Source organism: Silurus aristotelis (genome assembly GCF_946808225.1).
Source record: "Silurus aristotelis genome assembly, chromosome: 5".
Lineage (NCBI taxonomy): Eukaryota > Metazoa > Chordata > Actinopteri > Siluriformes > Siluridae > Silurus > Silurus aristotelis.
In genome coordinates this window covers 23,237,148-23,309,236 of record NC_139578.1, presented here as the reverse complement: position 1 = coordinate 23,309,236, position 72,089 = coordinate 23,237,148, and the positions used below count along the sequence as shown (strand labels likewise).

At 38.3% G+C, this 72,089-nt stretch overlaps 3 protein-coding genes across 8 annotated transcripts; 2 read left to right on the top strand and 1 right to left on the bottom strand.

The window, feature by feature from the left end:
• Positions 1–14,077: 14,077 nt before the first annotated feature.
• Positions 14,078–26,644, bottom strand: ccnb3 (cyclin B3). Of its 2 annotated transcripts, XM_083541531.1 has the most exons (13): positions 26,469–26,644; positions 26,080–26,181; positions 25,551–25,634; positions 25,409–25,468; positions 24,690–24,793; positions 24,450–24,570; positions 23,845–23,943; positions 22,644–22,736; positions 22,333–22,470; positions 21,633–21,788; positions 18,051–18,200; positions 15,435–15,565; positions 14,078–14,565 (listed from the first exon to the last, which is right to left on the bottom strand). In XM_083541531.1, the coding sequence occupies exons 2-13, from the start codon at positions 26,152–26,154 to the stop codon at positions 14,499–14,501; spliced, it is 1,278 nt and encodes a 425-aa protein (XP_083397657.1). In that variant the 5' UTR covers positions 26,155–26,181; positions 26,469–26,644; the 3' UTR covers positions 14,078–14,498. The 2 variants fall into 2 exon arrangements, with proteins under 2 accessions (XP_083397657.1, XP_083397658.1); XM_083541532.1 differs by lacking the exon at positions 25,409–25,468.
• A 632-nt stretch (positions 26,645–27,276) lies between these two features.
• On the top strand, positions 27,277–40,020 carry LOC310726948 (uncharacterized protein). Of its 5 annotated transcripts, none has more exons than XM_083542970.1 (5): positions 27,277–27,399; positions 33,037–33,073; positions 34,684–34,767; positions 35,667–37,337; positions 39,010–40,020. In XM_083542970.1, the coding sequence occupies exons 3-5, from the start codon at positions 34,684–34,686 to the stop codon at positions 39,166–39,168; spliced, it is 1,914 nt and encodes a 637-aa protein (XP_083399096.1). In that variant the 5' UTR covers positions 27,277–27,399; positions 33,037–33,073; the 3' UTR covers positions 39,169–40,020. The 5 variants fall into 5 exon arrangements, with proteins under 5 accessions (XP_083399096.1, XP_083399098.1, XP_083399095.1 ...); XM_083542969.1 differs by having other exon boundaries at positions 27,280–27,399; positions 32,925–33,073; XM_083542972.1 differs by lacking the exon at positions 33,037–33,073 and having other exon boundaries at positions 27,279–27,399.
• An 8,665-nt stretch (positions 40,021–48,685) lies between these two features.
• Positions 48,686–69,117, top strand: tnfsf10l (TNF superfamily member 10, like). Its single transcript, XM_083541115.1, has 5 exons — positions 48,686–49,014; positions 55,124–55,273; positions 61,630–61,666; positions 61,803–61,895; positions 64,475–69,117. The coding sequence occupies exons 1-5, from the start codon at positions 48,820–48,822 to the stop codon at positions 64,930–64,932; spliced, it is 933 nt and encodes a 310-aa protein (XP_083397241.1). The 5' UTR covers positions 48,686–48,819; the 3' UTR covers positions 64,933–69,117.
• The last annotated feature ends 2,972 nt before the right edge of the window (positions 69,118–72,089 follow it).

The following is a 72,089-nucleotide window of genomic DNA, read 5'->3' as shown; positions in this document are numbered from 1 at the left end:
TAAAACAAAGAGAAGGTTATTTATTAGAGCGGGCTGCCAAAAGTCATTAAAGAGAAACGGCTCATAAATGGACCTCTTTTCCCAGAAGTGAAGTACGAGGGCTAAATTAGAGGGGTAAGAAACTCTGGACAAAGTATACCAGTAGTGTTATGCTCGCTCTTATAGAATCAAAATTATTGGCGTTTCCAAGTGCAATCAGAAACAGAAGTGTTCAACCTGTTGTTGAGAGAGATTTAAATCCTAATAATGCCTCTCTCTCTCTCTCTCTCTCTCTCTCTCTTTCTCTCTCTCTCTCTCTTTCTCTCTCTCTAAAACTCTTCTGTCAATCACAGCAATAACCAAGAATTTGGTAGCACTTACAGTGTTTCGTAGCCCTGTGATATCTGCATGAGTATCAGTGTGAGAAGATCTGTTGGACACATGTGTCGCTTGTAGAGAGATGTGTTAGCCTTCACCCTTTCCAGAAAGTAGCTGTCATGTGATGGGGCACAAGACCAAACTGTGGAGAAAATGGAGTAATAAGATAAAAACAATCAGTACATCCCAGTCAGCTCCCTAGTTCAGTAGTCAGGCATTGATCAGGAAGTCGGCCATTTTGTGCACTGGAATGTTCACGCCCTTAAAAATCTCACAAAACACCATAAAAAACTGGACGCCTCAATGCTCATTATGTTCCCTGACGTCATATTTTTTAAGCCGTTACTCAAAAAATAAAATTGATGGAGGAACTCTCTCAATGTACTGATTCATGAGCTTGGGAGCTGATTGGGATGCCCTTAATTATTAATACAACCTAGCTAAAACATATCCATCTAAGTTTATCCATCTCAAAATCCATCGAATTAGCAGCTTTTCCCAGTTCTATACGGGGGTTTCAATAAAATGTGCAAAAAAAGTGTTATTCCAAGACTAGACATGGTAAACACTGAATGTGCAAAAAAAGTATTATTCCAAGACTAGACATGGTAAACACTGAACTGATAGAAGAAGAACATAGTATGAATCAATATTTATCTTTATACTGTAGAGTTTTTATGGACCCGAAGCCTACCCTGAAATACTGGCTTGTCAGACTGGAATAAAACAGTCCATCATAGAGCACATACACACATGGAGACAATTAACATTCAATCCACCTTCAGGCATTTTTAGAGATAGGAGAACCCAAAGGAAAACCACGCGGACTTGGGAATAAATATTAAATGCCATGCCGGCAGTAACGTGAGCTCAGAACCCAACCAGGTCCCTGCACTTCTGAGATGTGTGTTTTTTTATTAAATGAAACTTATGTTCCTACAGGTTTGTTTTCAGTTTCAGTAACCTTTTGGTAAAACCTGCATTATATCATATCTCATTGAAAAAGCACTCAGGCCAGAAATTAAATGTACACAATTCACATCTTAAACAAATCCACTTAATCAGCCAAGACACATTTGTTGTACAAAGTTTGCTTCACTGGTTTTGCACTCGAGATTTAGGGCAATAATTGTCTCCTTTATCTTTTCTTTTTTTTAAACACCTGTCAATTCTTTTACATAAATGGGCTGCTTTGACAAAAGCCTTTTCTGTCTCGTTTTCATGCGAACAATGTGCTCTTGTGTGGCCAGTTTAATTAAGATTTTGTTTACAGTGAAATAAGAATTGCTCAGTGACATGCACTTAGAAGTATTTACTTGTTCCAACTCTTTTTTATAAATCATCATAATTAGAAGGCTATCGATTTCTTCGAATTGGACTATTCTGAGACGCTTGCTGAGAAGTGTTGATTACACATGAGTTTTCCAACACTTGATGTGGATTTATAATTCTTTTAAGCACATTTGGCTGTAATTCTGTTTTTCTCCTTTGAAAAACGCTTGCTGAGAAGTGTTGATTACACATGAGTTTTCCAACACTTGATGTGGATTTATAATTCTTTTAAGCACATTTGGCTGTAATTCTGTTTTTCTCCTTTGAAAAAAAAAAGCAATGGTAAAATAAATAACACCAGACGGCGGAAAACAGGAGTAAAACAAGGTGTAGTTTATTGATCTTTGGAAAGAACAAACACAGGAGATTCAGAAACAAGAGTACAGGAAATGATAAACTTAGCTGTAGCGAGCTTCATGAGAAGCGTAACGAGGAGCACTGGATCACAGGAGAACACAGGATCAGTAGGGAGTCCGGATGATCTAGGGTAGGTATACAGTAGATCAGACGGTGAGTGAAGGGGGAGAGGAATCTTTAAAAGGGGACGGATTAAGGGGAAACAGGTGCAGGTGATTAGTAGGAGGGAGAGGCTGAGCAAGAGTGTTGAGCGTTAAAGGGGGCGTGGCAGGTGGTTCTCTGACATAAATAAAGTAATAATTGTGTTAATATTGAAATAACCAACCACTTGGTAACAAAGTGTTCTATTGCAAGAATTATATCTACAGTGTAGTTTGCAAATGATTTGTAAAATCTTTATAATATCACCTTTTCATACATGCAAACATCATTAATTCTTCACAAATAGAATTAAACAGATAATTGAGTGATAATATGACTCAAATATTAACACAACATGAGTGCTAGTAGTAAGAAGATATAAATATAAATTAGAAATGAATTTAAATAAGGATTTAAAAAAGCAAATAATAATAGAAATTACATTTAAAAAAAATAGACAAAGCTGCTACACAGAGCCAGGGTCCTAGGTTAGATCCTGAGTTCAGGTTACTGTCTGTGTAGAGTTTCTAATGTAATATTGTCCCTATTTTGCACCCAAATGAGGATGGGTTTCCCTTTTGAGTCTGGTTCCTCTCAAGGTTTCTTCCTTATGTCATCTAAGGGAGTTTTTCCTTGCCACAGTCCCCACGGCTGCTCATCAGGGATAAATACACACCATTCACCTTAACTGTTAAATTCTGTAAAGCTGCTTTGAGACAATGTCTGTTGTGAAAAACATTATAGAAATAAACTTGACTTGACTTGACTATTGTTGGTTTCTTGTGGGTTTTCTGGTTTTCTCCCTTATCCTAAATAATACTATTATGTGGACTGGCAATGCTTAACTAACCCCTCAATGTAAATGTGTATCCCACCTTACATCCAGTGTTCTTCAGGAAAAGTTAAAGAGAATCAAAAAATACAATAGATTAAAGAAATAAACGATGTATGTATGTGTGTATATATATGAAGTACAGACCAAAAGTTTGGACACACCTTCTCATTCAAAGAGTTTTCTTTATTTTCATGACTATGAAAATTGTAGAGTCACACTGAAGGCATCAAGGGCTATTTGACCAAGAAGGAGAGTGATGGGGTGCTGCGCCAGATGATCTGGCCTCCACAGTCACCGGACCTGAACCCAATCAAGATGGTTTATGGGTGAGCTGGACCGCAGAGTGAAGGCAAAAGGGCCAACAAGTGCCAAGCATTTCTCGGGGAACTCCTTCAAGACTGTTGGAAGACCATTTCAGGTGACTACCTCTTGAAGCTCATCAAGAGAATGCCAAGAGTGTGCAAAGCAGTAATCAAAGCAAAAGGTGGCTACTTTGAAGAACCTAGAATATGACATTTTTCAGTTGTTTCACACTTTTTTGTTATGTATATAATTCCATATATAATTCCACGTGTTAATTCATAGTTTTGATGCCTTCAGTGTGAATCTACAATTTTCATAGTCATGAAAATAAAGAAAACTCCTTGAATAAGGTGTGTCCACACTTTTGGTCTGTACTGTATATATCTTTAGATGCTTTTCTACATCATGTACTGTAGAATCAGTCTGTTCTCAATCTGGTAAACCGTCCATATTTATCTGCATAAAAATCACAACACAAGCATCACAAGATTTCACCACATCTAATCTGAGAATGCAGTGCTCTCTCTTTTTCTTTAAACATCCACTTGAATATATATTCCAGCTAGAACCAATGTGCTCCTGTTGCATTCCCTGCAGTGTGTACCATGCAGACAGGTGAAATAAGCACTGACTCAAAGTGTCTGCCTCTATTTGTCTAGCTTGTGATTAGCACTGGCAGACAAACAGAACCTTTCAGTGTTCCACCTGAAACAACTAACAACTGCACCATCACTCACCATGAAGCTGCAGGGATGAGAGAATGAAGCAACAGAAAGAGATGTGGGTGTTGGTACATAAGAAGGAAAGGTTTATAATAAGGAAGGGGAGCAGGAGAGGTGGGTAAAAATGGGTCTGTCAAACATAATATGACAACAGAAAATTGAGAAAATATGGAGGCAAGTGTCAGTGCAGAAATAAATGACTTCCTGAATAGTACTTGTGATGTGCTTGGACTCCCACACTCTGCATACTGGCATGGGTCCACACTTAAACTCACACCTTATTTCCATTCTCTGTGATTTCCAGCAAGCAATGAGACTTGCTGTTCTATTGTCCGCTGTCCTCCTCCTCGTTCACAAGATTCCTCAGGACAAATCTTCACGTGGCAGAAGGGTGGTGCACACTTCTCCACAGTTAATGCCATGCTGCTCGGTACAAGCGTTGAAAATTAATTCATTGTTTACTCGTCATTTGGCCACCCACTCTGCAAAGCAAGGGCTGGGGCGAGCTGATTAACAGCACTGACTGAACGTAACACATTTCTCCAGATTAATCCCATCTGCAGGAGGCCGAGCTATTTATCGTGAAGCTACTTATGCATGTGATTATGATGAGATGACTCTTATACAGCTACAAAAACACAGCAAAAAGTGCACTACAGTTTGTGACCTGGATTGTACATAAACAATAATAAATTAAATAACAGATGAATGTATATGTATAAATTAATAATTTTGGTCACCTAAGGCTTCCTAACATTGCTGGGATATGTGAAGAAAGAATTTAGCTTTAATCTATATGTAAAAAAAAAAAGACGTTTAACTTAGGTGAACAAAATTATTAATTTATTGTGCAGTTGTGCAGTGTAACATATAGCACAGGACAGCACTGTATTCAGTGTGTATGGTGCAATACAATACAAACCATCTGTACAGAAAAATACAGTACAGCAGGTTTAAAGTCATATGAAGGATACTGGCTTTTTCTCATTTCATACCTAACCTACTTTATTAAAATACAAATCTCAAACTAACCATAATATTTTTGTTGTCTATAATACTACACAAAAGGCATCAGATAGCATTAATGGTATCATTAATTCTTCCGTTCACTTGAACTCAGTCAGGCTGCAGACGCGGAAGCCGATATAGTCCGATCATTGTCCTTTTATTTCAACAACCGTACAACACAAAAACACTCCTAAGCCGTTGAAAACAACAAACAAAGACATCCGCTCGACACGCGTTGTCCGCTATGAGTTCAAATGTCCCAAGCATAATCCATAAAGCCTTCGGCAATGAGTAATCCAAGTCGGAAGTGGAATTCGCATATACAGCCGGCGGTCGAGCAGCCACGCGATTGTCCATCTTGACAATACAACGACCGACAGCCTGTGACTCAAGAACGTGAGTTTATGTAGTCTGATCTTTCATGAGCCACAGCTGTCGGTAATCTTGGGAAGCAGCGTGACTGCTATCGAGGGGGGCGTGGCAGGGTGGATCTCTGACAGCTACAGACGGGGGCGTGGCAGGGTGAATCCCTGACAGCTACAGAGGGGGGCGTGGCAGGGTGAATCCCTGACAGCTACAGAGGGGGGCGTGGCAGGGTGAATCCCTGACAAACTCGGAGATCCAAACCTGTTCCAGCATGACAATGCTCCAGTGAACAAAGCCAGTTCTATGAAGATACGATTTACTTGGAAGATCTTGGAGTTAAAACGTGTGTGCATATATATATATATATATATATATATATATATATATATATATATATATATATATATATATATATATATATATATATATATATATATATATATATAGTCACTGAACAACAGCCATTTTTTTATACACCCCATTGCTCGGCAATGACTGTGATCAGAACAGATTTCAAAGGACCTTTGAAAAGTTGCTGAGTTGGAGATCAGTCAAGCAGGGATTTTTTCATAGGGGAGACATTTAGCTGTATTGCTCCTGTCACTAACTGTGGACCTCCGACAAGGATAAATGCAAGAGCTCACTGTGAGATCATGACAAAAAAGGTGACAGCTGGTGATCTACAGGACATTTCAATTCATCTACAATTTTCTCTGTGCCGAGTGCAACAATATATATTGGCACAAAGCAGCTTTAGGGAAATCTGAATGTAGAATTAGGTTTGTAATGAGAAAACCATGAGAAATGTAGGGTTCTACACAAGTTAAAGTTCAAACCATTAAAATTCTTCAGTTGATTTTTTATTCTTTCTTTTGCAGGACCTTTGAGACATAAACGTGAAGGTGTTTTTAGCTAAGTAAAATAGCTTTTACCAGCATAAACAGTAAACCACACTATTGTTTCTTCTTTGTGATAGAGATGTGTTTAAGATGCAGCCGTACCATTTTTGTATTTGGAGTATGAGTAAGTATTTTAGTACTTGTCGATGCTGTTGAAACAAAATAATGAAACTCTGTAGTGTCTGTAGGAGTGACCTCTGTAACCCCTTCAGGGGCATCATGGAAACATTTACTTAGCTCTTTTTATGATTGTGTGCTGAGTTTTATGTTAAAGGCTTTATAGAATTTCAAGAGTATTAATAAAGAGCAGAAGGGTGGCCAACCTGATAGCATAGAGCAGCATCAGAAAGCAGGGATAATAAAACTGTGTTGAAAGGTGGCTTAAAATCCACCTTGACTCACAAGATAGTTGTAGACTGTGGGTGAGTGAGGGGAAAGGAAGCAAGCGAGCCTCAGTGCTAAGTGCACACAGAACTGAAGTGCTCTCATGAACGACAGTTTATTTGAACCCCACTCAGAAATAATGTTGTGTGTGTGTGTGTGTGTGTGTGTGTGTGTGTGTGTGTGTGTGTGTGTGTGTGTGTGTGTTTGTGTTTGTGTTTGTGTTTGTGTTTGTGTCTTCACACTCTTGAGTAGAAGATATATATATATATATATGTTATCAGGAGGTAGGATAGGAGAATACTGAAGCTCATCCTCTTAAGCTTTGCTTTGAACATTAATTGTGAACATCATCCAGATTGCTGTTATTTTGTTTTCTTTTTATAAGCATGACACACGGATTATACGTCACACAGTGGTGGGCCGTTTAATTCACACCCAGGCCTTCAGTGGTGTCAAATCTGAATCAATCCACCTCTTTAATCCACCATTATGATGCCACAGTTATAGAAACCATCATTATTATACAGAAATGCAGTATAACAGAGGTCTGTATCACAGACAGGTATCTCACATAGTGAGAATGAATTCCATTACTAAAGCAAGAAACACAAACAACACAATTTAGCAAGTCTCCTTTCATTGTAGCCACAGCTGCAGCCATCTGTGTGTTTTTCTGTGCATTTTTGTGCATTTTTCCATGCATTACAGTTTTCCTGAGGATTTGAAATGAAGCCAGATTGTGTGTTTTTGTGCAAAATCAACAAGAAAGAAAATGCAAAAGTATAAATGGTACCTGAAAACAACTAGTGCACTCTCTGACCAGCCTATCAAAAAGTATAAAAATGTTATTATATGCCTTCTAGCAGGCCTTGTAATAAGCAAGTCGCAATGGTTAGAATGGTTAGAGCTAAAGCTTTAAGCAAAATGCAACATAGATTTGAAGGTAACAAGAGCTCGTACTGTTAATTTCTGAAGGCCTTATGGCAATGCGTGATGTGATAGCTGAAATCTGATTGGATAGAATTCCAATGTAGGTTTATATTTGATTACGCTGCTCCTTGAAGCAGCGCACCCGAGAGAAGCACTATGAAATGAAGGGAGAGACTATTAGGAATAATTTAATAAATATTCATGGACAGAAATATATTAAAAAGTAAGTCAGTGATTCTGATTGAGTTTAGGCCAGCAGAGAAGGCTTGCTGGCACTGACAGCCTGCCACTGATGTCATATAGTGTCAAGGATGAGTATATTCAAATGAGCATGGTATCAGAGCAGTATCAGTGTCTATGCATCTCAAATCTATGTGTATGGTCTTGTAAGTTGTGTGATGGAGTGCTTACAGTAGAAGCAACCACCAGCAACCTACAGTGGTACAAACACCACTTGCAAATATTATTAGAGCCTTGGAAATTGCATGTAATAGTGCTGAAAGCTACCATTAGTATGCAGCGGCATTAAGAAAGAAACACTAAACAAGACTAGAATGTAAAAGGTGAATATCGTATTAACCACTATAATGACCGTAAATAGACAAACTAATACATAAATCAGAGGCAAACATATTGGGAAATAAGCAGCACTTAAAGAAGGTGTGGTCACACACAATGAGAGGACCACTGAGTGGCATGAACCAGATACATTTCTCATTTCAAAACAGCAAAGTTAAGTCTTGATTTTAATCACAGTCTTTTACAGTAGATTGGCCCAAAATACCACTTGACTGCTGTGCAGAGCTGATCAGCAGCTACAGAAAGCATTTGATCGAGGTCATTGGCAACGAAGCAGCTTCCACTTATTAAGGAACTCAAATGGTCTTTCATTTGCTAATTTGGTTTGAGACAAAAACAGTGCTGTAAAATACTGTGCATATTCATCTGCTGACACAGCTAACTGATCATTCTTTTAAATTTGATGAATTCTTCAATCTGATTGGTCAGGTGTTGTTACTATAGTAACAGCTAATTTCAATGATCTACATAATCTAAGCCGCAAAGCACCCTGTTATTCAACAAAGAAACCATAATAATGTATTATTTTTGTGAAGCCTCTGTAAGTAGGCAATTATTTAAAACTTTTTTGGAAAAAAAAGAACAGAAAGGTAAGAGGTTACAAAGTTCTCCAAAATCTTTCAATCCAGTTTTTTTTTTTTTTTTTTTTTTTTTTTTTATCAAGCATTTAGTTTAGAGAACATTGTGTTTTCTCAGGAAATATGCTGCCTTTTTTTAAATTAACTGCAAGAAAAACTTTGAGAACAGCTGGTAAAACATAAAGGGATATAAAAGAGATAACAAGAAATATATTATATGGACAAATGTTTGTGGACACCTGACCATAAGTTTCCGATCTCATTTCACAATCAGTCCCTATTAAAGTCAGGTACTTATGTATTAATTCCAATTCATCCCAAATGTCTTCAGCAGGGTTGAGGTCAGAGCTCTATAGCAGGCCACTCAAGATCTTCCTCACCAACCCATGTAAACAATATCATCAAGGAGCTGGTTTGTGCACAGGGGAATTGTTATGCTGGAACAGGTTTGGGTTTTGTAGTTCGAGTAAATGGAAATTTTGTTTTACTACATCCAAAGTCAGTTGTGTGCCTCTAACTTTGCAGTATGCAGATGGAGAAAAAACACATGTAGGTAGAAAAGTCAGGTGTCCCAGTACTTAGTGTCATTTGTTTCCATTAAGGGTTTAAAACAGTACATATAAATAGATTTTTTAACATTCTGAGACATAGAAGTATGACATTCTGCAATTGCTTAATTATAAAATAATTAAAATCATTGACAAATTATTGTAGTACAGGACCAGTAACACTTGCACCATGACATTGTTGATTCTTTTCTCTATGTATCATTGGATGTCAATGCAGAACATGCTATAAGGATCTTTTCACAGAACAGATTTTTTCAGCTATGGTTAGTATACTTTCTTTCGGCTTCTCCCGTTAGGGGTCGCCACAGCGGATCCTCCGCATGTTTGATTTGGCACATATTTTTACGCTGGATGCCCTTCCTAACGCAACCCTCCCCAATTTATCCGGGCTTGGGACCGGCACTGAAAGTGGCTGGGGTTGGTTCCCTGTTAGTAATGTCCTTATATTTTCCTTTGACACTTTTATATTTCACTATCTGCATAAAGTAAAGATTACAGTAGTAGCTATATATAACTATAATATATAAACAAAGTCTTGCAGATTTCCCCCCAACCCCCATCTAATAAGGGATCTAAGTTCCCTCTCAGAATTCTCTCTTTGCCTCGTTTAAACTCCACACACATATACGCACCCACGTCAAATGCAGAAGGCAATTTTTCCCTCACCTCGCTATCAAGGTCACTTTACCGATGACGCTATCCTTACAAATGCTGTGACAGAAAGCAAGATATACAGAATCAGTATTTATAATGAACATACAGTGCAGTGCACTTTCAGCAATAGCTGAAGCACATCAAGGTCACTCAAGCAGATGTATGCAACCTTGCGTTCTAGGACAAATATCCAGCTCCATATTACCCTGCTGAAAACTTTTCACTGTCCTAAATGACTATACTTTACTCTGCCTTGAGCAATTGATTTATTTGTTCTCTTCTACACCAGCTCATGTGTTACAGTGGCCAGGGCTGGTGTTTTATTGCTTGTGATGATGCTTTTTTAGCTACACTGGGGTAATGAAAGAAAAAAAAAAATAATCATCTAGCAATTTGTCAAACAAAAGGTGCTTTGTCCATTTGTTCTTAATCAGACTGGTTAAAGGAAGCACTTTTGGGGCTCTACTGTGCATTAATAATGGAAGATGATTAGGCATGTTATTTGTAGCTACAGAGCAAATCCATTTGTGAAGTAAAAGAATCATATACAGTGTTTAGTAGAGAATAAGGACATCTCTATAGTTACAAATAGTATCCTAGTTGGGAACGAACCAAAGAGTTAAAAAAAAAAGATGTGCTTTTAAAAAAAAGAAACGTTAAAAAAAAAACATTTTTACAAATTATAAATGGCAGGAGATTCTCGCACCATTCGTTATAAACTAATTTCCTTTAATACTTTACAGTATCCTTCTTATATGACCTTCCTTAATGTATACACACACACACACACACACACACACACACACACACACACACACGCGTACATTCATTAGGTTCAATTAAATGCAAGATGCTGAGTTTGACAAAGTTATGGATACACTTTAAAGGAATACACAAGAGGGGTTTAACCTCATCTCCAGCTCCTGAATTTGTAGATAAGAATTTCATGTGTCCCTGTATTGAGCATATCAAACTGTATTACTCTCTTATTAATGTTAAAGTAAGGAATAAAAAATTCTCTTTATTGAGCAAATAAAACTGTATTACTTTCCTATTAATGTTAAAGTAAGGAATAAAACATCATGGGTATGTGGTTATAGAAAGATAATCAGGATTGGATAAGGTAATACAGCCTGATACTGTATGTAGTAGTTAGTAGTCCTGTGTGTAGGTCTGCTTAGTCTTTTTACTGGATGTGGTTGAAATGACAAAATAAAGACACGACTTATAGTTACCGTCTGTGAAAAAAAAGTTTCAGAACTTCTCTTGAAGTTACAAAGATTTATACATTTAACACAGCACTCAACATCCTCTATATTCTGTCTTGACTTTCCAACAGCAGGAGGTTTACAGCATTGCCTCTAAATATAAAATTTTTCTCAGTTAAACAACTAAGAAATTCAGGGTTAAGGGCCTTGCTCAAGGGCCCAGAGGTGACAGCTTGGTGGCGCTAGGCTTTGAAACCAAGACCTTCTGTTCAAAAGTCCAATATCTTATCTACTGAGGTACCACTTCCTCTATACATGTTCTTTGTTCTATGGCAATGACAATGGAGACTCCTTTCATAGATATTAGATAAACATCTCCTTGTAGGAAAGGTCGATATAACAAGAATGATATGTTTGCTTTATTAAATAACAACCCAATTTGAAGCCATGTATCAACAGACTATTAGAATTAGGTTCTTATAGAATTATATAACGTAGAAGAAGCATGTTAATGAAAAACTCTGATTTGACGATTTTGCAGCCAGGACTAGAGATGGTATTACAGGAAATTCAGCAACACCTTCTGACTGATCGTATTCAAGAATTCAATATCACTGTAAGGAAGATAACCTCCCGCTTTCTATAATTTTTATAGAAAGCATTTATGAATCATATTTAAATCTCTTCAAATTGTTGTACTGGGAGTGCATTATCAGAGAAAAGAAATTGTGACTATGTTAAAAGTATTCTTATATATGCAATACATTACAGCATCACTCCAGTGTAGGAAAATTACTTACAGATTGGTTAGACTTTCTCTCAAGCCTAAAATGTAAAAGTCTGTCATCTATGTTATACAGAGTACAGTTGTATATCTTAGTGAAGTGAACTGAGGTATTTTGGGGGTTTCGATATGAAATGGTGGTGGCCAAAATGTATATCGCCACTATATAAATATGTACTATAAAAATTTACTTCATGTTCTACTTATAACACTGGAAATTGCAAAACAACCTCAATATTGACCTAAAATGCAGTATATTGAGACTAGTTAGCTTTATAACGGACTTCTAGTAGTTCCTAGAATAGCAAAGTTCTATCATCATTCTCACATTTAGCTCCTAAACTTTGAAATAGTCTTCCTGACTGTGTTTGGGGCTCAGACACACTCTCCCTGTTTAAGTGCAGATTAAAGATGTATCTTTTTTTTAGCAAGAACTAAACATAACACACGTTACATATCATAACCTTAAACCAGTTTTCTGTTCTTTTTCTCATTACAAATGCTTTGTCCCGTATCCGGCCATGCCTAAAAAGTCCGCCGTAAAAAGATTAGATTGAAAAGTGCTGGAGTATTCCTTTACTGCAGCGGTAATATATCACGCTAACTTGTTCCACTCGTGTTCTTTTATTGATAACACCACTTAGAAACACAAAGCACAAACTGTTGATAGCAGCAGAAGAGCAACTCATCAAAGAGATAGTTAAGAAGCTGACTTAACACAGCACACTGCCCGCTCCTTGAATACTGAACAGAAATGAAGACAAAGGTAAGTTACATGCAACATTCAGGCAATGTTCCTGCCTCTGCAAATCTCAAGTCAGCATCGTCCATCCTGATCCTGAGCTAGACCTCGGTGTAGAAATCACACAAAACTGATCTGAGAACAGGGCAAAGTGGCAACCTGGAGCAGCAGATGTAATGGATTGGGTCGGCACATAATTGCTCCCAGCAGTCCTAAACCACGTAATCAAGGGTTGCAGAATGCTGATTACCTGCAGCAAGAGCTTGGACAGAATAAAAAATGTGCCCTCTGTTGCTGAATACAAACGGAAGTTCTCTTAAAAAGAAAACTTTGTGGCTTCAGAATCCAGGTTTCCGGTTTGGTTTTTGCACTAATAGGGGAAAAAAAAAAAAGCCCAGTGGCTGATGACAATTTAGTGACTACTAGTAGAATTTTTCATACTTTCAATTCTCTGAAAAGAACAGTCTATAGTATCACAATCCCAGACAGTGGTAGTTACCCTGAAACTGAAAAACCACCTTGCTATTAAAAGAAATAAAAAACTGAATCAATGTGAAGTTTGGGAATGTTCAGGTAATGCTTTATCGTAGTCTCGAGTGTCCGCACTACGTAACAGTAAGTGTTCTTCCATTTTGTGATTTTTCAATGGTGAGAGAGAGAGAGAGAGAGAGAGAGAGAGAGAGAGAGAGAGAGAGAGAGAGAGAGAGAGAGAGAGAGAGAGAGAGAGAGAGAAGAGCACACAAACCTTGTATCACAAAAATTCCATAAGTGTTACTATAAATCCTGACATCCCTGTCATTCATTACTAATATTGCAATTGCAGGCAAGGTGCTGTGATATAAGAAAAAGAACACCTTATGGGATGATGCATTAGTAAATTAGGCTTTGCAACTGGCTGCCTCACACACACACACCGAGATGATTTTTTCTTTATTTTAATAATGGCACACTGTCGTTTTTTACTTCTACGGTAACCTCCAAATTACAAGGTACCATCAGAGTACCAGGGAGCAGAGATTATAGTAGATAAGCATTCTCTCATGCTCTATTCATTTGAGGAGAATGGGGTGTTCTGTTATTTTACACAATTACTCAGCCATTTTAATGAATGTTCCAATGATTCTAGAGGGCTCTGTGACACAACACATGTCTACTCTCAGTAATTAAACTACATGACAGGTTCTTCTAATTGCTGTAGGTACAAAGTGTGTGTACCTAATAAACCGGCAATTCAATATACATCGTTCAAATAGATGTTGCCCTCTTTTGGATTAGCCCTGTTACTACAATACATAAAATAAAAATAAAAAATCAAATCAAACAAACCACTAAAGATATATTATTGGTTTTAATCAAAGACTAAAAAATAGAAATATTACAACCAACACATATAATAAAAGGTTGTTATAATACTGAATAAGGGAAAAAAAAAATATTTACAGAAATACATTTACAGGGTTTAATAACAACATGGTTTAAATACAGAAAACAGATATTAAGAACACCACTTCTTTTAAAACATTGATCAACAACCTGGAAACGGTTTAATAAAATGTAACCTTGTAACAATTTTTACCAACATCTTCGTACATTTTATTACATCAAGGTTTTGCTGGTTTTCGTTCTCTAAACATGCGCTATGAAAAAGCGAACATGCGCAAGCTTTACAAAACAGTCTTTCTTTTATCGCATAAGAACGTTATAATAATAAAGTACACATATTTACAGATTACAAACGATGATCTCGAGCTCACTTCAGAAACCGCTCGAGTTTCTCCATGCTCACTGTAGGCATCAGGGCGACTTCAAAGAAAACCCTGTCAGAACAACAACAAATAAAGAGCGGGATGTTAAACAATGTGGGGGAGGAGGATCCATGTCAACATGCCAACTGTCATCTGTGCCATCAAATATGAATGAACTGCAGCGCTAGTCAAAGCACTCACAAATTTTCTAACATCTGCGGGAGGCGTGAGAATGTTAATTATGAATGACGATAAAGATTGATTTTTTTTTTTTTTGTAATTGTTGGAGCTAATCTAATTATCCCACAGTACCATTAAATCCTTCATTCTGATTGGTCGGACGAATTGGATTCATTTTCTAATAGCAGCAGCTCTGATAATTATGTATCAGTGATATGATAAAGTCTACCAGGAGAAATTTATTTAACATTTATAAAAGGAGACTCCAGTGTCAGCAAGACTGTAGCTGTTATTGAGGAGCAGATGAATACACTTGTTTAGCAGATTTTTTTTACAACCTTAAAAGGAAAAAAACATGCTGTGTCATTCATTAAAAAATTTACAAACGTTTTATTAATGACATTTGAATTTGAATGAATTTCTGTGGTAAAAAAGGACGAACACCTTGAAGTAACTGCACCAGATGCATCGTCATACTACATAATTTGCTTTGGTTGGATTTTTTTGCCCTAAAATGTTGAAAGTGACATAACTAGTAATGTGAATCAATGAATTAATAGTTGGTCACCCCATTAATAGTGATCATGAAGAACTGCTAGTTCGATTTTGGAGCTGAACTGCAACATATTTTAAATGTGTCTAGTCAAATCTACCAAAATGACAAAACACTATCTAGCATATTATACTCAATTTCCTCTGACATACAGTATGGGGCTAGTTCTACTATTTAGAGCACAATCATAAATTATAGGTAAGCCTACTTGTGAGCGTATTTGCTGCGGATGGTGGCGAGTTTGCTGTCTGAAGGACCGTTCAGCATGTGCTGGAGATTTCGAGCCACGGGCACCAGATCCTCAACACTGTAGCCTGAGTGGAACTGCAGAGACGGCGTCTGAGAGAGAGCGAGAGCGAGAGAGAGAGAGAGAGCATAAACATCAACAAAGCTTCCAGGACCTGCAGTGGTAAAGGGATCTAAAAAGGTCCATTAGCTATTATAATAGATTCTGGTATGTGATTGGGGAGATTTGTGCTCATTCAGATACAAGGACATTAGTAAAGGTAGGTACTGATATAGGGTAAATAGGCCTGAAATGCAGTCGCTTTCCAATTCATGCCAAAAGATGTCCCAAATAATCCCCCCACTTGTACTATGAGACTAATATCGAATCCAGCATGAGGTCAACTGAGGGTTGAGGTCAGGGCTCCAAATGGGCAAACCATATTTTCATAGAGCTCACTTTGTATACGGGGACATTTTCATGCTGGAACAGGTTTCGGTCTCATAGAACAAGTGTAGAAAAATTGTAATGCTATCACAGCTAAAGACAACTGTGTACCTTGAATTTGTCATAACTGTGTGGGGAAAGAACACATTTGGCTAGAAATGTCAAGTGTCCCAGTATTGTATTTGTTACAACATAAGTGGTTAAAGGAACCAAATATTTTTAATGGCTGTTCCACCACATTTAGCATAGCTATAAACTAATAAAAATGCACAATATTGAAAACATTTTTTATAATTTCTAAGCATTGACAAACCAAAGTGATCAGAGCAACATATTGTTCCTGATTTTCTACTTAGATAAACAAATAAATACAAATAGCTACTCAACTAAACTTCTTGAAGTTACACAAACTCACAGCGCAAAAATAAAATATATGCATGCAACACCACAGCGCAGTTCAACCCAACATCTGAGAATCAGAGATCAAATGTGCATCCTTACTACTAAAACAGGCGTTTTAGCACTGATCGAGCGTACCAGGTTTCAAATTCCACCCCAAAGCTATGCAAACAAACTTCACTTCACGATTCACTTGTTGAATAAAGAGCCTAAGCTAAACCGTTATAGACACACTGCTTCGCTGAGCCAAGAGAAAGAACACTTCCTTCTTCATTACACTCGTGTGAAGGACCATAAATACCTCAAAACACACTGAGATTTTCTGTCAGGTGTATTATTTAGTGTCGGGCAGTGTGCGTGAGTATGTGCGTGTTATTTAGCATCAGCGTCACTTTATATCACCCTAAAAAAAAAAACACTGTTGTCTGTACATAAATAAGCTCAAAGACCTCGAGCACCAGGCATGAACACACAAGTTGGTGCACATTTCATAAACAAACATTAATAAATCACTATCTATGCCACCGATTCCTGCATTCCACAATCCCACAAATTATATTTATATATGCAATATTTTTCTGCCTCCTTGCTGTATGACAAAAGCCTTTCATTGCACATCGTACTGTGTTGGTTGTGTAAGTAGCAAATGTTTTTTTTTTTTTTTTTATCTGAAGTGTTCCAAAGCAAGCAGCCGTTATTTACATGGTACATGTATGTGGCAAAACGTGACTATGTGTAGTTTACATGAAGCACAGTGTGTAAGAGAGGCACAGGACAAGCACAATCAAAAGTATACATTGTAGAAGATAAAAGTCCCCATTGTATTTAAAAAAAAGAACTGCAGCAGGTCCTCGCAAGTGTACATTTGAAACGTGGAAGATACTTTGCAAATGCAGAAATGTGCATGGAGATGTTTGAAGTAAATTATCTTTTTCTTCCACTCCACTTTCGGATCATTTTGCTGCACATCACAGCTTGATACTGCGAATATTTCAACCCATTTCTTCAAATACCACACCATTATTGTAGTAGCAGAAGACCTTGTGAATTTAGTGAGACTTCTTTTCAACCAGAGCCTCCAAAATGCTACATTACTGTATGCAGGTCAAAACTGTCACAAAAAATGCACACCAAAGAACCAACAGAAAAGATCTGTCCATGAAATGCCAACACTCCTCCACCCCCCTGCTGCCACATATAAATATACTGTAAAGTTTATACATTACAGTACTGTAAATTGCTTTCTTTTGTTAAATTGTGTACTGTAATTGCTTTAATTATTAACCAATTACAGTATACTTCCCATAATGAGCACCGTTTTCTAAGGTGGGCTCCTGGGTAGACTAGGACACGTCTCGCCTCAGGATATTTTAAAGTTATGATGGGGTCGTTGTATCTCCACCGTAACTTGGGGAACACACGCTATTTTAAAAGTCGAATCCAAACAACATCATGTTCTATAATTTTGCATTCATTATCATTACTACAGTTAACCCTTTTAGCGCTGTAATTATTATGGACGATTTAACTGCACGTCATTCCCACTTCAACCTTCCTGGTCAAATTGAATCAGTTTCCAGCAGATGCGTGTTAGATCACACAGATGAGCCAGTAATAAACCTGATGAACAGTGACTTACTCAATCTGGTTAGATGAGTGAGGCATAGAAAGCGGATCAGGTGAATTCGGATACTAAGATGTGTGTGTGTGTGTGTGTGTGTCCGGTAATGCGAGGTGCTCAGATACACTTACCCACCCCCCCAGGTCCTTGGTTACCAGGGCGATGAGTAGACAAGCAGAGGCCAACAGAGACGCACGAACAGGGACAAACTGCATCTCCAGGAGACTGAGCTCACACACGAAGCGGGCCAGCGTCAGGGTGTCCATGCCGGCATTCACACACTGTACACACAAATACACACGAGTGAATATATAGATATCTTATATCTAGAAACTGTATCCAGTTAAATGAATAGAGGGCTATAAACTATTCCACAACAATTATTAAACTGAAAGTATTTTACAGCATAAAGCCAAGCATTAAAAAGAAATAAATAAAATAAAATAAAAAAACACCCAAACCAGGTGTCAAAATGTGTCTAGACAGATCCATTCTATAATTCTGTAAGATATTTTTGCTTTAGAAACCATCACCTCAAAGTGAAGTGGAGCATGATGGTGGCAACAAACTATGTGTAGAGAGTTAAAGGTGATAAAAACTTTTAGCATAAAACCAACCATAAGCACAAATCAAGGTCTCATTCAGAACCTGGATCCAAATCATGAATTTTTTGTACACAGGTGATCTCCTCATAAAAGGGCAAATTAAGAAATGCAAGCCAAAAATGCTTTTCGAATATATTAGAATATATTAGTTAAATCCTCACACTCACACCAACTCCAGGACTTTCCATCTGCTTCATCACTTGAATTATATTAGTCGCTATAATCACATAGAGGCTGGGAAAAGCTCCGACCTGCTTTATTTTGGCTTCATTTGTATTGCCATTTTGACAGGATTGTGTAAAATATATCCACTTTCATGCCCACTGCATTTAGCAGAAACTGTTAAAAAGATAGGAAGGTGAAATCACAAAGGTTTTTGACTACACAAAGGTTTTTGTTTAAGGCATTTTATTTAATAGTATTACTTTTAAGCACCAATCAAAATGTGCAACTCAAAGCACCAAAAACAAGCGAACCACTTTAAACTGATGCATTTTTTCTCTATGGGGCTAGAAACTATTCACTAAACTTTGAGGCATTAAAGCTGAAAATGTCATCATTCATTCATGTTACTCATCCTCACCTGTGTGAGTCACACTTTTCATAAAATTTTGGTGAAGGCCAGGGTTATATGCAGTCTTTGTTCACGCCTCCCTACTGAGTAGTTGTACAAGAAGCTTCTCTCAAAAACCGTCCCACACACACACACGAACATGCTGTTCACACACTCCCTCATGCAGCTGTACCAAACCAAAAGAGCTCCATCTCTGAATAGCGAGTTTACATTTAATAAGCAATTTTCCTATTGAAACTGACAAAAGAAGCCTCACTATCAAAGCTGCGAAACTGCTGGGTTCTGCTTAAATCACTTATTGAAGTTATTATACAATCGCATGTCAGTTTTTAGCAGGGAAGCGGCTTCAAAGTGTCAAATCACATCTCGTTAACAGAATAAGCAGCGTATGGGTTTTAATATGCGCCTAATATACTGCACAGTCGGGTTCTGTCACTGCAACTCAGCTTTGATCGGTGTGCAGGAGTTTGACAGCTGGATAGAGTTGTATTGCGCAGAAAGGACGACGCGGTCCCTCCCCTAATGTCTATAAACGGCAATATCATTATTTAACAGTGTCTTCCGTGTCATATCTGCAAACTAAGCATTTACAGTATGAATGATTGACTAGACAAGACACAGAGGAAACCTGTCAGTCCTTGAAAGCTTCAAAACATCTAATTAAATTTTTAGAAAAACTTTAACTCCAATTCATTAAATTAATTTTCTCAGTTCTTCAAGCATATCCACACTATGGCTATATTTGGTTCAATGTTGCTCTGACTCAAGTCCTGAATGGAGGCAAATTGTATTACCATTTTTAATTCCTTTACTTATTTAACAATTAAACTGATTTTGGTGAACTGAACTGCCTGCAAGTTAGTACAACAGTGTTTAAACAAGTCCAGAGCAATGTTAGAGCTTTACTTTAGGAATAAATATTTGTAGTATGTGCTTTTGAAACATCCCATTCCATGTTTTGCTCCTTTCTGCTGTTATAATAATCTTAACTCTTCTGGTGTTCCACTGGATTCTGACGTTTGCTTGTGGAGATTTGTGCTTATTCGGCCTCAAGGGTCTTAGTAAAGTCAGGTACAGTGAGGTGAGGAGGCCTGGGGTGCAGTCAGCGTTCACATTCATCCCAAAGATGTTTAATAGGTTTGTGGTCAGAGCTCTATAGCAAGATTTATCTTAACCCATGTAAACTATATCTTTATGCAGCTTGGGTGCACAGGGGCATTGTTATGCTGGAGCAGGTTTGAGTCTCTTAGTTGTAATGAAGGGAAAAGTTTAATGCTACTGCATCAGGGAAAAAAAAAAAGAAAAAAAAAAAGAACTATACAATTGTGTGACTCCAATTTATATGGGAAAAACCACATAGGGCTGGAAAAGTCAAATGATTTTCTCTATATAGTGTTTTTTCCAGCTAAATCGCTATTTCACAGCTAAAATCCATAGCCATCAGTCATTTAGTTGACATTTAAAGATATTAAAGAGAGTAATGCTCTTCTATACACAATGAAAACAAAACGACACAGAAATACTTTGTGCTGTAAAACACCTACAGCCAATATCATACATTTGGTTGGTTTCAGAATGTCATCATTTTTCATAATTTACAAATAATCCCAATTTCAGTTCCATGCAGTCGTGTGATGTATGTAAATGACTGCTATACATGTTGGCCTGCATGCCTTATATCCATCTGGTGAATTTAAAAGCAATATCCACAAGTGGGTGAATGGGGGAATGTCATGAGGGAAATGAAAGCTGGAAGTTTCCACATCAATATAGAAAAAAGGTTTAGTGATTTCATGTCAGCTACTCTTCGAGGACACATTTGTCACTAAGCAGGAACATAAGCTGCTAAAAGAAAATACAAGACCACTGACATGAACTGTGTCTCAAATCAAAAAGTATGTGCTCGGATTTAAATGTAATTGTTAGTCTAGAACATTCAGAATACCTCTGTATAATAAAGCTTTCAAAAATTAACCATAATTGGATATTATTAATATAAAAAAGCTGAATAGTAATGAAGTATGAGACATGGTGCTTGTTTGGGTTTTTTTTTTTTAGCCTGTTCAGGAAGTTGCAGCACATCACACTGTACCAACTCAATCTACCTCAATGCATACTTCTGAAGATTTCTGAAGTCTCTACATAGTCATATTTTTGCAAAGCCTTCACGTCATAGCATTTCTTGAAAATGTGTTGTATGCCCATAAGCAATGTTCATATCTTAATATGAATATACGATATTCAATAGTTCGTTTTGACTCAACAAGTAGCATTCCAAGTGATCCGATATACAACAGCACTACCGCTCGTGCAATATCACAGTGACATGCAAATGAAATTCTTACAATTGGATAATTGTCAAGATTTTCTCTCAAAGGTCACATGATCAGATATGTAACTTGTTCCAATTCACAAAATCAGTCATTAAACCTGCTGCTGCAGAAGAAAAGTAAAAATCGACCTGCTCTTAAAAAGGTCACCACTTTTGCTACTACAAAGCAAATCTAGTGTATCTAGCGCAGTATCTCGCTCACCTTGGCATATCTTCGTAGGAATCGATAAGCGACAGGAATATTGAGTTCGAATTTCAGTGCCTGTAGGATTCTTCCTTCCATTGCGATGAGCTGAGTGCGCTTGTATGCATCGTCACATATATACAGGAAGTCATCGACGCAAGGGGGAAGCCGCTCCTGAAACGAAAAGCTCAAAGAGTGACTATAGAGCATTTATAATTAAGTATAGAAAAAGAAAAAGTACATTAAAATTAGTTCAGTTTAAAAAAAAAAAAAAAAAAAAAAAAAAAGCATCTTACACAAAACATAATCTACTACTAATAAACATGATTTAATGAATTTAAAGATGCATCACTGATATCACTGTAGTCTGGCTTCATAATTATGTGCAGCAATTTTTAAAACGGTGTACTATTCTGACAATGGCAAATTACTATCAGATTGTTCATGACTGTTTCTAGAGGTAAAGAATTCACCTATTAATATTTCAATATTCAGGCACTGTTGTTTGGTCAATCTGTCCTGGTACACTTACACTCCAAAAGCTCAATCATTATCAAACACGTGCACCATAACCCTGTGAACATGCACCAGTACATTCCTCTATACAAACGGTATAATGCATAGACATAATGCCAATCTGAATCACTGCACTAAATAATAAACAGGGTGCGGATTGTGAGTAGAAGCTGCAGAAGGAGTTAATAAGTGCATCTCTCACCTCAAACTTGCAAGCGAGCAGCATGGCTGTGGAGCCTATAAGCTGGAGTGACTCCCTGCTGGCCTGAGCTACAGCCAGATAATGATCGGTAATCTTCACGGCCAGGTACAATGTCTCATGATTCAATTCGAAATTCTCCTGCAGACAGGGAGAGCAAGCGAGGGGAGAGGAGCGAGGAGAGAGGAGGGAGAAAAAAAAAGGTTAGATGGGATTATCTGATCTGGTGAGACTAAAGTGTATTCCAGACAGATATAAAACATTACAGATCTACAACAGAACAATTTTATAAAAACACACATTATAGCACTCACCTGGACCTCAACCAGCCAGTCCACTAAAATCGCTCTCATGCTCGGGGTTAGGCTCAGCTGACTATCCATGTAGTCACGCAACACGAATTCCTCCTGGAGGGTAAAACAATCAGTTCGATTTGTGGTATGAAAAACACCGACCTGTTATTCTTCATAAAGTCCAAAGCGTTCCCTTTCACTCCCATTAGTCCTAATAGTCAAAGAACTCATCGTTAAACAAAAGAAAAATCGTTGGCTGAGGTTTGTGTAGAGATAAAAACAGTCTTGTGAAATGCTCTTCATAAGTCAAAAAGACAGAAATAAAAAAAGTTTAAGCAATCGCCAGCAGCAATGGTGTGTAGAAAAATCACAAAATTTGAATTGAAAATATTTTTCAACTAGTTATTTATTTCATTGTTTATCATATACATATATTTTCCACATTTCTATAGCACTGGGTTAAGTTTCTTCCTCATGGTTCAGTTTGAAAATAAAATAATAAAAATCCAGCTAACAATCCAATAATACACATCTTTTTTGTTAAATCAGTAACGGGCTGATTCAGATTCTTACTACAATCAAACTGCCTGGTGAGGTCGGCTGCCGTCGTGACTGTTCCAGCTACGCTTTGTCTTTTTTTGTTTATTTTATATATTTATACATATATTTTGTATAGTTTATACTTTTTATTTATCTACCTTTTATTCCGTTTTATTTTTATCCTTAATTCTATTCCGCTTATGCGTAAATGTTGGCCAGTCCTAAAAAGCATTTCACTGCATGTCGTACTCTGTATGTGATAAATAAAATTTTATTTGATTTAACATGAAACGCCCGACCATGACCCTCTTTGTCAAATGCTTACTGGGTTCAAATCTGTCTAAAGCAGGGGTCTCCAATCTTTTCCAGAAAGGGCCAGTGTGGGTGCAGGTTTTTATTCCATCCAAGCAAGTCCACACCAAATTCTACCTGTTCAAACCTAATGATCTTCATTTTCAATGACTATCAGGTGTGACCATTAATTGGTTGGAATGAAAACCTGCACCCACACTGGCCCTTTCTGGAAAAGATTGGAGACCCCTGGTCTAAAGAACCAGACTGATTTAGAGCAAACAGATCAATACAACCTGATCAGACACTTCACATGTAAAAGCACCCTTACTGCTAAAATGTAATAATAAAAAAAAAACAACAACAGCAACAACAAAATGTGCAGTCTTACTTCTCTTTTCTTCAGATAATCAAAAATGTCTTTGGCGTATTCTGGAGTCTGTGTGTGGTCATTCGAAGCATCTAAGTCAATGTCAAACTCTGGGGGTATCTGCAAAAATGTGTGAATTTTAAATGAGTTTAATTATTTTTTACCATTTAAAGACATTTAGATACAAAATTTTAAAAAGATCATGTCCCACCCCCTCACCCCACGCCAAGTTGTGATTTATATCCATAATCTCTATGAACCGAGCACATGCCTCATTCAAATGATCAGAGTAACAAGATGAATAATTTATGAATGATAATTGAATATTGGCTAAAACAGATATCTAGCAGACAATCAAATGTAGGCTTGGTGATAGAAAAAAATCCTGCCTGTGTCTAGCAACGACAAATACATTCGAGAAAACATATTGTAGTACAAGATGGAAGAAAGTAATCAATTGCTGGGTGGTGCAGTCTGATGAACAAATGTCTAATAGTAAACTGAAGGACCGTAGAATTGTTTTATCACTAGAATTGTTGCTTAGAAGAAGGAGGACCACTAGAAGTGCATTTATTTGCCTTGACTTACTACGGTAACACGTTTAAATAATCTCTCAGTAGACATACCTGTGGAGGCAGAATGTGTGCAGGAAGGGGAGCTTTGGGAAGGGGCTCCTCCAGTTTCTCTACTGGGGATTTGTCCTTCTCCTGCTCCTCATGCGAACTCTGAGAAGTGGCCAAAGCCAACCTGAGAACACAAATGATCAGGCTGGAGAAAAGGATGGACAAACTGCTTCAAAGATGATGGGGTTTTTTTTTTATGTATAAATAAATAAGTAATATTTCTAACTGGTATGAAGACATTACTTTTTTAGGTTGGCTTCATTCTTGTTGGCCACAGAGGTCTTCTTTTGCACCTTCTTGGTCGGATCTTTCTTTTTGATTGGATTGCTAAACTCCACCTTATGAGCCTGAAAGACAAGGGGAATGTAACGTGGGGTATTAGTTAGCAGTTTAACAGAGACGTTTTTATCAAAGTTAGGACTATTCAGACCTGTAGACCTTTACACATGAATAGTTGCCGGGCTTAACATAATCATACAAAACAGAAATCTAGAAAAAAAAGTGTTTTAGACATCAATTAGCATATGAAAACAGATCTCCAGGAAACTGAGGTTCAGTAAGGAACGGTCCACATTAGCAGAGTGATCAAGTACAATAAAGTGCACTTCTTTCAAATGTTAAATAAGGAACACCCACACCACAGTCACACCTTCGGCCTTCTACCTTTGCTTTAAATAAAAATAGCTCGACCACGGGTGAAGGGCAGCTTTGAGCAAAGCAGACTTTGTACAAATGTGACTCGTAGCTAAAGACAAGCTTGTACTGCTTTTCTTGGCCGTCTCATCTCTCACATTACCTCCTATGTGAAAGGTTTTGTGCAATATTATAATAACCAGTAGCCTATTTGAAATATCTAAGCAGGTTTAAACATCTGTCTAAAGTCTGCCCGACTCACACAGCACCAGTTTTTCCCAGGAGAGAAGGAAAACACAAGATTGTACTGGCACGCATTAAGCACTTACTCTCCTGACATCACCATGATCAGCATCGAACTGAAGCGTCACAAAACACTGAGACACAGCCTGGGTCGAGCAGATGAAGAACACAATGAGACATGTACACAACGCACGTGTAAAAGGTCTCGCCACCAGAGACCCGACTTACATTAGTGATGTCTATAAACGCAGTTCTCTTCCTTGGAGCCCCTTGAGGAGGAGAGGACGAGCGCTTGACATGAGGGCCATCGTCCTGAAACGCACAGGTCACGGTTGGGTTAATGTGCACCAACATTGTTGTACAGTCGTCACTTTAGTTTAATCTCTACAGTATTTAGTGTCCTATGCTGGCAAATGTGCACCTACTGACTCAGTAGGTATAAATATTTTCTTAAACTATTGACAGTATTTTGAAATACTGTTTTATACTTTATTGGTTGTTGTGTGACAATGAAGAAGAACCCTTTTTGGAAAGTGATGCATGCGGGTACATACTGGTAAACTGAAGCACAAACTGATTTATTATTAGCAAAAGAGCATTTAAAGGTGACCTTATGATGTATTATAGTGCATTAATTGACAGACGTTATGGTTAAGTGCAAGTCCAATACATATAATATCAATGTAGTCGATTAATACTGAAGCTGGCAAAAATCTGCAAGTTTGAGGAGCAGGGCCTGCGTTTTCATTGCACTCACCACATTCTCTGAACTTTTAACATGGAGCTTTGGGATTTTGCTGACCACCGGCTTCTTTCCTCTTGAAAAAGGCATCTTCTTGGATACTACCAATGATTGAAACTGAAAGAGCAAACAGATGCTGTATTACAGGTAGAAGGAGCTGGAAAGGGATCAGACTTCCTGCTGAATGCGCGTGCACGCAGCCGGTAAAATTCTTCTGACTTTGCATGGTGGAAGCTAAGGCTGAACACACACACAGGCATATCTGAGAAAGTCTGATCTCTTCGCTAGTAAACAGCACGAGGCAAAAAAATCCAATGCACAAGGATCTACTGATTCCTCCAGAACTCTTTCTATATATGCAAGTGAAGTGATCATCTTCAGCGAAATATCACACAAGTACTTACCTTCGTCCAGCGAACTCAAAATCTCCCACTGATCTCAAACATACAGCCACACAAAGGTCTGCTTTTTGGTGTTTTACTTTCTTTCCTGTTTTGTTTTCCCAATGAGGTTTTTGAAACACTGCACTTTTACCAGCGTGCGTCTAAAATCGGTACACGCGCTCTGATTGGTCGAAGCCCTCTCTAAACCGACCAATCAGCGTGTTTCTAAGATGCGGTTGTTATGGGCGGGGTTTGTGAACATTTCAAAAAATCGTAGTAGCCAATAGAAATCCACGTGTGGTTGTTTTTTTTTTTTTTTTTTTTTTTTTCTATTAATGCGGAAGTAGCTTCTGTTCTGCTTCATATGAATGGAATTTCCGTTCAAGACAATAAAGAAGGGCATAAATACTACCGGCTTCTTCAGAAGAAATATGATTTTCTCTATTTGTTAATAAAAAGGTTTTAAAAAAGTTACCCAAATAAACTTTATTAATCATTTGATATTTTTGAATCTCAATACATTGTCTGCACGTATATGGGATATTCCTAACACTAAACATTATGGCCAAAAGTATGTGGACACCTGTGCTGGTATAATAAGCCCCATTCTTCTGTGACTGGGGTTTGCGATCAATTAACCACAAGAGCATTAGTGAGGTCAGGAGCGGATGTTGGGCGAGAAGTCCTGCCACACAGCGTTTCAGTTCACCCATAAGTGTTCTTACATTTGAAATAACCAAACCATGTCTTTCTGAAACATTTTTAGTGGGCAGAGGCGTTGTCATGATGAAACAGGTTTGACTTGTCTAGTTCCAGTTAAGGGAAATTATAATGCCACAACAGACAAAGACGTCGGATTTGTGGCAAAGCAATAAACGGATTGAAAAACACACTCCCTGCAGATATACATCGACCAGGCATAACATTATGACATTATAACATATTATAACTGGTGAGTGAATAACACTGATTATCTCTTTATTATGGCACCTGTTAGTGGGTGGGATATATTAAGTAAGTGAACATTTTGTCCTCAAAGATGGTGTGTTAGAAGCAGGATAGATAGACAAGCGTAATTTGCGATAAAGCGATTTGAGTGAGTTTTATAAGGGCCAATTTATGATGGCTAGATGACTGGGTCAGAGCATCTCCAAAACTGCAGCTCTTGTGGTCTGTTCCCGGTCAGTGTCTATTAAAAGTGGTCCAAGGAAGGAACAGTGGTGAACCAGTGACAGGGTCATGGGCAACCGAGGCTCATTTATACACGTGGGGAGTGAAGGCGCATCTGATCCAACTGACGAGCTCCTGTAACTCATATTGATGAAGAAATAAATGCTGTTAATGCTTGATGGGTCAGGACTGTTTTCTGTTTTGGCAGCAAAAGAGGGGCAACCCTGATTGTTGAACATAAAGTTATGCCTGGTTGGTATTTATATATATCCTGGGAGGGATCAGGTGATCAGGAATGTCTCTGTCTTCTTATATATATACAGTGAGGAAAATAAGTATTTGAACACTCTGCTATTTTGCAAGTTCTCCCACTTAGAAATCATGGAGGGGTCCGAAATTGTCATCGTAGGTGCATGTCCACTGTAAGAGACATAATCTAAAAAAAAAAATCCAGAAATCACAATGTATGATTTTTTAACTATTTATTTGTATGATACAGCTGCAAATAAGTATTTGAACACCTGAGAACGTCAATGTTAATATTTGGTACAGTAGCCTTTGTTTGCAATTACAGAGGTCAAACGTTTCCTGTAGTTTTTCACCAGGTTTGCACACACTGCAGGAGGGATTTTGGCCCACTCTTCCACACAGATCTTCTCTAGATCAGTCAGGTTTCTGGTCTGTCGCTGAGAAACACGGAGTTTGAGCTCCCTCCAAAGATTCTCTATTGAGTTTAGGTCTGGAGACTGGCTAGGCCATGCCAGAACCTTGATATGCTTCTTACAGAGCCACTGCTTGGTTATCCTGGCTGTGTGCTTCGGGTCATTGTCATGTTGGAAGACCCATCTTTAATGTTTTAACTGAGGGAAGGAGGTTGTTCCCCAAAATCTCGCAATACATGGCCCGGTCATCCTCTCCTTAATACAGTGCAGTCGCCCTGTCCCATGTGCAGAAAAACACCCCCAAAGCATGATGCTACCACCCCCATGCTTCACATTAGGGATGGTGTTCTTGGGATGGTACTCATCATTCTTCTTCCTCCAAACACGTTTAGTGGAATTATGACCCAAAAGTTCTATTTTGGTCTCATCTGACCGCATGACTTTCTCCCATGACTCCTCTGGATCATCCAAATGGTCATTGGCAAACTTAAGACGTGCCTGGACATGTGCTGGTTTAAGCAGGGGAACCTTCCGTGCCATGAATGATTTTAAACCATGACGTCTTAGTGTATTACCAACAGTAACCTTGGAAACGGTGTTCCCAGCTCTTTTCAGGTCATTGACCAGCTCCTCCTGTGTAGTTCTGGGCTTATTTCTCACTTTCCTTAGGATCATTGAGACCCCACGAGGTGAGATCTTGCATGAAGCCCCAGTCCGAGGGAGATTGACAGTCATGTTTAGCTTCTTCCATTTTCTAATGATTGCTCCAACAGTGGACCTTTTTTCACCAAGCTGCTTGGCAATTTCCGCGTAGCCCATTCCAGCCTTGTGTAGGTGTACAATTTTGTCTCTAGTGTCTTTGGACAGCTCTTTGGTCTTGGCCATGTTAGTAGTTGGATTCTTACTGATTGTATGGGGTGGACAGGTGTCTTTATGCAGCTAACGACCTCAAACATGTGCATCTAATTTAGGATAATAAATGTAGTGGAGGTGGACATTTTAAAGGCAGACTAACAGGTCTTTGAGAGTCAGAATTCTAGCTGATAAACAGATGTTCAAATACTTATTTGCAGCTGTATCATACAAAAAAATTGTTTAAAAATCATATATTGTGATTTCTGGATTTTTTTTTTTTTAGATTATGTCTCTCACAGTGGACATGCACCTACGATGACAATTTCAGACCCCTCCATGATTTCTGAGTGGGAGAACTTGCAAAATGGCAGGGTGTTCAAATACTTATTTTCCTCACTGTATATATATATATATATATATATATATATATATATATATATATATATATATATATATATATATATATATATATATACATACAGTGTTGTGAAAAATGGTTTGCAGATTACTTATTGTTTTGCATGTTTGTCACATTTTATTAATCAAACTAATTTAAATATCATTAAAAGATAACACGAGTAAACACATGCCATTTTTAAATGAAGATTTGTATTATTGAGGGAAAACAAAATCCAAAACTGCATGGCCCTCTGTGATAAAGTGTCTGTTAAAACCTGAGTTGAATTTCTCAAGCCACACCCAGGCCTGATTACTGCCACACCTGTTCGCAATCAAGAAATCCAGAAAACCACAGTGAGAGCCATTATTCACAAATGGCAAAAACATGGAACAGTGGAGAACCTTCTCAGGAGTGGCAGGCCGATCAAAATTACCCCAAGAGAACAGCTATGACTCATCCAAGAGGTCACAAAAGACCCCACAACAACATGGCACTGAGACTGGGCAAAAATGATCTAAGAGTTCCAAGACAAAAACCGCTGCTGAGCAAAAAGAACATAAAGGCTCGTCTCAGTTTTGCCAGAAAACATCTTGATGATCCCCAAGACTTTTGGGAAAATACACTGTGGAGTGACTAGACAAAAATTTAACTTTTTAAAAGGTGTGTGTCCCGTTACATCTGGTGTCAAAGTAACACTGCATTTTAGAAAAAGAACATCATACCAACAGTAAAATATTGCTGGCGGTTTTGGAACGTAACCACAGAGATAAACAGGGATTCAATATCATATATATATATATATATATATATATATATATATATATATATATATATATATACATATATATATATATATACATCCACCATATAGAACACAAGCAGAGAACAGATGATGATCAGGTGATCAGTCATGTTTACATCGCTGACTCCCTCTGTTTCATCCACATCAGCCATATTACTTGTTGCCTTCTGCTTTGCTCGCTCTTAGCTTTGTAGGCTAGCCTACGTCTGTGGTGCCTAATAGCCAGGAAATTATACATGAGTGGTAGGTTGAAAAAGCAGCTCAATGACAAGAAATAAGTTGATGGTTTGAAAGCGCACAGAGAGTAGAAAAAATACTGATACCAGAAAAATCTACTTAAGTACGGTAACAAAGAACTTCATTGCTTTCCATCTCATATACACACACTCATATTCCATCTCATATATATATATATATATATATATATATATATATATATATATATATATATATATATATATATATATATATATATATGGGGCTTCAAAGAATGCAATCATTTTAATGTACAGGACAGAGTTCAAATCTGAGTTCATTCAGGAATGTATTAAGTGGTGGAGTGCAAGTTTGTTTAGTCTTCACCTCACACTTTGGGTGCATTTTTTAACTTGAAATCATGCACAATAATGGCAGCGTTATAAAAAAAAAAAAAAATAAATAAACTAGAGTTAGCGCAGTGGCACTGTGGCTACTCACCCAGTACTAAAAATAAGATTTGTTTTTCACATGCATGAAAAGGATAAAAAATCTATAGCGCTTGTAATATGGATTATTTAGTGTTTTATGTCCATTTTCAAGAATTTTTCTTAGAAGGATTAAATCCTGACAATTTTACATATCAAGGAAGTGAATAAATGAATGATGGAATGAATGAAGATGTTTGTTATACAATACTGAAATAAGTAAAACAGTGAAATAGATAATTTTTTTTATTTTTATTAAATATTAAATGTAACACACACACACACACACACACACACGTCTGTATTACCCAGATGGGGTCTAACAAACGTAAACTATTTATTTAAAATTTAGTTTGATTTTATTTAATCAATTGAATTTCTGCCAATTTAATTGATTACTCAATTTAATCAATACAAATATTTTATTGCATTAATTTATTATTCTATAGAAATATAAATAATAATATAATATATATATATATATATATATATATATATATATATATATATATATATATATATATATATATATATATATATATATATATATATATATATATGTATAAAAATATATAAATATTATTTTATATATTATTCAACCAAACAGGCATTTTATTTAGAATTGTTTTAAAAATGTAAACTGTTCAAAAGTTGATTTACACACAGTGTAATTATATACTGTGGTTTATCCAGGTATAATTGAAACTAGTATTATAGTGCACAGTGCACTTCATTTATTATGCCAGTACACAGTTCACACACACATATTCACATGAACTCCTCTACACCTAGGGGATTCAGCAGAGCCAATTCATCTAACAACATGTTTTTGAAAAATGGAAGAAAACCAGAGAACCCAGAGGAGCCACACTCACAAAACTCTGACACCTCAGTAAAGCTTTTTTTGGTGTGTTTTCCAGCTTTTGTAAGAAAAATATTCACTTATGGACATCAAGTCAAAGTCAAGTGTTTTTTTTTTATTGTCAATCATCAATGTTGGTTGCCTAAGACCGTAGTGCAACACATAATACAGCAGCACAGCATACAGGAGTAGATTAAGTGCAGAAACATGGCAGTGTGGGAGAAGTGCAAACATATAAAAGTGGCCCATAGCAGCATTTTAAAGTGCAGATGTGCATCAAAAAGTGTTTGTGTTGGAAATGGTTTGACTAGTCCAGGTGTCGGGAGCGTCAGAAGGCAGCAGTGTGTTGTGTAGCGTGACTGCCTCAGGGAAGAAGCTATTGCAGAGTCTTTTGGTGATGGTTCATAAGTTCACGAGTGGGGTGAGAGGGGTCGTCCAAAATGCTGCTGGCTTTGCAGATGCAACAGTTGTGGTGAAAAGCATCAAAGATTAGTAGAGTTGTAAACAGTGAATTTGCTCTACACACATGACTCTATAAAAATTCAACTGTTTAAGAAGAAGGTTTTAAAAATGCTACATCATTCTTACTTCCACAAAAACCTGGCCAGACACAGGGTGTTGGTTGTTTTCCTCTACATGAGGAAAAGAACAACAGTTTGGAGAGCTAAAACTTCTTCAGTAATGTTATAGTGAATATGATTTTAAATAATACACTAAAGTGTAATACAATATTGTTTACAGGTTTTTTATGATTCTTCCACATACTGTTACATGCTCACTATATTTTATTATGATACTACAGTATCTAATTCTGGAGTGCTCTGTTCAACTGATTTTGAGATTAAGCAACATAGTACATTTCCTGCCAATTTATTTTCACTATTTTACCAACTCTTACAAATTATTCTCTGTTTATCCTACCCAAAAACACAAAAACATCTCTTTAAATATACATTTTTAATATTACTCTCAATTGGAAGAATGTTGACCTTATGAATGTTTCTATAAATATCTCATTTCCTGTCTCTGTCTATCCACATAAGAATACACAGTACAGTCAAATACATTTGCATCTAACACAAGCACACACAGGAAGTAAATGTAGGCTGAGGAAAGCAACTGTAACCCAGTTTTCACTTCTGCTTGGTCTCACAGTAACATCAAGCCCACCTTTTAACTTTCCTGTTTGAAGGTAGGACCATTTTATTATCTTCTTTACTCCTCTTATAATATTGGCTTATATGGTTTCTTTGATATTTTAATAGTTAACATTTAAATATCTCAAAGCCTCAGCAAACTATACTTGGTTCCCTTATATTATTAAATAAAAAAGTGCACGTGAAATGTTGTAATGTTGAACCATCCGGAGACGCAGAATAACACCGTCGTGTGATTGGATTCGATACGACATTCTGCTTTCAAAGACGATTAGTGGCATTTTAAATGATCTGGACTTTTACACTTGGACCACCTCTTGCCATTTTCCAGAGCCATTAAAATAACTAATCTCTGAATCTTAGAATCTTTATTACGAAATCCTTCAAGCTGTCGCTACAATATCGCCTTACTGATGTAAAAAAAAACCTTCTTATGTCCTGAACAAATCTGTTTTTAATGATTTTACTACTCTAATGCTTAAAGGGTGAATAAAATGTGTTCTGCTTCATAAAACTGATCTAAAACAGCAATAAAGCGACCCTGATGTATATAATTTGTTGTTGTTGTGTTTAATGTTGTTATTATACTATATATAAAATATGGTATGAGCATAGTCACATAATCAGTAGTTCAGCTGACATTCTTTAAAATGTCTCCAATATGATGAAACTCTTCACATTGCTCATGTCGTTACCAAATAAATCAGCACATGATTATTTGTAAGCCCAGATTATGCCACCTTGCAGTTTCTGTACACAAAGCAACCCCTGCCAGACCTCAAAAATGCAATTTGTTTCACATAAAATCCTGCATGAGGTCTCGCTGAGGGTGCACCAGGAGAAAATAAAATGTCAGTTTCTCATTCAGAACTGCAAATCAAGGTCATGCAGCCAATTCTGCTCTTCTAATTACAAGGATTTCTATTATCATTCTGAACAGTGCTTATTCGAATTAGTGCATTAAACCTAAGAGTCACCTCCACGTCCTAGTTTCCCCGTAATCAGTTGGTACGTCGTTCCTTTGTCTGGTCATAATCCAAAATATAAAATGCGATATATTAAAAATCTCTTACAGTATACTTTATCTGTAAATTCTTTTAAAGAGAACATGGCCCCTCTCACAACCTCGATAGACGATTTCAGATTAGCAATCACCACCAAAACCCAGTTTCTTTCCTGCCAGTCACATGGTCGACTTCCTGGAACCATATTTATCCTGCGATCAGTTGTGGTTCCGAGTTAAGCTGTAAGTTTCTTGTTTACACAAACCATGCTCGGTTTTCGTTTTGTTTTTTCAGGTTTTAAAGGTTATGGTTATAGTGAAAGTAAGCAAAAACAGGGCAAGCTTTAAAGCAAAGAAGAGCAAGAGTCTTTTGCTCTCGCATTCTTTTCTCTGATAACATCTTCACAGCAAGACATATCGCAAATACACGAGGCTCAGATATCAGAGACAGCTTTCATGGTGGTGTGTTTGTGTGGTAAATGTGATAGAGGAGGTCTGTGATAAAGTACAAAGTCAGAATGTTATTCATGTTTTGCTGGAGGATTATTTGTATGTGTATTGCAATACGCAGTTCAAAATGATTTCTGAATGTTTGTTGTTCTGTTGCTAAATTATTTTCATAATTCTTGATTCTTTTGATAGATGATGACGGAAGATTGGTTGTGCAGTAGAGTGAAACTTTGTCAGCTGATCACTGGCACAAATGTTTGTTCATCTAATGTTCAGGTAACATATAAAATTCAAGTAATAAGTATTATAGAATGCACAAAACATACAGTATATGGACTGAAGTATGTGGACACCCGATCATCACGCCCACATGCATTTCCTTCTAAAACTGTTGCCACAAAGTTTGAAGGAAACAGTTGTATAGATTATCTCAGTGTGCTATAGATTTAAAATTTCAATTCACTGGAACTGAGAGGCTTAAACCTGACAGTGACATGACAGTGTCCCTGTGCCCAAATAAACTTTATGAAGACATTGTTTTTAGGATTTTTGTGAAAAGTCCAGATCTCAAGCCTACTGGAAGTCTACACACACACACACAAACACACACACACACACACACACACACACACACACACACACACACACACACACACACACACACACACCATTTTAGCTGACACCATTACTCAACCTGAATTGTGCTCTTGTGTCCATACTCAAAAATCTGTTATAGCAGGGAATAAGCACCAAGTCCATGTTAAATCCTTCGGTTTTGAAAAGGCCTTTAAGAGCACAGATGGGTATGATAGTCAGGTTGACCTCTGTCAATCATTTTTCTTGTACTGAATAAATTTTATTCTAAACATTAAAAGTTCAGTCTGTTGGAGATTCATCTGACGTACAATAAATCCTAATTACTTAATTATTTTAAGGGTGCTGAAAATGTCACACACAAAAATTGCAGATGTATATTATATGTTGCTTCTTTCTGAGGATATATTTATTTTAAAATTTAAAGTCAATTGTATTGTATAAAAATGTTCTTACCAAAACATTGTGCATCAGTTTAACTGTGGACCATGAATGACCCTAGATTTAATATATTATCAGCAGTTGCTGAAGGTGCCCCTTTAAAAACAACCTTGTCTGAATAAAATTATTGTACTTTCTAGGATGCCATGGAAGTGGTGATTAACACCCAGTCATATCCTCACCCTTACCATAATCCATCCTCTCTCCTGCTGACATTGGAGGCTTTCAGTAATGCCTTCCATGAATTACGAGGCGGGAGTTCGGATGTGAAGATGACCTACATGGATCAGAATGCCTTTGGACCCAACCCAGTTCAGAGAGACGTTGTTCACCATTTTGCTGAGATGTTATCTGGAGACATTCTGCATGCAGCTGTGGGGAAACAAGAGACTCAGTTCACTAAAGATGTTAATCAAATATGTAACACCGCTCAGAGTGAGATGAGCAGGTGGACAGTGAGTGTTCCGGTAAAACTAGCTAACAGGCTAGCAGCTGAGATTTATTGCAGTGCATTGGAAGATCTAGCTAAACATGGTTGCCCTTCTGGTGGGACATCTGACGATCTAGCTGATTTGGAAATGAATACTGAAATACACAGTGAGTCTGCATCATACCATTACCATCATTCAATGCATCACTGTGACCAAGAAGGACCTGCGATGGAAATAGATCATATTTATCACAGAAGATCTATCACAAATCCTACCACTCTGGATGATATGTCCCAGCAGGTCTCACTAGACTACCCTGATGCTCCTCCAAGCACACCGTTACTTCCAGAGATGATGAAGAGCCGTGCAAGCTTCACCAGGAAGCTAAAAGGTGGACTTGCTATGGAGTTCCTACCCTCAACCCCACCACCTACCCCTAAAGACCAACAATCTCACCTGGAAGACAAAATTACTGACAGCACCGAATACAAAACTGAGTTTATGGTTCGGCTGATGCGTTCACTCTCACTAGCGTGCTCTCTGCCTGGGGAAGAAGGGAATGGCACAGAAAACAAAATTAGGTTTCAGAGTGAGATTTCAGACTATGCGGCACAACTCTCAGCAGATATAATCCAATGCATCACTGCAGCCCAAGCAGACAGCAATAAAAATATAGAAACGCCCATCAGAGACATGCAGGTCCTGGCTGACCAACTGGCAGAGAAGATCATTATGACATCTATAGTCAAAAGCAAGAAAGAGGAGCGAATAAGCCAAGAAATCCTATCTCATTTTGAAAACACATCCAAATCTTTGAATGATTCATTATCATCAGATTCAATCATAAATCTTCCTCCTGTGGAGACTCTGGGAGACATGGCTGGCAAATTAGTCACTAAAACACTCATCCAGGCATTCTCTGAACTGGGATGTGGTTCATTACAACATGCCACAAGCAAACAGATATCTGATCCAGCATCAGATCTAATGGCATGGGAACAAGGGAAAGATCAATCTTTAAACACAGACTGGCACATCACCAAAACCAATGGGTGCTCTACTGGGAAATCAGAGTCTATGACACTTGACTCCAGAACTGAGGCTGTAGAGCATTTCTTTGCTGAGAACATTGTGCATGAAGTGCTCAAGTGCTCCATGAGAGAAGCTTCAAGCTATCATCTAAGATGCAAACAAAGTTCCATTCATTCAGATAGCTTGAGAGCCTCAGCAGCATCGCAAACTGTCATCAGGGCCTTTATATCTGAAACACTGTGCCGGGAAACACGGGAGCTACAGTGTGTCCTGCTCTGGGTGGCAGCATCTCAAATGGGAACTTCAGTGTTACAGATTGATCAAACTGACAAGCACATTCAGCAACAGGTATGAAATATTGGGGTAATAATTATACACAGGCTGCAATCCACTGTAATACAAGTTGTGACGTTTGATATTGCATTTCTTTACAGAATTATTTTAAAGGTTAAATATAAAGACTTTTGGTCTGGAAGGTTCTGCATGCAATAGAAGGTTCTTTTCAGAGAGCATTCTAATAAAAACATTGCAAGTGAAGAACCAAATAAATCACAAAAAAAACAGTACTGTATCAAGTGTTATACACTGGATATAATTATATTATATTACTTTTAAAGGAATGATAGTACAGGTTATATCTATAATAAAAATCTTGGCAGTGTGCTGCTACAAGAAAACAATCAGTGACCAGGTGGTTTGATGCAACCGAACATGAAGCTGCTTCAAAAAATGTTCTATTTCTATTTTATTTTCCTATAACAGCACATCCACAACTTGGTGACATTTAGACTTTATTATTTATTAAAGAAAGACACATCATAGATTTTTAATAGAAAATTTCAATTACATTTCAAGTCTGACAACAAGTTTTTCACTTTCGCAGTATAACAGCTAGAAACATTTGGTCCCTCAGCTTCTCTTGAAGTTAATCAAATGCAAATCCTCCATCCTTAAGACGTTCGGTTGGTGAAAAAAACATTAATTTGCTTCTTTAGCTGTAAATGTTACACTATAAACTTTTTGCAAGAATGGTAAATAATTGTCTCTTCTCAGAAAGTTTCACCATATTAATGATTATTTTTTAAGGTTTTTTTCTCCCATTAATACTAGTCTTTTGCGGCGCATCTGCCATAGTCCAATTGAACTGGCTGTAACTATAGAAACAAGCGCATTAATACAAACCTGTAATTAAATTGCAGCCTGCATTACTGTTCTTCTTGCGTTACTGTTCTTTTTGCATTACTGTCCCTTTTGCATTACTGTTATTTTTGCGTTACTGTTCTCTTTTTGCATTAATGTCCCTTTTGCATTACTGTCCATTTTTAATTACTGTTCTTTTTGCATTACTGTTCTCTTTGAATTACTGTCCTTTTTGCATTAATGTCCCTTTTGCATTGCTGTTCTTTTTTAATTATTGTTCTCTTTGAATTACTGTTCTTTTTGTATTACTGTCCTTTTTGCATTACTGTTCTTTTTGCATTACTGTCCTTTTTGTATTACTGTCCTTTTTGCATTACTGTCCTTTTTGCATTGCTGTTCTTTTTTAATTATTGTTCTCTTTGAATTACTGTTCTTTTTGTATTACTGTCCTTTTTGCATTACTGTCCTTTTTGCATTGCTGTTCTTTTTTAATTATTGTTCTCTTTGAATTACTGTTCTTTTTGTATTACTGTCCTTTTTGCATTACTGTTCTTTTTGTATTACTGTTCATTTTGCATTACTGTCCTTTTTGCATTACTGTTCTTTTTGAATTACTGTCCTTTTTGCATTAATGTCCCTATTGCATTACTGTTGTTGTTTTTTTTTGTTGTTGTTGTTTTTTGCATTACTGTCTTTTTCGCACCCAAATCAGATGTAAGGATTCAACAGTGCATGTTACATGCACATTTTATTTCTATCAGAGAAAATAGATTTAATTATAGAGATTCAATTATACAGTTGTTTAAATTGTATAAATTGTAAATATCAGTATACGTGTTTTTTTTATACATATGTTAATGATGTGTTTGTTGCACTTCAGCTCTGCAGCGTCTCTCTGCAAGCTCAGTTTCACGGCTGGACCGTGGGCCATCTGATGACATCTCTCCTTCAATACTGTGAAGACCTGCAGACTGCCAGTAGAGGGCACTCTGAGATTTCCACCTCTCTCCTGGGGCATCTGTTGCTCACACAGTCATGAGCAGTATGGCTCTGGAGTAAAGCTTGAATCAATTATGGTTGAGCATCGAATTTGAAGAAAAGATTCTCTGTTATTATGGATTAATATGATTGACAGTGTAATGTGAAATCTACATATGGGAGCATGGAAATGATTAGGAACTGAAATGTATCGAACTAGGAAAAAAGCTAGCTGGTCTAAAAAAAATTGTGGTTCAATTTAATACAACATCCATCTAACACCGTACTAATTCCTGAAGTAAGACTTTTTAAGATTTATAAAATGTGTTTTTAATTTTATACCTAAATCTGCAACAATATTTAAAGTTGACATCATTAGCTGATGATCGTGATAAGACATCACTCTATGGACAACGCTCAATAGGAGCAGTCTGCAGGGGAGAGCATGTATATGAGCAAAACTGCATTACAACACCCCGGCTGATCCAGAAAGATGTTCATCAACGTAGCGCAACACCCAGCTGGACACTCAGCTGGGAGGAAACAAGAGTCAAGGCCAACAGTGTTATGAACATCTGCTGAAATTGTGCTCGCCTACGTAACCATGACATTATGTTAATAAAGGCTGGACATCAGCTCAAGGATGAAATAATTAAACCCAGATGGCTGCTCAGTTTTAATCCATCTCATATTAGCACATTAAGATGTTCACCCTGACATATCTGCCCAGCTCCAAATGCGAATCCCACCCATGAAAAGGTAACGCTGAGCTTATCTCAGTGTCCAGTTGTAAACTTTGTCTATCAGTATTGGATTAGCAAAACTCATTTAATGCATCAGTGATGTTCTAAATATATTGTATTGTTATGGAGAACAATAAAAATGCAACGCTGAAGTGTGTAGTATGACGCCATGGCGTTCCCCTTTGTGATTTAAATGGCTGTTTGGAGCCTGTAAAAGCAGACTTTTACAGCATTCCATTAATACTCCCAGAGCAGAGATACCTAACATGGCAGGAATGTGCTTTAGTGAACTCTCGCCTCCCACTCGCTCCCACTTTTGGCGACCACTACTTGAGTGTAACACAACCGTACAAACACACACATACACACACGGGCTGCTGACACTGCAGCTGCGCTTCAGAGAAGACACAACGGGTCCACGCCTGTTACTGCATCTGGAGAAGTGTTTATTTCAGTTTCTTAGGGATTTCCACTGCCACAAAAAGAGTAAAAGGAGCAGGAGAGCAAGCAAGAAGGAGTGGAACGAGACTGTGAAGGGAGATGAGGGAAGAAGGACAGGGTGATTACAAAAGAGCTGAGATGTATGAGGCTGACTGGATGACTGGAGCTTGGAAAATCTCCCAGCTCCGATCCCCACTTTTCCTGGGAGCTATATCACACAGATTTATTTTTTCTTTACCGAGAGCCAAAAATATCTACGTAGGAGCTCTCTACACCAAAGCAGGCCTCACGGACGGCTGTAAATACACATTCACTTACCATGCCTATTCATTAGGTCTTGCAAAACATTTGTGTGTGTGTTACATCTGATGGAAAGTTGCCATATCATAATATAATATAATCAATCATCAATCATACAGGTAATGGGGTAAAAGTCCACAACTACAAATAAATATTAACAAATGAAATAAAATGTATTCGTTAGTGAGAAAGAAATTTTTGTGAGTTGTTTCCTGTTTGGAAATGATCTGTAGAATCTTTTACAATAGAATGAACACAGACACAAAAACACGGTTAGATTTATAGTTTCAGGAACAGACACTAACATGGATGGTTGCCAGAGATGGTTTTACCACCCGTGTAGGTGATTTTTAATCAGAGAAAAAATGCCTGGCAAGAATGCTTTTGAACTTGTAGATATAATGTGGACTTTTGGTGGTTTTTATGGTCTTTCATTCACTTGGAAGGTTATGGGCTGGAAACAGTTCGACTAATCTGGCAGCTCAGATGCCACACACGTTAACCAGTGAGCTCTCTGTTGTCCCGTTTGACCAAACATCTGTCTCCCATTTCCATCCGTTTAAGACAAAGGCTACGTCCCAAACCACATTTTGCTGTATTATTAAAGTGTGTTACCTCAAACATAGTCTTTGGTGATGCCAACTTCAAAAGGCAACAGATCGTTTTTAACTAAAGTTTAGGAGCCATATGACTGGGAAGAACCTAATTAATAAAAAAAAAAAATAATAATGACATTCTCAGTTACTAACACGAGCAGCATAATACTTGTTGGTTGGAAGAACACAACCATTCCAAGTAAACTTGTTAACAAAATTTGCTTCTAAATATGCTGGCCATGCTAGATGCATGCTTCAAGTTAAATTGCATTACGCAGGTTCTGGATGTCTAACACTTTTTGCTGTTGTTGTTGTTTTCCTTTTGAGTAGTCATTATTGATCAGCCAAACTAGGACCAGAAAAGCAGCATCCAGCATTAACTAGCTCAACCATCAGTAAACTCATTCCAGCCTAAGTTGTTTTCTCTGGCAGGGTATTTACTGCAAGACAATACCGTTACTTGTGCCAATACCAACAGCATTTTATGTTCCTTTCACATGCAACATCAGCATATCAGCATCAGTATTCATTATAATAAAAACAGAAAAATGAGACAATATGCAACGTTATCCAAATTCCAATATGAACTGTATCATAAATGACAGAACAATTTGCAGCCAAAGTAAAAAAAAAAAAAAACATTATGGTAGGCCAAGTGGTTCACTTTTCATCCTTAGTGTGTTTCTGCGTTGTGTCCCACAATGGGATCTGGTGCAACCCTGAAAAGGATATATTAGTCACTGATTAAATAAATAAATGACAATACAATAAATAAATAAGTTACAGGATTCAAACAGAGAATGAATTTAAGATATCAATCTTTTTTAATAAGACTTCCTCAGATTTTTTCTTAAGCTCAGAACAAACTAAATCTTTGTGCTCTGTTGAAAAAAAATCTTAATGGCTTCAACACTTCCTGGTGTTGGATGGGCAGCTTTGACAAATCAGGGGGGAAAAACTTGAGTAACCAACAGAAAGCAATTTTAAGTTCAAATCTGATTTTCTTTTGTATTTTGTGTGTGTGCTATTCTTCAGTATAGGCTCATATACAGTAATGTACTAATGTAGGCCAATGTTGTAATCATAGCTTTACTTAGGCCAATCTGAAGCTTCCTGCTATTGGAATTTTTTTATTTTATTTCACATAGCCAGTTGTCATAGCCATGTCCAGTTGTCAAATTTGTTACGGAAACAGTGACGTCCAGATAATGCGATGGAAGAATGTAGACTATTTTGTGGGGGAACCAAACATTGATTCCAAGAGTGCACACTGACCACTGATGGCTGGTTCTCAAATGATCTCAGAACAGCTGCAGAAAACCCTTTATGTTTAATTGTACATTTAATCATTAAGGCACTCTGAAGTCACTATGAGATGGTGTCTTGCTGATAGCTATACAACTCAAATATTTATTAGCTAACATTCGACAAAGCTATAATATAAATGTGTTTATGGGACAATTCCAGGTTTCAAGTCAAGTCAAGTCAAGAAGCTTTTATTGTGATTTTAACCATATATAGCTGACGCAGTACACCGTAAAATGAGACAACGTTCCCCCAGAACCCTGATGCTACATTTAACAACATAAAGCTACATAACAGAAAACACAGAGCGAAGGACTAGTAAGTGTCCTCACCACATTAAGTGCATCGTGTGCAACCTGGTGCAAACAGTGCAAGACAGACAGTGTAAGACAACACAATACAGTGTAAGACAACACAATACAGTGTAGAGCAACACAATACAGTGTAAGACAACACAATACAGTGTAGGGCAACACAATACAGTGTAAGACAACACAATACAGTGTAGAGCAACACAATACAGTGTAGAGCAACACAATACAGTGTAAGACAACACAATACAGTGTAGAGCAACACAATACAGTGTAAGACAACACAATACAGTGTAAGACAACACAATACAGTGTAGAGCAACACAATACAGTGTAAGACAACACAATACAGTGTAGGGCAACACAATACAGTGTAAGACAACACAAGATAGTGTAGGGCAACACAATACAGTGTAGGACAACACAATACAGTGTAAGACAACACAAGATAGTGTAGGGCAACACAATACAGTGTAAGACAACACAAGACAGTGTAGGGCAACACAATACAGTGTAAGACAACACAAGACAGTGTAGGGCAACACAAGACAGTGTAGGGCAACACAATACAGTGTAAGACAACACAAAATAGTGTAGGGCAACACAATACAGTGTACGACAACACAAGACAGTGTAAGACAACACAAGACAGTGTAGGGCAACACAATACAGTGTAAGACAACACAATACAGTGTAGGGCAACACAATACAGTGTAAGACAACACAAAATAGTGTAGGGCAACACAATACAGTGTACGACAACACAAGACAGTGTAGGAAAACACAATACAGTGTAGGGCAACACAATACAGTGTAAGACAACACAATACAGTGTAGGGCAACACAATACAGTGTAAGACAACACAATACAGTGTAGGGCAACACAATACAGTGTAAGACAACACATTACAGTGTAAGACAACACAAGATAGTGTAGGGCAACACAATACAGTGTAAGACAGTGTGTGTGTGTGTGTGTGTGTGCGTGCGTGAGTTTCAGTTTAGTTCTGTGTTGAGAAGCCTGATGTCTTGAGGGAAGAAATTCTTGCACAGTGTGGATGTGATGGCCTAAATACTTCGGAACTGCTTTCCTGATGGCAGGAGGGTGAAGAGTGTGTGAGGGGTGTGTGGGATTGTCCACAATGCTGTTTGCTTTGCGGATGCAGCATGTGGTGTAAATGTCTGAGACAGAGGGGAGAGAGACTCCAATGATCTTCTCAGCTGTCCTCACTATCCTCTGTAGGGTCTTGTGATCCAAGACGGTGCAGTTACCAAACCAGGCAGTGATGCAGCTGCTCAGGATGCTCTCAATGGTCCCTCTGTAGAACGTGGTCAGAATGGGGGGAGGAAGATGGGCTTTCCTCAGCCTTCTCAGGAAGTAGAGACGCTGCTGAGCTTTCTTGGTAATGGAGCTGGTGTTGAGCGGCCAAGCGAAGTTCTCCGCCAGATGAACACCAAGGATTTTGGTGCTCTTGACGATCTCCATGGAGGATCCATTGATAATCAGTGTAGAATGGTCGCTCTGTGTTCTCCTGAAGTCAACAGCTATTTCTTTAGTTTTGTCAATGTTCAGAGACAGGTTGTTGGCTCACCACCAGGCTGTTAACTGGTGCACCTCCTCTCTGTATGCTGACTCATCATTCTTGCTGATGAGACCCACCATGTTCGTGTCATCAGCAAACTTGATGATGTGATTCAAGCTGTGCATTGCTACACAGTCGTGGGTCAGCAGAGTGAACAGCAGAGGACTGAGCACACAGCCCTGAGGTGCCCCAGTGCTCAGTGTGGTGGTGCTGGAGATGCTGTTTCTGATCTGGACTGACTGAGGTCTCCCAGTCAGGAAGTCCAGGCCCAGTAGGTTCAGCTTCTTAATCAGGTGCTGAGAGATGATTGTGTTGAATGCTAAACTGAAGTCTATAAACAGCATTCGTACATATAAGTCCTTATTGTCCAAGTGGGTGAGGGCCAGATAAGGGGTCGTGGAGATGGCATCGTCTGTGGAACGGTTTGGATGATATGCGAACTGCATGGGGTTCAGTGAGGGTGGAAGCTAGGTATGATGTTTGTAAAATGCAAAAGTAATTCTAGCTAAAAAGCTTGAAAATTCAGTTTGCTATAATTTACATTTAATGTTAGATTTTAAGCTGTTGTATTATTATAAATATCTTTTTTTAATGACATACTTTTTTCTAAACCAAAATATTAAAGACAAAAGACTCCAGTCTAACTGGAGTAGAGCTGTTAACGGCAGGCATAATTAGTGACTGATGTACTACACTCTTCTTACTGTGGTATTTTAATTAAAAAATGAATGAATCAGTATGGACTTCACTCAAATTTGGATCATGATTACGATCCTGGTTGCATTTATTTACTTAATGTATTTCATACATGCTTTGTCTTTTGAGTATATTTGTGTGAAAAGGTTCCTTTTTGATCTGTGCCAGTAAGTGTTTATGTATCTTATGTGTGGGAGTAACTTTTGATTCAGGCCCCCATCAAGGTTTATAGCTTTGAGGCCAATCACAGTCTTAACACAGCTCTGGCACTGGTTCTGTTTTGGCAAGGTGGCTTTTGTTCACAGCTTTTAAAAGCACAGCGCAGAAAACAGTCCAAACTAAATAATTAAACCTGCACTAGGGACTGCAAAAGGGAAGTGCTTCCAAACCAAAGCAATTGTTTTCAAGGGCACTTCCAAATAGTCATTAACTAGACTGAGCAACGGCCAACTTACGCTCATAATAATTGCAAGTCATTCTCTAAATATTAACTTCAATTTAGATACAATTCATACATACTGCGATGTCACTGAGTTGATGTGAATCCGGTTCTCTATACTGTTGAGTAATAATTGACATTTTAAATGAAGATCACCAAAGCAACACTAAACAGCTGAGACTGATGCCATGTATTTTGTATTCTAGTTAATTCAATGGTACCAACTATTAATGTTGTATTTCACTGTAGCTCACATTGAATTTACTATTAACAAAATGCGCAATGTGAGATGCCAAGCTCAATGCCATACATATATAAGTTCATTTATACCCTAATATTTTTTATAGGAATGGTCATACAAGTGGCTGCTATGTGTACTCTTTCTGTAAACTCATTTGCCTGACCTTCAGTTGTTGCACCACACCAATATCACGAACAGAAGGATGTCATTTGTACAATTTTCCATTTACCCCAATGCAAACACATGCTTTGTCTCCTTTGCTGAAGATAAACTAAATGCTGATTACGGTATTTAACTCTCTTACTCAAACCATTATCTATAACTTCTGCACTGTTTCTTGCATTCAGCATTATTTAACTACTAAACTTTAAATGGTCTATTTGTAAAATAGTTGAGTAACTTATGCTTATTTTTAAATATAATGTCGAATGTTGCCATCCACTTAACTCTGGAATGTCGAGGTGTATTTTTATGTAATGCAATTACATAATTGTATTGCAGCACACCACCACACACACACACACACACACACACACACACACACACACACTCACACACACACACACACACACACACACACACACACACACACACCTAATTATTTATTTAAAGTTAGTTTCTAGCCAAAATAAATCTAGGCACACAGGTCTGTTTTGACCTGGCAAGTTGACGATATGACTACATCTTGATCCTTTCAAAGCCACTTCATTTCTGATGTATTGTGTTTCTACTCTAACTTTTGGGTAATTAGCTCACTTTCCATGATTGAAGTTACAAAATATTTAGTGACAGTTCCATTCATGCATAATAAATGTAATATTTTGTACATGGACATTCTGCATGGGCAGGCAGATTAGAGAAAATGGGTTTTTTAGAGCCCCTCTGAGAAGGAGACTAAAAATGTTGCATGTTAAATATATGGCAGGATGACCTTAGAGAAATCCAGATTCTTTAAATGCAATCATTTTTGAGAATGCAAGCATAATCTAGTCTTTACTCTAACTGGGACATTTTTGATGCATGCCATCAGTTGTGTTCTATTTTGACCTTTCGCTTAGTGCAGTTGCATATAGTTTGGTACTCTGCCCAAAACTTTCCCAACCCGCCTCACGATGCTCGTGTCCAGCTGTTTTCTCTCCAGCTCTGACAGGGATATGGAGCAGACTGATATTTGCAGTGTGCGGACAAGACCGAGGAAGCTTCCTGGTTCCTCCAACAGAGAGTTTATCTTAAATTAGGAAGAGTATCTACACGTTGTGAATTATAAACTTTAACCTTTATCTTTGTGGAGATAAATTTTTTTTTTTTTTTTAGGTTAATGGAAGGGGGGGAAAAGATATCTGGTATTTTTACTTGTTTTTGTCTCTTTGCAACACAACCGGCTACCAAATGCATTATTTAATAAGCCATTTATTATCAGGTCCTCTGGGATATAACATGGTAAATTCATAGACTTCCTTTTCTTATTTCCTCTTTTTTCTTCTTTATCAATTGTTTTTACAGTGTAGTCTGGATTGGGGATATAGTTATTATTTAGTGATCATTTAGTAATTATAAGCTAATTGCTCACTGGAACTGAATGTTTTATTTCATGCGAATGTGTTTGTTCCATAAATCTTATTTCTGAAAGCACAATAACCTGAATGCAAGTACTGTTTAGGTAGTGTTTGATTAAATCTACCTGCTATTTTATTAATACCTGTTACTTTCAAAATAAAACACAAATGAATCGAATTATTAGTGATGTGCACAATACAATTAATAGTCTGATTCTCATTAAATGATGTAATGATGAAATAGATGAAGTTATTGACATTTATAATAACGTAGTTTGCAAAAGTATGTACCCCCATCAATTTTTCCACATTTCTTTTGTACAGTTACAGTTAAGTTACAGAAAAAGTTGTAACAGTAAAGTTACAGTCTACAACTTAAATGGACCTAATTGTCAACATCAGGTTGGGGAGGTAATTTGAAAATGTATATATATATATATATATATATATATATATATATATATATATATATATATATATATATATATATATATATATATATATATATATGTGTGTGTGTGTGTGTGTGTGTGTGTGTGTGTGTGTGTGTGTGTGTAATTAAAAATAGAATTTTTTTAAGTAAAAGCTGTGACTGCAAGTACGTCACATGGTTAGAAATAATTGCATGCACAGATGTGTAATTAAAAGCTGTCACATGATCTTAATTTATTTGAATTCATTTTAATTCAGATTTATTTGTATGGCAATTTTAGCAATGGACATTATACCAAGGCAGGATTAAAAATCTTAATATAACTCACCTGTTCCTGGAAGTGTTACTCTACAGCACCAAAACATGGTTTTAGTTACAAGAACTACATAAAATAAAAATAAAATAAAAAATAAAATAAAATAAAATAGCCTATAAACCTCTATTAAAATACTTAAAAAATATATATATCAAGGTCTAAAGGCATTGGGGGTGAGTACTTATGCAAACTTAAAAAAAATATAATTATTATGTAGAATCCTCAGTCTTTCTTTAAAACTGTGTGTTAATTATGTGTGCGTTCATGACAACTTTGTGTATAATTAATATGCAAAACAAAACAAGGTAATACATGAAAAGCTTGTGAAGCCTTTTTTAAAGAAAGAAGAAGAAATGATAGAAAGCATTCTTAATTCTAGAAAGAAAAAAAAGATCAGAGCAGATCGCAAACACATCATTAGAAGTTTGGAAGCTGAAGTTTAGCTTCTATCTCAAAATATGCACGTGTGAAGACTTTAGTGCACTCGGTTTCCAGCAATAACGCGTCTTTTGACGGCATCTACGTTGTGAAGACGTGTGGGTGGATTGAGACACGTCCCGCGCTTTAGACTCGCCCTGCCTCCCTTTGGCTTTCCAAGAAAACCCAGAGAAGGTCTGAGACTGGCCCTCCTACATCACTCACACACACACACACACACACACACACTCATATATACAGAGCTCAATGAGCGCTGAGTTCCTCCGCACACGCGCCTAGTTTCGCCCTGTCCGTCACTCGAGCCCAGGAATGCCATGGCCACTCAGCCCAACCAGGACTACTTCCGCTCCGTCAGCAGCGAGTCCACTACCTACATGATGGTGCCGGCGAGCGGCCGCAGAGAGTCTCCGTCCAAGCTGTGGCTCGCCATGGTGGTGATTGTGGTGGTGGTGCTGCAGATCGCCTCCACCACTGGACTCTTCCTCTACCTGAACATGTCCCTGTCCCAGGTAAGCTTCCTGTCCTCATGCATTCACAAACTTTCTTCTTTTTTTTTTATTGTATCTTATTTGCAAGAAATTGCGTGTTTTTCATCTCAGTGATTTTACCACGCAATGCAAGTTGACAGTGTGTGTGTGTGTGCGCGCGCGCGTGCGTGCGTGCGTGTGTGTGTGTGTGTGTGTGTGTCATCCAAACCAGTCCAAAGTTTAATTTCTACATTTTTGTACATTATGTATGTGTGTGTGTGTGTGTGTATATATATATATATAGGAACCTCTAGTAAACTTTTACACCTCACCCTAAAAATGCCAATATAATCTACCTTTAAAAACTGGTAAAAGGTAAATAAGTACCATCATTCATTTATAACTGCACTAAATGTAAATATTTTCTATGTAAAATACAATATATACTGAATGTATAAACTGATGGTATAAGGCAAGCAACAAGGAAACAGAATTGTACCATGTTCCTGGGAGTGTAAGTAATAATATTATAATACTAAATATGATTAATGTGGTTTTGATTGCATGTCTAAAAACACTAAATTGCTTTAGGATCTTTTCCTGATTAGCAAGTTTAGACAAAAGGAGGTTGTTGTTGAGCTTATACACTGAAACCTGAGAGATATATATATATATATGACTATTAGTAATGCAGAGGTATTTTTTTTTTCTTTTGTCCCCATGCATACTTTTCACATAGGCAAGCATCTGATAGAGCAGGACAGATACAAATGCTTCCTTATGCTTCCTTCTTTGTTGCCAAAAATAAGGACTCCAGACACAAATCCTTGAGGAACGCTATAAATCTTTGCACTGGATATTTTATTAGTGGAATCTCAGATCTTTTGTTAGAGCTGTAGTTTGTGATGTGAAGTGGGGAACTATACTGCTGTTTTGTTACATTCGGGCTTGTGATTGTGTTGTACTGTTTTTGATAGTTTGAGGGGATTTTCCCCAGCTTGCCAGGAGATAGCCATAATTCTTTTTCAAAAATAGACGCTGCGGTTTGAGAGCAAGCGACTGTAAGCAACTGAGGCTACACCAAGGACAGTTTTGGTTTTGGTCACGGAGTGATGTGTAATGCATCGCTGTTTTCCTCATTGTCACATGGTGATAAGCAATATTCAGCTACATTGACCTACAAATTCTAGACGTCCGATTCCTTGGAACTTCATATACAGCCGGTTTTGCATTTACAAGACATAAATAAAGATCCGAATCAGAAATTATAGATACTGTAAATAGATAGAATGATAGGATACATTTTTTGGGCTCTGTGACACTCAATGGAATGGAGTAGGAAAAAGGTTTTCCCTTTCTGGTCAGACACAAAGACTGTAACCATTGGAAACTGACCAAAGGGAAATACACTCACATAGGATTATAGAGTTAACATTGCATTGAACCAAAGGCTTACTTTTTCTGTCTACTTCCTGCTGTCTAGTGTGAAGGTGCATGCCAGAATGGATTCAGACTGCTTTTGGGTACGTCAAGGTGCTCTCCTGAACCCATGACTGGTGCGCCCACTTCCACATGTTGCTGGGGATTTTTTTTGCAAGTCAGCACCCTTTTGAAGTTTCGTCATGTCATCTGACTTCGCTCCAGGTGCTCTGGGAGAGAAACCTTCACTAACAATAACAAAAGTTGGTGTAAAATTCTATCCTACAAACAGCGTTTAGATTTTCCCAGCAACTCTGTCAAAACCTTTGTGTGACAGTTTCTGTTGCCAATATCCACAAAAAAATCATACTCACGCTTTTGCTTTTCTCTGTCAGCCTGTACCTTTGGGGTTTATGCAGAACAGTCTTATGCAGCTAAATTAGGCTTCCTTTCTTTGTGGATTCGTGTTACGCCAAGCTAGATAGCCCCAAGCACGACTTGGATTATTTTCCAATGAGACACAAGATTGAAACTAAACTGTTTCGCAGAGTTTAAAATAAAGCACTACAATGTTGCCCAAACAAAGGAACCAATATGTATGATGTTTTATACAGACTTTTGTTTAATCTTTAGCACTCGGCGTGTACTTCAGAGTACACAAAAGTGTGTTTATTTCCCCCTTAAATTAACACAAGCTGCATCTGTGCAATTCCAATATTAAATACACTTTTAAATCTGGATCTTTTAATGAGGGCAATCTATTGATATATAATTAATGGTGTTCCTACACAAAACTACAAAATAAAATTTCACCCCAGTCACCACAAGGAAACCTTTGTACTATTTTAGGAATTTCTTTTGTTCCCCATGTTGACCAGCTGCAACCTAATGAAGGGTCTTTTAAAGCTAATGTAAATATCCCTCACTCACATTTAGCGGAGTGGCCGATTGGGACAGCCGGTCAGCATTGTTGTTCTAAATGCATGTAAACATCTCTGTTCAGGCTCACATTATCACAACCCATAAGAACAATATTAGCCCGATAAAAAGGTGCAGTTGTTAACTGGACCTCCGGTTTACACCAACAGATAGATGCTATCTTTATATTAGGGCCCATTAGAGAGACAAAGTCATGCACAGCAGGTTCTTCTCGCCTCTCAAGGCCCTCACTTGTGCTGGAAATAAAACGTCAGGGAAGGCAGACAACATTTTACCATCATACATTTTTTTCTCAAGTGTGCTCAGAGCCGAGAAAGGCAGAAAGGCTGGACAGGCTGCATTCTTCCAGACCCAATAAGCAACACATTAAGATTTAAATGTGTTTGCTACTCGGTCCAAGAGCGGCTTGTGTCTGGACTGATTTTTGAATAAATCAAAAATCTAGGGGAAAAACTACCTCTTCTATTCGCCCTACTGCCTTAATAGGAACTTTCTTGTGGTTCTGGCTGCAGGATATCGGGTTGATTCGACTGTCAGGCCTGTAGTTAGTATTCCCGCAAGCACACTCTGCAACGAACCCGAACTGAAGACAAACTGAACAGAAAGAAGAACAGAACGGAGAGCCATTCGAATGACCACTATTTATTTGAAAATGCCTTGTCTCATTGAAGTCTCAAACCCCTCCCCCCGTCTGCACCGGTCATTTAAGAGATTTACGAGCCAATGAGAATAGGGAAAAGAAAGGAGATTATGCGGAAAAGTAGAGTTTCCTGTAGTAACATTTGACTTGATTTTTTATTTATTTTTTTGACAATGGCTTTTTTGTCTTTGAGATTGCCTTTGAGCTTGTTCACTCAGGTGCGAGATCGGGCGTTTCGGAGACGTCGAGACGTACTGAAGCAAAACTTAAAATTTCACTACATCGCTGAGGCTTATCAGCAGGCACTCCATGTCATGCAGTGATTTCTGAGAAACACAGGGATGAGAGGAAACTCTCTACCCGGAAGGCTTTTCGGTTGTATTATACAGAAGCCCCACAACACAAGTTGTAAAACATGTTTAAGTGCTTTGTCAATATTATGATTTAATGTGTTGTGATTTCAGCTTAACTTGTTATTTCTACGTATTACTTCAACTGCAAACACTTACATTGATGAAATTCTGTAATAGTAATAGAGGATCTTTTGACAGTTTGAATTTGACACTATTATCACGTTTTAAATGAATTCTCTATAGTAATATATTAGACGTATATATTGGATGTAGCTGTATTCCTTTGAAGCATCTGACTTGCTTACTGTCAGGGTTTTTAAACTTAAAGTCAATAATACAGACTTATTGTTAGATTGTTTTATAGTGTCTAAGTAATCGTATTACAATTCGGAAAATAAAGTCGAGATAACGAGTTATAACACTGAAATAAAGACGTGGGACTGAAAGGAAGTCGGAAAGTTAAGTAAGTTTTGCTGTTAGTAGAAGAAAAGGATTTAAATACTTCTTCCTCTTAAAGTATACATAACCGGGGTTATGAATAGTTAAATAATAATAATAATAATGAAGAAGATTGATTTCTGAGTGTATTTGTCCTGCCTGCCCAGACAACCTGCTCTCCCTCAGGCAGAGTTTCCCAATGCTGAGGCTAAGCAGACGAGCTGGAACAGAGAGCAGCACAAAAACCTTTCGCCATAAACCCTAATGACTCCTGCTGTTTCTTTCTGACATCACAAGAATAATACAAAAATAATAATAAAATAATTAGACAAATATTGACAGACACTGGGTGTGAATGAGACCTGAAAGATGGCTAAGAGGGTAGGAGACAAACTGAAAGAGAGATTGAGGGAGAGAGAGAGAAAGCGAGAGATTTTGGCATGGCTTTAAGTTACATGACCGGTTTCTTGTTTTAATCCTTCCCCAAAAAAATAGCGATATGTTGAGTGAAGCATAAAGTTCAGCAGTGGCAGGTCCACTTCACTCTTCCCCCGGCTCCAGAAACCAGGAGTAACACTAGAGCATTGTTCCTCATTTCCTGCTACTCTCCCTGGGATAAGAAGTCCTCGTGCACCCTTTCTGGACCCCGCACTTGCATCCCTACAACCGGCATGTTACTGCTGCTGATTTTATAGCACCTTGCTGTATATTTTACTACCATATCCATGTTATACATTACATGCAGTTATGGAGCCTGCTGCACAGTTTCTGTAAGGAAGCATGGCTGGCTGTGAAGTTCTGATGTAACAGCTTGTTTTGTACAATCTTAAAGCATGGCCATGCCCTAGATTACAGGCACCCAATCATAAACCACACCTTGGACAATACTGTCAGATACAGAATTGCAAAACAATTGTTTTTGTCCTGCTACTTGTAGAATTCGGGGGGTTTTTTTGTTTGTTTGTTTGTTTGCTATAAAATGTAAGCAAGCATAAACTTGTACAAGCTTGGACATATTTGTCAAGTAGACAGTAAAATATTAAAGTGGCTCCAGCATTTTGGCAGGAACGAGGCAGAACGTTAACAGTCCTAACAAAAATCCACAAATCATAACCCTGCCCATTACAAGAAAACCACAAGCTGCACTTAGGTCATTTCTTTAATGTCACTGACACAATTTACTATATAATTGACTACAATATAGACAAGAAACTGAACAACTGGTAGGAGGCATAAAACAGGAGCTTGATTTTCTGTAAAGCATTTCGGTTGCTTTGAACAGAACAACCCAAGCCAAATCCCAGCTTGAAAAATCATGAGCCATGAAAAAACTGGCCTCAGATCAGCCCATGCCTTACATGTTGTAGAGGTAAAGCCCCCCCATTTCCCCCTCATTAGGTGCCTGATTCACACTGCCTGATTTGTGCAACATCACCGACTGAAAAAAAAGGACCCCTTCACCCTGCATGCCCTCTCCGTCATGCTCCGGAGGCAACTGCTAAAGAATCATTAAGAGCAAACGCCAACCATGACGCTAAGCAATTTCTGATTCTAGGCTTCAAATTGCATGCAGACCTCCTTCCTAGATCATTTGCAAAGATTTGTGAATGTGGATGAAGAGAAAACGAGTGAACTTGCTTCTGAGCAAGGGGATTTCAAATTCTCCCCTCCAGGATTTAACATCTCTTCTGCTGGCTCACAGTCATGGTGTCGGACATGTCCTGACTCGATTTGCCATAGCACATCCTTATGTACTTCTCAGTAAAGGTCAAGAATTGTGTTCAAACTGGCCACAGATCATGTCTCGGGTTTCACTCTGCTCCCTTGTTAGCCACCTCTTTTGTCTTGTTCGGATTGTTCTTTAATTGCTGAGCAGAATTTATTGGGTACGAGTCGGTGACAGCGGAGAACAAGGCAATCCGAGCGGATTATAGTCTTCCTTTGCCAAGCACATATTGTGCGCTGGATTTCTCTCGGTGAATTTCCCTATGAATATAAATAAGATCATGGGTAGAGGATATAAAATGCATAAAAATGAATAGAAAATAAAAGATGAAGATATTTATAGCAGTAGAGTGTGTGAGGTTAATAGGACTGATAATAAAAAACAGTGTCAGTAAGAAAAGCAGCTGATGTATGATCTCTGAGATTGGTGCATTGGAATGTAAAGAGCCAAGGGGTGAAGTGTATGAAGGGAAAGAATTGGATGTCGGTGTGCTCGGCACATCACACGCACAATCCAGATTTTTTTTTAACGATCCACATATAGAGTGAACTGAAACCTTGTATTAGCAGGAACGATGAGGATTTGACAAATTCAGCTTGATTAATGAAATCTTTCCTGCGATTGGCGCATTAACAGGTGAAGAGCCAAGGAGTAACAGAAGAGCTGCGATGTCTGGGATTGCTCAATGCCCTGGATAAAAACCGGGATATTCCCGAGGACCTGGCTCAGCTCTTAGGAGAATCCTGCATCAAACTGGCTGAAGGCATCAAGGCCTACATCTCTAAGGTGAGTGCACATCTGGAACGGGTTAAGAAGCGCAAGAGCTCCATTACGCAAGCGGCAAAGCCGACGTGGGCTGTCGCCAGGCCTGTTTATCGACAGGCGGTTCATTTTCGCTGACTCCGACAATGTTCGGATCGGCGCTATTTAAATAATACATTTAGCTCGAGTGTTTGGGCTGGGTGGCGAAACCAGTAGGCGGTTTCTAGTTAACCTCTTCATCACTTTTAATATAAATGTGTCAAAGCAATTCAGTCATTTCTGACTGCATAAAATGTGGATGCGTGACTCATTAATTGCTTTAAGGCATTTCATGATTGTGACCGAATTTCGCAGCCATATGCCAAGTGAGTCACCAGCATGCCCTATTCATGAACCACTTCACTCTAAGTCTCAGCTCGAAGGGACCTACTTGGATTTCCCCTGGAACATCTGGATAATCCTGTGTTCATGTTTTCATGTTCTAGCATGTATGTTATTTTTTTTTTTTATGTTTAGTATCTTGGAGGACCACACATCTAACTTCTGTGTGTGTGTGTTGCGTTTATACATTTCAGGCACCAAATATATATGATTCTAATCAATTTCTTTTGTTTACTCTAGCCCTGCACCTCACTTACAGACTTTATGACGCATGTCACCCCCTCCCGCTCTGTCAAATCTTTTGCTACTAATTGACTGAGGCTGCAAACAATTTATTGGTGCTGGGAGACTGAGGCATTTGGCACTTAATTCAAAACACATGTGCCATTTTCAGAGAGATGTGGACGCAATTATGGCTCCCGAAAGAATACCCACATCGACTTAGAGGTCAGCCACTGGAAAAAAAGAACCTTATGAGGACATGTATATGTCCTTGAAGCAAGATAAAAAAAATTAAAAAAAACGTTATGTAGTATTGTTATACACATTATTGTGTTTATGCGTTTGCTCGTGTGCCTACATGATTTAACAAGTGTGATTTGGACTTTGATAGAGGAAGAAAGAAACAGGTCCAGCAAGCAGTAGGAATGAGAAAGAGAGGGAGGAGAATGAAACCGAGGAAGAGAAACAAAACAACTGAACAGGAGAGAAAACAAGCGAGGCAGTGAAAAAGAGAGAAGAATGTTTATTAAGTATATGCCTTCAGAATGTTGAGAATGCCAGCACACGTGGTAGTTATTACTAATGGATTGAAACCGGGGGGGGTCCCAGCCTCACTCGTACATATTACATATAACAGATTGTGAGTTCAATATAACACCCCTTGGACGCATGCATGCAGGGAATTATAGGGAAAGTACTTCTAGAGAAAATGATTAGAAATCCCATTCTGTCTATAAGCAATGTTCAAAAGCAGCAGCATAGTGTAAGTAAAATATACAAATATTTATCAATATACTAATACAAACTGAATTTCCCCTAATTTTTTGTTCTCCATAGAAATACATTGTAAAATACAACATTTCATTGTTATACTCTTAAATCTGATTGGTTTGAAGGTCATGATTAATATTTGATTACAGCAGCTAAATCTACAACACGAGATACAATTCTAAATCGAGAATAAATATTTCAAGCCCTTCTGTGATAAAGAAAATATGCAGATGTCCGCTAATTGAATAAAACACTTTCAAAACTGCCATTATTGAAAAAGAATCAATTTTGGGTTGATTCCTTTAAAGGACAAGTGCTTTTAATATTAAACAGAAAATGAAGTACCTCTTTCAGAGAGAGGTGTTTTTGAGATCACCCTTAATTTAATAACAGTTTGAAAGAATCTTAGAAGTGAATTGTGGCGGATTGAACATTTAGCAATACAAATAGAAATGTGCTCATAAAAGGAGCAGAAAAAGGATGAGGCAAAGAAAGATGGGGTGCAAACTTACTTACTACTGACATCTTAATGTACGCTATTCAACCATTTCAGCTATTTGTGATAATCTGTAAAACACAACACACTGAACGTTTCTTAGGTTAAAGAGGTTAATGTATCCTAAGGGTATACAAACTTTTGCACTCAGCTCTAGACGTCATTTTCGAACCGTCTTTTTTTTTTCCGGAGAATGTAAAACAGACGTGTTCGAGGTGGAGAATGCGCATAGGGACTGAGAGCAAGAGACATTTGGGAACAAGAAGGGACAGAAGAAGTTGGAAAGAAATGCAAAAAGCCAGGCAAGGAAAAAAAAGAGAAGTTAATAAGGTGATGGAGCCGGGGCCGGCTGGCGCTCTCGTGTTGCTCTGCTGTGGTGTACGCGAGGGCTCGTCTCCTGCCAAAAATGTTCTTGAAGCGCACGAAGCTGGTTCTACTTAGAGTCAGATTTCACTAACCCGCTACGGCGACCTTCTGAGGGAGAGAGGCAGAGCGAGGCAGCAAGGGAGAGCGAGATTTTAAAGGCATCTTTAAAATGTTTGGAGGCTGCCAGGACTGAAGGCAAACTGTCAGGTCTTTAACACCCACATTAAGTTTTAGAAAGTCAAGTGAAGACGACGGTGCGTGCAGGGAAGGAACAAGTGCAGACGGGATGAGAGGGTGCCTTTTAAACAGGATTGAGAATCAGTGCAACAACGAGGTCTCTGCTTGAGTGCAGCGGTGCGGGACATCGTTTTGGGTCAGCTTCAACATGCAATCATGAATAGCAAACTGCACCGAGTGAAAAACAACACAGGAATGCACAGCAAATAAACATGCAGATACGTGTGGATGGGAAAGAGGAATTTCAGTTTGATATGTTTTCATTCGTCTAATTGATACTGTTATCAATCGCAAATCTGCCGCAGCATTTCACAGTGCAAAGTCTGGCAATTTGAGATTTATGGTTAACTAAGTCTCTTCCTGAAGCACAGCCACTGTTACTTATTAATCCCTCTCCTTAAGAATGCACAGTGGAGAAATATTTTATCGAGAAAATAAAATGTACTCTTATGCTGTTATTAAGAAGTAAGATTATCTGCTGAGCTCAGGCGGAGAAGAGACTCAATTCTTTTCTGTGTGTGTGTGTTTGTGTATGTGTTTGGAGAACTACTCCCCAGCACCTCTGTCCATCTCTCTCACTTTGCAGTCAAAGGTTTCACGCCGAGTTTGTTTATTGTTATCGTTGAGGGGCATTTGTAGTTCCTGTTCCTGACCTCGTCCAGCAGCATCTTGCAGTTTACAAAACAGCTGTTTTCTCTGAACACCAATTATGTTTCCTGTCTAACTTCATGCAAGTTTTAATGCGTATAAACTCAGGCATTACATATTTAACGTTCTTTTATGGACAGAATAATTAACTATGTTATGTAACAGGCGAGGGATCACCTACAGGCAGGTGGTGATGATCACAAAAATGAACGGATGGTGGAAGTTTTGTTTTGCCCTGGAGGAGTTTATTTTGTTTGCTTTAACCCACTTATTACATGGCTAATTACCAACAAAGTTAATCATTTGACACAATATTTACTGATGAATATTTTTTTTTATTATTAATCAGCACTACAGTACATAGCCATGTAGCCGAATTGCCTATTTGGGGTTTTCCTTTTATGGAAAAGTAATTAAAAAAATGTACTGAAATTCCTTTGAGATATTGACCATAATAGACTTGAGTGACTTGAGAGACATTAGAGTACTCAGACTGCCAAGTAAAAGCAGAATCAAGTATATTCCCACAGAGCTATAACGATATGAATTTGCAACTAGAAGTAACACAACACTGACTTAAATTTGCAACCCCCATTCACACCCTGAAATAAGAGATGTAATGCTCTAATCAGCCACACGGAATTAAGATTTTGAGACGTTCATGGTTAATATGAAAGGAATTTGATTTCAACTTGTTTTACATTATCTATAATTCGAGGTTTGACTCAGACACTAATATAAGATTACACTGTGGGGCCAAAAGTTTGTGGACACCCACCAATCACATTCAAACCTGACTTCAACAATTCTGTTGTGGCAGAACGTTCATAAATCCCAACAAATACACTCCAGAATTGAGTGGACAGTCTTTATCAAAGCACATAAAGAGACTAAATCTGGAAATGGATGTTTAAAAATCTTATGAGTGTGATGGTCAGGTGTGAAATTTTGGCCTGGTCGGCGATGAATTTCTGTTTTTTACTTGGGACTCGGGACTTGTACTCTGACTTGGTTTTATATGTTTTTACGCTTGTTTGGGGTTTGTTTAATGTCAGACTTGGACTCACTATTATATTATTCCAAAACTTGAGACTCAGTGTAGGCGTCCTCATTTGTTACTTCATGACTTGGACTCATAAATAAGACCTGAATGTTAGTTTCACTTTTGTAAGACATGAAACTCTACTCACACTCACTTATCTAAGATTTGCGGTTTAGTACTGACTCACTTATCTATGACTTGAGACACGCATTGCCAATGCCTCATTCAGAAGTGACGTTTTGCTCAGACTCACTTACACAACTTCTTAAGACTCTCTTATCAACTACTTGAGGCTCGGTTCTGACCCCTTTATCTCTGACCAGAGATTTATTTTGGACTCATTTATTAACGACTTAAGCTGTTTAACTTTGATTGGTAAATATTTGTTTCTTTAACAGTCAATAGCTTTGCCCCATGTACATTGCTGCAGTCTACTTCAGTTTATTATTTCCATCCCTGAAGTTTCATTCTGGACTTGATTTTGATGTGAGTAACATCCTGGGGATTTTGAGCTTGACTGGGATGTAATGGTGAGATCACTTAGACTCAACATAGACAAGGGTAAGCAACTTGATTGCAACACGAACAGCACAAACGCCCTATGTGTGTGTGTTCAACTCAACAGTTACAATACATTTGCAGTATATTACAATTTAAAATATCTTTAATCAATGTCATGTGGGAAATGTCAGCGGATTTTGTGTCAAGTCGACGAAGAGGATCTCCAGAGGCGAGCGTACTTTAAGTCCACCGTCTCTCATGCTGTCACGGGGAGATTATGTCATTTTAGCGTGTGCGTAGGCGCTTCAGTGTCTGATGAATAGCGAGACAGCTTTGTGCCAACATCAACAGAGTCTCCACAGTGCACTCGCACAGCGTGCTGAAGGCTAGACGGGGAAAAGGAAGAAAGGACTGAGTGAGTGGGGGGGAGTTCTGCATCTGCAGTAGAGAACAGAAACAGACCATAAATAGAGTCTGATAATAAACTTTAGTTAAGGCAAAAAAAAAAAATGATTGCTTTGCATTTTAGCAAACATGCGCCTGTTAGAAATAAACCAAAATCTTGTCCATTTCTGCCAAAAACTAGTCACAGTCATGTTTTTTTTGTTGTTGTTTTTTCCACTGTACCCGCTTAATACACTGTGTGAAAGAACAAAGACCAGCATGAAGGAGTTGCTTCACTGAGTCCCAACATGCTACTTAGTAATTTTTGGAAATCTGATACATTCAGAAGACATTCTTAGGCATTTGAGTGTTGTTTTTTTGCTTTTCCAGTCTTCCCACCATTGTGTGCTGAGATTCGATACCAATATGAAGATTGATGTGTGTTTCGTAGGCATATGTCTCTTGCAGCATTATGCTTGGCATTACGGTCAAAGTCTTCCTTCATCCAAGCTTTTACTTTCAGACACCTGCAAGACATTAAATGCACGTGCCTTTTTTTGAATTCTCTTACAGTTGTGCTTATGAGTGAAAGTGGGCATTATTAGGAATAATGTGAACAATTGCATTTAGCTATGCACTCAGAAAGTCATTAAGCATTTGATTAGTTTAATCGGATGTTTCCATGTGTGGTTAAAACAAAATGAGATCATAGGTTGGGACTGGCCTCCAGGCATTAGAACACAAGCCCATTATACTGAAAGTTGCTGGTTCAAATCGTGGTCAGCCTGACATGGACAAATGAACTGAATACTGAAGGGTGACTGGTATAAAATATGACTGTCACAGGTTACTGTAAATTTCAACCCCTGAGCAAGACAAGCCCCCCCCAAAATCACCCAAAAAAAAAAAAAAAAAACTAATTCCAGCCATCATGAACTACCTCAGGCCCCAATTTCTCCTGCACAGCTGGCCAGTACCCCTTAAAAGCAACGTTCTATAAGTGTGTACGTGTAGTTGCATAAAAGGATTTAATTTCTATTGTATAATAAACTCTATAAAATACAGCTGTAATGTTGGCAAGCTTGAGATAAACCAAAACTGCACAGAGAAACAGGGAATGCGTGAGAGACATAAGACAGAAGGTCTGTTGGGGGGGGGGCTCAAACTGAAACATACTGTGTTAGGTTGCATAGAGCTGCCTGTCAGGACAGAGACACAAAGAAAACAGATAAAATATCCTCAAGATGTATAAGATGGTCAGGAATGTTGATGAGTCACCGCATGTTCTCGGAGCTTTCTGCGCTAACAGGATACGTCTTGTCTCTTTTGCAGGTAACAGAGAATATCATTTCCAGGCAGGCATTACAAGGTGAGCATCAAATTATTGTATGTAATCATGTTCATTCAGTCGTGTATAACTGATTACCGAATTAACTTCCGACTTCCCTTCGGGCTTGGGTTTACATTGTCAATACTGCACTGATTTAACATTTTTCCTACTGCAGAAGCAAGAACCATACCACATAGCTACAACAGTACAGGGGCAAAGTTTGTGACACAGAGACCTTCAGCCCACCTTACACTCAGCAGCATACCAGGTGAGCCATGTATGATTTTGTAAAGAATTTATTAGCATTATAAATGGGGCGATTATCAGGGTTGTTGCTCTCTAATTTTAATTTCAATGATTATCCAATTAACCTACTTTCCCTCTGTGATGGAGTGTAACTCAAATCTAAACGCATACATTAAAAGGAGTTGATTTACAGTTGTCACTACTACTTCACCTATCCCAGTCTGTCATATGAAAGGGGAGAGATATATCAGATGACCAAAATAGGGAAAAGTTGGGGTTTCTTTAACATAGAGATGCTTTACTTTAACATATAGCAACCTCCATGGTTTCAGGTACATCAAATATATTTTTAAAGTTTCACAGTTTTTTCTTTGCTTTACATGTTTCCTTATTGCTTCTATTCTTTAATAGGTTTTATGAATTATTCCACTATTCAGTCTTTCTGTCTTATATACATTTGCTTCTGTTCAAAAGTGTCTCTAAAAGGCTTTTTCAGTCGAAAAAAAGAAAATGTGCCATCAAATTTTTATCTTATGTACATTGCACTCTGGTTTGCACAGAACCGTAACTGGAAACAAGGATTCATTATTGAGAATTTGTGGGTAAGGGCTATGAAGCAAATTGAGTTCTTATCACAAGATCTGTACACAGTATTCAGCCTGCAGCAACTGAAATTTGATAGATGAAGGTAAACAGCTGATTTTTTTTTTTTTCCCCCCTCAGACATTTTAGATTTTGCATGAGGACAAAATGAAATGTTTTTGCTAGTCAAATATTTTTCAATCACATCCAGATTTTCAGGAATTGGACAGTTTTATTTTGAAATCTTCTCAGACACACTCCAATCATGTGATCCAGATGGAGGAAAAGGTTTTACACTTCTCTCTGGTCAAAGATTAGAAAGTTGTGCCAAAATCCTGCTTAAGTGCTGAGATATTTTCTGAGCTATGTAACTAATGTCCAAAATAAATGGGAAAAATGTTTGTTCAAAATTGTTTAAAACGGTTTAAAGGCTAAAACAAACACATTCGATATTTATTCAGAAGTTTAAAAAGGTCACGTAAGAAACAAAAAACATGGAATTTACGAATTCGTCGTTTAAATGATTTCCATTGTGTCTGTATTTCTACGTTTCGAAATATTTTCAGTTACTTCGTATATTAGTGCAAGAAGAATGGTCCTCAACTGATTTTATGTGAACCAGCTGATCTTTGTTAGCCAGCAGCGCTACACACTTGTGCTAGGCTAGGCAAAACATGGCTGTGTTTCCACACCGTGAGTCACAAGCACAATAATTAAACTGCAAAAGCTGGAGTTTCACTTCCTCAAGTGTTTTCCTGTTTGATCGCAAAGATATGCACCGATTTCACTCGGAAAAAAAAATAATTCAGGCAGTAAAAGATTATTATACTGTATAGCATATATCTTCGTAATCTCACTTACAGGCACGTATTAAATTCAAAACACTAAAAATGCCACAACTCTGCAAATGTTTATATCACAGAGCTGGCGATGAAAGCAAACCGCTAATGTAGACATCTGCTGCTCATCTGCTGAGTTTTTTTTTTTCCCTGTCTGAAGCAGCTTGACGTTAGGAAACATTTGAATCTTGGAATATGTCATGGACTTGGTCTTGTGTGATCTATTAATCGTTATTGAGGAATGCTGCTTGTTTTGTTTGGATTACCTCCCACTGTGTCTCACACACACACACACACACACACACACACACACACACACACACACACTCACACACACACTCCTCCTCTCAGTCCATTCTCCTCACTCCTCACTTGTCCTGAATATTCTTCCTCTTTTTTTTTTCTTCTGCTTTCTCTCAGCTTCTGATCCATACCTTCCTCTCAGCACTAATCCTGTATATACATCACTCTGCATTTCTCAGCTCTATCCTGTCCTCCTTACATCCCAGTGCTCGTTTCCTTCGTCTCTCCCTGTTACGCTAAGATAATGAGGAAGAAATCTGTAATAGCTTCATCATTATTGTTGAGCTGCCAGATTGTTAGAAACATGGTGTAAAAAGCTTCTTGAACAATCGGTCAGATTTCTGCATTCGAATCACATTTTGACATTTCGGAGAAGTCCATTTTAACCGAACGTACAATGCACTAGTTAAGATGTAACTGCTGATATGGTGAAGTCTTTTGTGAAGAGATGTTTATGTAGCATGTTGTGGAAGGAGTTACCAGTGTCAGCACTTTCTAACAGACAGTGGTAAAGCAGTCTGTTAGTTTTCTGAAACACGGTATAGTTTTCAGGAAGGTAAAAGTGTTACATTTTTCTGTAACCCGAGAAGCAGCTTTTTTTATTTATTAACTTCCAGAGAATGAAAAAAGAGAAGAGGGTGTAACTATTGGAGCATTTATGTATGTATATGTATACCGGCCTATCAGTATTAGATTCATTAGAAATAGTTGCCAATATTTTTTTTCTTCCTCAGGTTCTGCAGTTATATTTATCAATCTTTTTTAAACCCTGTAAATATAAAATTGACAATGTGTATGCATATTGATATTTCAGCCAGTTGCTCCGTTTCTGTATTCTACACTGGATTTTTTACCTGCACTTTTCCATCTCTTCCAGGTGCCACCCCTCAGTATCCGAGTCCGCAGGCGGACCTGCACCAGTCATGCCGCCACCCTGTGCGCTCCTGGGCCAATCAGAGCTTCGGCGCCCACCTGCACAACATGACACTGGCCAACGGGCGTCTCCGCGTGCCTCAGGACGGACGCTACTACCTGTACGCACAGGTCTACTTCCGTTACCCTTCACCCAGCGAGGGCGAGCAGAAGGGCACCAGTCACCAACTGGTTCAGTGCATCTACAAGAAAACATCATACCTGCGACCCATCCAGTTGCTGAAGGGTGTAGGCACCAAGTGCTGGGCACCCGACGCAGAATACGCCCTGCACTCGGTCTACCAGGGAGGTCTGTTCGAGCTGCGGGCTGGCGACGAGGTGTTCGTGTCCGTCTCCTCCCCTTCGATGGTGCACGCCGAGGACTCTTCCAGCTACTTTGGAGCTTTCCGGCTCGACCTGTGAGGGCGGATCAGAGACACTGCACCGAGGTTACATTACCCAAGAGGCACTGGGAGGTTTTTTGTTTGTCTTTGTGTGGTCCCAGGCAACAGCTCAGACATCGCATTGTTTTATTTTCCTTTAATAGATTGAGATTTTTTATATATGTGAAGGAAGTGGTTCAGACACTTGGACCCCCTTTTTCTTTAAGGCGAAAGAATGTATGTATATTTTTAAAAGCACATCAAAGATGTGGATCTTGGAAACGGTAGCAAAACGGACGGTAGGATCGCCAGAACTTTTGCGAAGGCTTTATCTGTGCCAGTTCTGAGCATGTCTAATGTACGAGGAGGAAAACTGTGCTTTCACCTTTGGGCCACTGGGCAACGCATATAATGCATTTTTTAAATACACTGAGATGCAGGAAGAGAAGAGCGTGCCAGGGGAAAGAGGAGAGGCGTATGGCGTGCAGATGCAGAAATTTTCTGTGGCCAGTTCAACCAGTGGAGCAGCATGCAATCACAGATAGAGACAGATACCACCACCTTCTCTCTCTCTCTCTCTCTCTCGCTTAACTCACTCACACACACTCACACATACAGAGACAATGCAGAATGCATTCACTTAACGCAGTAAGCCAGAGATGCGAGTGCACGAGATTTGCTGCTCTTTTCATTAAGTAATCCGACTCAATAATTCAAAGGCACAGACGTGTTTACTTTCAAATTCACATAACTCAAATACTCCCACTTTAGTCCTGCTTTGTAAAAGCAGACACGCCTCACTCACCCAAACACAAACACGCCCTCCTTCCACAAGAACACAGTCCACTCCACTTGGACATCTGAGATTTAAAAACAGAGTGTATAAAAGGTTAAGCAAACAGGGTGCCTTAGAGTTTAAATGTCACACCCATGGCCTTTTACTGCTTTGTTTTCTCCAAAGCAGCGTTCACATGATCACAAACATTTTCAGTGGAATGGCATGTATGTAACCTTTATCCCTTCTTTCTCTTTCTCATCTCAGTTTTATGTCTGTGTGTATATATAGTACATGGTGGCTATTTCAGCTTTCAGCATGCCTCATATAGCTGAAACTCCAACCTACTGAGGTTCTGAACAAGCATGACTGCAAATGAGAAGAAAAATCAGCAGGCCAACATCTCTGCCAATACATATCATTTGATGGACAGCAGAGTAAGCGTGAGGCAATCGTGTAATATAACTGGCCGGACTTTTGATAAAGGGCCAAGTTGGACTTCAGTGTAAAATGTCTGTTTTTTTTTTGTTTTTGTTTTTTTAACTACTTCTTCTTAATGACTGGACTCCAGCTTGAAATTTGTCTGATAATGCCACTATTCTCAAGGCCTTAAAAAAGAAACTGCTGCCAATATACAATACACACAGGAGCGCAATGCACAGCCCAAGCACTTTCTGCTTCCTTTCTCAAGGACTTGGCTGTGAGCCACAAAAAAAGACGTTATAAATCATCATCTCCATCTGGGACGACATCTTGGAAGGAGTAAATGCATCAAGGAGACGTATTGTGCAACAGGCATAATCGATTTGGGCGAGCGTGAACGCGCAATATCAGTCATCGCGGACGTAAACGCCGAAGTGCCTTTCAGTGCTGCATTGATTTGAATGTGTTAGCGTGCGAGGCTATAGGACTTGGTCTGCACAATCAGTAAAACAGAGGTTATGGCAGGGTGCTCCAAATGATTTGGCCGAGTCTGAGCAACAAAACAAAAGGACTGCACAGAATCAAATGTGTGTTACGTTTCATATTACTAGCTCAAGCATCGGTTTTAGGCTAGGATTTATGATTATGTTGCTTTAAACAACAACTCATCTCCAACATCTCATTTATTTAACACAGCAGCACATAAGGTTTAGAGCTTCGTGTAAAGTTTCAAAGCTGGGCACAACATTCAAGAAGTACTAGCAATAACACGGTTAATTGTTGAGCACCTCCTGATGCTATATGTAGTGCATTCAAAAACAAACAAAACTAGAGCTGAAAACATGTACCGGCATTCATGTCTGTTCCTCTCCATACCAGCAGGTGGCAGTAATTTGTCTTTTTAATCAAAGCCTCTAGCTTGGTATCAGATCTCATACTACTGCAGTAAAAAGTACATAATTGTCATACTTCGGCTGCTTAGTAGGAATCTCAGCTATCTACATGAGCGTACACATCAGTACAGTAGTATAGAGAGGTGTAGTTTTGCCTTCAAATTTACGACATTTGACTCCCTGCTACAACAAAACACAATAAATCAGAACTGTTTATTTAGTCTGAGCAAACACAAATAAAATACATGCAGCATAAAAAGCCAGTTCACCGAAGGGAAAAAGACCCCCGGACATGACAGACACGATTTGCTGGATAAAATTTGACCTGTGAATACACAAACTGGTTTTGTGTGGCCAATAGAAAGCAAAAGGGTGGAGCTTTGCTCTCTGTAGGTGAAAAATGCAGGGTGCTGTTCATTATTTATTCTGTTAGCATGGAGCCAATTCTTCAATCAGCATATGCTAAATTGTCTAAAGTCTATAGACACATGACCATCACATCAATCTGCGTTCCTTCCCCGAAACGTGCAAACACGTGCATTCTGAGTGTCTAGACTTAATTTGTGTACTGCAGTATTGCAAATTCCCTTATATGGCACTACAATGACCAGTATCCTCTGCGCAAATTGAGCTCTATGAAGACTCGATTTGCCGAGTTTGGTGTGTCCTGCACACAACCCTGACCTCAACCCCATTAAACACCTTTGGGATGAGTTGGAATGCTAATTGCACCTTCAGACTCAACACCAGGGCCTGACTGTTCTAATGTTCTTGAGGCTGAATGAACTCAAATCCCCATAGCCGTACCCCAAAATCTAGGAAATCTGGAATCCAGAAGGGTGGACAGCAAATAGGGCTGGGGGGGGGGGGGGACTCCATATCAAATTTCACACAGTTTTGGAAAGTGATGTTGAGCAAAAAGTTTGCGATGGTCGGGTGTCCACATACATTTGACAACACAGTGTATGCTAAAAGATTATTCTTTTTTCTCTTTACCCGCTAAGAATTTCTTTCTTTGTGTGTGCCTGAGCCTAGCTGGACCTTTTTTTGTGCATGTATTGTTTTATGATAGTGGTTTGCTGGTTCTTTCTCTTCCCTTTTCATAGAATACTTTCTACATGCTACCGGTTCAACGGTTATTGATGAGAAGCAACAGTACGGAACAAGCGCCAGAAACACTATGATAGCCATTTACACATGATGCCCTCAAACTACAGACAGTCAGCCTGATGTTTCGGGGTCCTTAGCAAAAACATTTATCTCTGGTTGCACAGAAGCCCATCAGGGCCACATGTTTGGCCAAGAGTAACCCCACACCAATCTAAAGCACATGGAACTGTGTGAGGTTGAGCATATTCGAATTTCACTGTGGAACACTGGCTAAACACACAAGCTCCACTACAAACAAGCAAACACTACCCTCTTACCCTGTGATCGAGTGTTAGTGTGTGGGAGGTAACAGGTTTCCACGGACAGGGTAAAAGTGATCTTTCAACATCTTCCAGCAAGGATCATCCTCTCGACAGACAGCGAGGAACCAAATGTGAAAACAGTGGAAGAAATGTGTCATAAACTGTGTGTTTGTGTGTGTGTGTGTGTGTGTGTGTGTGTGTGTGTGTGTGTGTGTGTGTGTTTGTGTGTGTGTGTGTGTGTGTGTGTGATTGGAAAGATTTTACACAATAGTGGATGCAATTTATCAAATGCCCAGATTTTAAACATAAATGAACTGTTGGAGTTTTATTCGAGACCAGAATGTGTTGCGGTGACATATTTTATAAAAACAAAACAAATGAATGTAGTCCGAACCCCGTGAGTAAAACGGAACAAAGAGGCTTTTGTTTTTTTCTACTTTTTTTTTTTTCTGCCCAGGGCTGTGTTTTTTTTCCCTCTTTGTGAATTGTTCATAATCTTTAAATCACCAATATGTGGGTCTTGTTTCTCCTTTGATAAAAGATAACATGCACTGTTTACCACTGTTGTTTCCTCTCTATAAGAATGTACAAATGTTTAACGGTTGACTTTTTTCTGTAAAAAAAAAGAAAGAAAGAAAAGAAATCCTTTGATGTTTTTTTGTGATCTGTGATTTTGAGGGACGTGTGTCATTTCTAACAATTAAAGTGCTTGTTTTCCAGGAGACAGTTACTCATGAGTATGCTTTAAAGTCTAGACAGGTCCATCATTTTTTTTTTACTCATCTGGTTGCCATACATTATGTTCTCTCAGGGCGTAAAACTTTTCCTCTCTCTCTCACACATTCTCCCACACACTCTCAGACTTAATGCTGAGTTTAAGCTCACGCCCCCGTCCATCTGCCTCCCCCACATCTCTCATAACTCTCTGAGACAAGCCAAACGTGAGTCACCATCAGTCTCATTCTTGCTGGGGGTCCTGACCCAACCCCCTTGTCCTCCCTCCTGCAATCTCGTCCATACAAACACACACACACACTTGGTCATTTACACAAAGACGGACCACACACATCTGAGCAATTTACATACCCTCCTATTTAACCTATTCAGCTGTGACCACACACCTACTTATTCTTTGTCCATCAGACAAACACATGTATGTACACCTTGTCATTGACCAACCCGACCTCACATACACACTCACCCCACACAAATGTTACACCCACTGCACACATGCACGTGTGTCATCTCAGTCGATGTCCCTCACCGAGACTGCCAGACATTCCTTCAGATAACTGTCCTATTCTGTTCTGCAATTCCGCCGGAATGCCATCAGATACCGCACACAGGAACAAGTGCCGTCCAAAAGCACTCAGACTCTCAACATCGTCTTTCTCTGACAAAAAGTAAACACAAAACAAACAGATGAAACTAGCTGGCAGTACAATAATGGCTCCAGAACTTTTAGTTCCCTCGAGAAACGCATACAGACGTCCCCTGAGAACGTATACGAGTGTGTAAACGTATAAAAAAAAAAAAGCCTTTAGTGAAAGTATTCAGTATTTGATTAGAGTCGGAGATAAGTATTCGTATCCATTATGCCTTTCGGGAGGAAACACAAATAAAAGCAAGTATTTCAAATTTATAGCATAAAATTAGACGCAGAAATTCTGAACCATGGTGTTCCAAAAGCCTGTTTCAGATCTTAATTATACATCTCATTTCTGAATTATATTTATACCACAAGGCTGTTTCCAGTTAAAGGTGGTATAACAGCAGCTCTGACTGATCATCATCTTTACCACAATAAGTATTTATGATGTTTTTGGATATGTTCAGTGGTGGATGAAGAACACAAACCATGTACTTGTGTAAAAGTAGAGATATCATTGCTAGGTCAAATATGACTCCAGTAAAAGTAAAAGTGCTCCCTTTAAACTTTCACTTAAGTAAAAGTACAAAAAGTATTTGCCTTCAAATGTACTTAAGTATCCAAAATACTTTGATTTAATATGGCTATAATGTTCCTATTATCATTTTTGTCACAAGACTCTAATCAACACAGTTTATGTAAAAAGACTCCAATGTTACTCACAGCAGAAGGATCTATTAATAGAATAATATGAATGACTCAAACACTGACTGATATCTATTCAAATTCTCAAAAGCCCCAAACTTTTTTTTCAACTACTTGAAAGAAATCGTGAATAAGGCCACTAACATCATTCATTTCACTCAAAATGTTCTGCTTCCTATTGAACTGATGCTAAACTGTATGTTGGTGATAAGTAGACAAGTTCGATTGTGCGCTCTACACTGATTGGTGGCTCGATGCGACTTGACCAGTTACGTTTTAATTCGCTCAAAAAATTAAAAAGGAACAACTGATTTTTAACATTGTAGTAAAAGGTAAGAAATTTCACTTTGAAATGTAGTGAAGTTAAAGTAAAAGTCTCCCCAAACTGAAATACTTCAGTGAAGTACAGATACACGAAAAAATTACATTTACTATTGATTCTATAGGAACGTACACAGAGACATGTATGGTGAATATGCTTCATAAACAAATTGTATAATTGTTATTGTAATATTGCCTTCTGGAAAGACAGAAGGAGTCTCCAGTGTCACTCAGCAGTAAGGCTATAAAATTAGGTTTTCCCCACATTGACAAGGATGGAGGACTTTTCTAATTTCTCTGTAACCTGACCGCCAACAAACCAACATTTTGCTTCGTCTAGATACAATTCTTGAAATGTTTTCAGCATTAAGTATTATATTATTTTCAACCCAGTCCACATAAATAGGTAAATAAAAATAGTCAAGAATTGTTCCGAGCAGACAGATTTCATGAAAGAGAGATGTTTAGGACAGCAATAACAGGTAGAAATAGCATAAGCCTTGTGATTAAACACAGTGTACACTACATGGCTAAACCTTTGTAGACACCTGACCAATTATACCCGTACATGTGCTTGGAATTCTTTTTTTCTTTTTTATATTAAGTTCCACACTCCAGGAAAGGCTTTCCACTAGATTTCCGGTCAAGGGGATTTGTGCTGATTAGTGAGGTCAGGCAGAGTTCATTCCAAATGTGTTCAGTGGGATTGAGGTCAGGGTGCTGTTCAGACCACAACTTTCACAGCATGTTCATGGAGCTCACTTTGTACACAGGCGCATTGTCATGCTGAAACAGATTCGGGCCTGAGGCATTTACATCATTCAAATACAGTCTAGAGAACTGTGTTCTTCCAACTTTGTGGCAAAAGAAATCTATGGGTGTGAAGACCATGTCTCCACAACCTTTTAACCATATAGTGTACATCATACTTTGGGAGAAGGACCACACCTGAATCTTTCTTAATTACCCTCTTTAAAATTCTCATCTCTTTCTCTCTCTAGAGATTTTCCACACCCACCACTTCCCCATGTCCTCCCTATTCAACAACTCCTACTCAGGAGTCTTTAAGCACCCAAAACTCCAGCCCAAGTTCTTCCACCTGTTAACAATTTCACAATCGCTCTTCAGGTCATTTAGTTAAGGGTGCTGTCAGCCCTTATACAGTGCGATTTCTGTGAGAAACAGCTCGTCTTTTATTATTTTTGAGAGACATATGCATGTTCATTTTGTTTATATGCAACAAACTAGGTCATTTAACGCAGTGAAGATAAAACAAATATATACATGTACAGATTTTAA

Bases quoted from the DNA above. Each gene is read 5' to 3' on its own strand.
- LOC310726948 (XM_083542970.1), top strand. From the start codon at position 34,684: ATGATGACGGAAGATTGGTTGTGCAGTAGAGTGAAACTTTGTCAGCTG. The intron at 34,768-35,666 runs GTAACATATAAA...TGTACTTTCTAG, and splicing joins TTTGTTCATCTAATGTTCAG to GATGCCATGGAAGTGGTGAT. The intron at 37,338-39,009 runs GTATGAAATATT...GTTGCACTTCAG, and splicing joins ACAAGCACATTCAGCAACAG to CTCTGCAGCGTCTCTCTGCA.
- ccnb3 (XM_083541531.1), bottom strand. From the start codon at position 26,154: ATGCCTTTTTCAAGAGGAAAGAAGCCGGTGGTCAGCAAAATCCCAAAG. The intron at 24,794-25,408 runs GTAAGTGCTTAA...CTTGTCTTTCAG, and splicing joins ATCATGGTGATGTCAGGAGA to GCTCATAAGGTGGAGTTTAG. The intron at 21,789-22,332 runs GTGAGAGATGCA...TTTTCGTTTCAG, and splicing joins TGCTCGCTTGCAAGTTTGAG to GAGCGGCTTCCCCCTTGCGT.
- tnfsf10l (XM_083541115.1), top strand. From the start codon at position 48,820: ATGGCCACTCAGCCCAACCAGGACTACTTCCGCTCCGTCAGCAGCGAG. The intron at 49,015-55,123 runs GTAAGCTTCCTG...GCGCATTAACAG, and splicing joins TGAACATGTCCCTGTCCCAG to GTGAAGAGCCAAGGAGTAAC. The intron at 55,274-61,629 runs GTGAGTGCACAT...TCTCTTTTGCAG, and splicing joins TCAAGGCCTACATCTCTAAG to GTAACAGAGAATATCATTTC.